Source organism: Henckelia pumila, chromosome 3 (genome assembly GCF_033568475.1).
Source record: "Henckelia pumila isolate YLH828 chromosome 3, ASM3356847v2, whole genome shotgun sequence".
In the NCBI taxonomy this organism is placed as follows: Eukaryota; Viridiplantae; Streptophyta; class Magnoliopsida; order Lamiales; family Gesneriaceae; genus Henckelia; species Henckelia pumila.
In genome coordinates, this window is record NC_133122.1 from 36,058,351 (window position 1) to 36,130,439 (window position 72,089).

The window sequence follows — 72,089 nt, forward strand, 5'->3', positions numbered from 1 at the left end:
AAGTTCTCGATTAACACACAAAAAAAAAAACCCAATAGGGGAAGAACAGTAAAAGTACCCGTTGAGCTCTGATACGACCTTGTCTTTCAGCAGAACACTTCTCCTCGGCAACCTTCAACGCGGCTTCAAGTTCTTGAATTTTATCCGCGTACCCATTTGAATTCGATCTTGAATTTCGGCTCCACCAATAAACTGAAACAAGACATGAAGCACGCACATATTTCTATGCATCAATGGAGAATAAATGAAACCATGGATTCAAATTTTTTTTTGCAGGGATTGGGAAACTTACAAGAAATGGCAGCAGAGCAAGAAGCCAATGCGAAGGTGATGAAGAGAGTCGGCCACGGTGTGTTTTGGTCGGCCCTCATTCGGCTGTTGTGTTCTACTGATTATGTTTTAATTCTCTTAATTTATTTTATAACCAAAATTATTAGCCAAATTATTATTTTATATGAATTTTTTTAATTATTAGATTTTTATTATTTATCAAAATTATAATAATTTTGTGTCATTTGATATTTTTATTTACGAAAATGTCAGTCTATTTGGAAAACTGATATATTTATTGGGTTTTTGTGGCCATTTATTTAATAAAAAACTATATTTTTTTGTATATTTTTTTTTAAGTTTTACAATTTATTTTTATTTTTTTACTTTTAAAAAAAGATTTTACGAGCACTAGTATATAATTAAATATCATATATTTTTCTGAAATTTTAATTTTTTTTATTTATAAAAAAGTTTAAATATATTCAGAACTAAGAAGGTGTGATATTGATTTGATGAAATAAATGTCTTCTTAGAAAATATAAAAATATTGAAGGTCCTTATTTATATAAGGATACTTTAGGAAATACCATATAAGAAAATATCAAGAGACCAAGCTGATTTTATGGTGGTCTTCCTATTCTTAATAATATTTTTAAATTTGTTTTCGCAATTTCATAGCTTTTTGGGCTTGTTTTGTAATAAATAGAAATATATGTGTCTGTATATATACATCCAATTATCCATATCAACAATCTTTTGGACAAATCTATACATCAGAAGTCAATCGAGTTTCATGATCGTAAAAATATATATATTTCCATCGCTACATGTAGTAATCAGGGATGGCAACGGGGCGGGTTTAGGCAAACCTGAGACCCGCCTCGCCTCTCCTTGGATCCGGCAGGTTCAATCCGGGTCTAACCCGTTGGACCCGTCAAATTAAATATAAATTAAATTTTATTAAATAAAAAAATTTAAATAAGTTAAAAAATTAGCAAACCAACATTTTTAATTTTTAAATTTATATTAATAATATTTATGACACAAAAATATTCCTACAAGTTGAAATATATAATTTTTTTATTTAATTAATAATTAATAACAAAAAAATCATAATAATATATTTTCATATTAAAAATATCATAATATATTAAAATTATTTACATTCAAAAATATTATAAACTCAAATTAAGAATAAAATATTGATTATGTGATATAAATAATATAATTATATATTATCAGTATATATACATGTATATTTTATATTTATATTTAATTATATTTAATATATATTTTTGACGGGGCGGGTTCGGCCAAACCCGAGACCCGCCCCGAACCCACATGTGGACCCGCTTAATCGGGTCTAAATCAGTCTCGCCGGACCAGGTTCAATGCGGGGTCGGGTTTAGGCCCGACCCATTAACATCCCTATAATTAATAATCCAAACACTTTCATACCTCAGGTTTTTACATCCCATAAATTTGATTCATATTCACTTTTTGACTAAATACAAATTTAAAATTATAGGCTCGTTCTCAAGAATCTTGCCCACAGATTATTTAAATTCAAACTATACTTAACTCTGGGATGAAATAACCGTGAGAAATAAAGTTTTCATTAGCACATGATATAAAGTACGACATTCAGATTATACGAAAGTCATGCATGATCGATTTTTATTGAGTAGAGATAAATCGAAGACAGATTCAAATATAATATATAGTTGTCATTAATTACATTCGATTTTATTTAGACATAAATAATTTTTTAAGATTGTTTCATAGTTAATTTTATAAAACTAAATCACTTATCAGACCAAAACTAAATTATTATTTTTTTTAATGCCAAACTAGGGAATAATCTAATCGAGCTTAAATATCCTTTTGAAATAAAATAGAAGCGAATAAATGAATTTTTCACTTTCAAAATTTATTGCCCACGATATCAATTCATTACTCCCCATTTCAAAATAAAAAAATAAAATCATGCCACAAAATTACATTAAACATAAGTTTATATTTACATTAGTAAAATAGTTTATGCATGCATCACATTCAAAACATAAATAAATAAAAAAACCTATAACTTAATTATACACTAAATAATAAATATAACATATCATATCTTATTAAAAAAAAATTTAATGTATAACCATAAATATAATCAATGAATCTCTTTATGTGATTCAAAACGTATTCGAGTTGGTAGAGTAAATGAACTTTTGATCAATGGTCATGAATTTGATTCGTCCAACCAAAACCTTTCCAAGTGAACACACATAGCTTACTAGTGCGTTTTAATTAGTTAGCATAGTTTTGTATGCTATTGTATCGGTCCAATAATTACCAATGTATTAGATTCCATGCTTGAGGGTTACATTCTATCTTCGTAGGAGATTTAGCTGCAGATGTTACTGATACTTTACTCCATGAAACTTTTGCTAGTAAATATGTTTTTAATATTAAAAATCACAATAATTAACCAATTTGACCAAATCTTGTGCTTTCTTTATGTCACCATTTCTCGATTTATGCGTGTCAACCTTGCGCAGGAATCATGCTAATCTTCTCTGTATCGTTCCAATTTTATAGGATGTCCCCGAAGGAACTCTTCTTTATGTCACCAAAAGATTAGTTCAATTGCCATCAATATGTATCAAAACAACCATTATTTGATTCCATTAATTGACCAACTAATAAGTTTGTTTGGTTTCCTAGATCCAACGAGTCATAATCCTAATGCATGCTAATATAGTAATATTATTGTCTTATTTTTCTGACATTAATAATTATTCTACACAATAAATATATAGTAAAATGTATTTCACTAATTAACTCGTCATAAAACCATATAAATTTATTTTCGAGCTAACATCTTCCTGAACATGTCATTGACAAGAAAATTAGGCATAGTTTGGTACACATGATAAGGGAGTAATTAATAAATTATTCTCCTCCATCCCATATTTGGTACATTTTTAAAAAACCCATGATAAGTCAATGGGCCCTTGATAAATGCTTTGACAAGGGGACTATGTATCCTTTTGATTTGGTGTGATAAATTTAATACAACTAAAAAAATACTACAAAAAGACATGATTACCCTCCACATATAAAAACATCTAAACTCTAATAACGCCTCATTCTTCTCCACATTACGGTAGGGTTAATTTTGTCATTAAAATCGAATATATAAATTTAATCACTCTTATTAAAATCATACCAAACATTCACTATAGTATCCTATTATTTTACTTATCCTTAATTTATCCTTATATTATATATCTTATACTTATCCTATCCTATGTACCAAACTATACCTAAGCATGAGCACATCTTCTAACCAAGAAGAAAGAAACTCAGCCTAATAATAAAAATAAAATAAATACTCAATATTTAATAATTATAGTATATAGTTGCATATTACTTATTTTGATTTTTTAATAATAATAATAACAATAACTCCGGCTACTTTTTCGGTAACTATTATTTTATTTCTTAAAATTAGCTATTAAACAAAAATTCTTTTCATTATACTAAATGTAACTTTAGAAAATATTAAGAATAGCTAATATTTAAACATAAAATAAATTATTTATTTTATACACAATTCTAATTTTTTTTTTTTTTTTGGATTCTAGATTGATGCAAAATGAGAGTACAAACACTCCTATTTATACAAGTTACACCTCCTTAACCAAAGGTTAAAATTACGTCAACACATTCAATCTAATGGCTATTAAAAGCTATATGGAATTCTCTAAACATTTCTATGGTATTTGTGTGAGATGATTCTAGAATGTGCATTGCTAACAACTCATGAATATTCTAGATCAGAGGATTTAATTTTTAATTCACTTCATTTCTTTGTTTGTCTATAATTTCCAACAGAAGAAAATCGTATATAGACAATATATCCACCAATGGTGGGATTCGTGGGTTTTGGGTTATCCAAGATTGCGGATTTGTAGTAAGAGAATGAGATATTTGCAATCCTCTTGATTAAACTTATTAAAAAGAGCTTGTAAGCTCCTAGAGCTTAAAAGCTGTTTTACAAGCTGATAGAACTTAATTTTAAAAATAAGCTGTTAAAGTGTTTAGATAAACTTATTTTAAATAACTTAAAGATGTTGATGTGTTTGGTATTATAAAATCTTTTTATCGTCGAAATGACCAAAAAAGTTATAATTATATGAAAATAATGTTTCGAGTTATACATATATGAAAATAGTTTTAGAATAAACATATATTAAAAATAAAATTTTTATAATATTTTATTTTAGAAAAAATTATGTGATTTGGAATTTTTTAAAAAATAATATTTAATATTTAATGGGTGGAGGATATGATGGAGATTTATTAAAATATTTAAGGATATTTTAGAAAGATAGAATGTTAAAATAAGATCGTTTTAAAAAAAGTACATTCCTCTTACTTTTTTAAAAACAACTTATAAGCTGTCAAACAGCTTCGTTTGACAGCTTATAAGCTTTTTCTAAAAAAAATTACCAAACAGATCCGGAGAGCTTAAAAGCTCTCCCAAACACCCTCTAAAGCTTAAATGGATTAATAAATGGTAATGTTGAAATTTGAACAAATTGAATTTATTCCCAAAAAATCGAATGTAATGAATTTATTACAAAGAGAGGTCCAAAATTATTTATTACAAAGAATGGAGAAAAATTCAAGTTTTTGACATCTGCTCAATAATGAATACAATTAAAAATAATTACCTAATCAAGTTAACCTATATATATATTTTAAAAATTAAATCCTAATTATTGAATCGTTTTGGTTCAATTTATTCTACTCAATGAAATGAAAGTTGACCTTAATTAATTAAAAAAAATGAAGGAAAGATAAAATTGCATATTATAAGAAGAGGAGACCATACAACATAAATAATATATCAACCAGGGCTTAGGAGACAATAGAAAACGATATTATAAAATGAGTGAATAATTTTTAAAAATTATATAAGATATTAATTAAAGCTTAATTATTTTACTTAAGTAAAAAGTACAATTTTGGTCTTATTAATTCGTACGTTATTTTGATCATTTATATTGATAATTAATTTCAATTTTAGTAATGTGTTGGTGATTAACTCAAAAGTTTTGATGATTAAATTAAGATCAAACAAAACCAACTCTACAAAAAAAAAAAACGGCGTTTGCCACGGTTATAGCGTGACAAAAACCGTGGCAAAATTTAATTTGCCACGGTTTTGCCACGGTTTACTGAAACCGTCCGAAAAAGTATCGTGGCAAACGTTTGCCATGGTTAAAAAAACCGTGGCAATCTATTGCTTACAAAAAGTGTGGCAATACATTTGTTCAACCGTGACAATAATTTTCCATGGTCAAAATAAACCGTGGCAACTTTTGCCACGGTTTTACTTAAATCGTGGCAAAATTTGTCACGGTTAGGATTAAACCGTGGCAAAAGTTGTCACGATTTAGCCTACCCGTGGAAATATTTTAATATTTTATATTAAAATTTTCCACGGTTTATCCTAACAGTAGAAAAATTTTAATGTTTTATATTAAAAATGTTTATTTATATATATTATTAATAAATAATAAATATTTAATATTGGTAATGGCAGCGGCGTCATGACGGCGGGCGGCGGCAAGGCGGCGGCGGCAGGGCTACAAAAACACCTTACAAACACAAAAAAAAAACCCATTTAATTGATAAATCACCAAACACAAATTAATACATAAACAAATTTAAAAAATAAACTGACTCACCCGAAGCAACGACAGTGGCGTCCTGACGGCAGGCGGCGGCGACGACGGCGGGTCGACGGAGTCCACGTGAAATTGGCAACGAAAAAATTAAAAAACTACAAGAAAATGAAGCCTACAACATGTAGATTTCAAATATCATATTATTTTGAAGGATAAATCGATGGAAAGAGGCGGGGAGTGACAGCGGCGTATAGGGTTTTGGCAGAAATGGAGGGAGGAAGAAGAAGAGGAAGAAGAAAATGAGGATCGGGGAAAGAGATTATAAAATTTTTTGCCACGGTTATTTCTACAGTTTCAAAAACCTTGAAAAAATATAATTTAATTTATTATATTAAATAATTTAACGAATTATTTAATTTTGACATGGTTAATACTAACCGTGGCAATATTGCCACGGTTGTTCTATAACCGTAGCAATATTGTCACGGTTTGAGTTAAACCGTGGCAAATTTAATTAATTAATTATTTTTATTATTAAATCTGATGTAATTTTACTTTTGTTTTTTTTGAAAGGAGATGTAATTTTATTACAGACACAAGATACGATATTTTACTGGACATATATCATAAACTAAATTTACATATAATTAATTTACAGTTAAAATTTAACGAATTATACCGTGGCAACATTTGCCACGGATTAAAACAAACCGTGGAAAATTGCCATTTTTTTGTAAGTACTAAATGGGTAATTATGGACAAGACAAAATTATGAGATCAAGTTTCCGAGAATAGTCCAGATCAACTTACCAAACCGTGGCAAATTGCCGTTTTTTTGTAAGTACTAAATGGGTAATTATGGACAAGACAAAATTATCAGATCAAGTTTCCGAGAATAGTCCAGATCAACTTACCATTGTCACTTATATCGATCAAAACTCCAAGAAAAATAGATCGGACCAGATTAAACTTGCTAGAAGAACTATCCAGATCGATCTTATCCATGTCGGGTTTTTTTATATTTAATTTTAAAAAAAAATTTAAATTGCAAAAATAATTTGAAATAGGACGTTTTGCAGAAGTACTGCAAAACAGCGGATCCTGCAATAATAAATGCAGGGTCCGCTATTGCAGCGTCCGCTCATGCTGCAGCGGACGCTGCCAGCATGTCACCATGTGACACCTTTGTTTTTTTTTTTAATTTGTTTTTTAATTAATTAATTATATAATTAATAATTTTTAATAAAATTATATTTAGTAGTATGATCATTTTTTTTTAAATTCTAAATTTTGAATTTAATAATCGGACTGAAAAATTATTAAAAAACAAAACATAAAATTTACGGTTAAAAAAATTATATTGATTAAATAAATTTACGATTTAACTTAAATTTTGGTCAGTGGAGTTATATATTTATTTTAATCGTTTGGATTTGTGGAGATCCCTCGGTTACGTGGATAAATCTAGAGCAGTTAATTCAAATCTATTTAAATCGAACTGATGCAAAAATGCTATTACAAAATTTCTCAATCCGAATTCAAGCCGAAACAAAATTATCTCGAAAATTGTGAACTCGAACCGACCGAAATATATCCGAATTAATTCTCTATGTCTATTCATAAGAACTTGCAGAGATCCAAACGAATTAAAATAAGTCAATAACTCCGCTAACCAATTTTTAATAAAAAAATAAATTTATATTAAAAAATATGAAATAAAATAAATTTATCAAAAAAAATAAAATTTATATTAAAATAAATTTATCAAAATATGTTGATAACTGATCACAAAAAAAATTTATTTAATCAATTGAATTTTTTAACCATAAATTTTAATTCTAATTTTCGAGATGATTTTGTTTCGGCTTGAATTCGGATTGAGAAATTTTGTAATATTTTTGCATCAATTTGGTTTAAATAGATTTGAATTAACTACTCTAGATTCATCCACGTAAACGAGAGATCTCCACAAATTCAAACGATTAAAATAAATATATAACTCAACTGACCAAAATTTAAGTTAAATCGTAAATTTATTTAATCAATATATTTTTTTAACTGTAAATTTTATATTTTTTCTTTTCATAATTTTTCAATCCGGTTATCAAATTCGAAATTTAGAATTTTGAAAAAAAAAATGATCATACTACTAAATATAATTTTATTAAATATTATTAATTATATAATTAATTAATTAAAAAACAAATAAAAAAAAAAACAAAGGTGTCACATGGGGACTTGCAAAGTCCCCATGTGCTGGCAGCGGATGAGCGGACGCTGCAAATTACAGCGTCCGCTTTACAAAATAGCGGACCCTGCATTTTTATTGCAGGGTCCGCTGTTAGCAAGGACGTTTTGCAGTACTTTTGCAAAATATCCTATTTTAAATTATTTTTATAATTTAAATTTTTTTAAAATTAAATATAAAAAAACCCTATCCATGTCATATATTTAACCAGAATACCAGATCAAGTTCAAATCATTCTTAGCTAAAGTATATTCGGCCAAGATCAAATATTTACTCTTCACCCAGATCAAGCTAGAATGTCTTCAGCCAGATCAAATCAAACAACTGGATGAAAGCTTCAGTTGCCGCTATTATTTCAAAAGGTTGTTTAGATAGAAGAAAAAGTCATTTATTGAAGATTTAAACATTGTCAAGTTTTTTTCTCAAAGTCATGATTTGCGAGCCAATTTATGAGATATGTTGGCGGCTCATTCTCAAAAAATATTGGTGGGTCACTGGCTAGTTTTGAAAGTTTTAAATATGCGATGATGATGAAGATTCAAAGGAGAGAATCAAGAGTGAACAACATACGAAACAATAAGATCACATCTCAATTCATCTGAAAAGTTAAAAAGTCTTCGCTCTATATTCTAACTTAGAAACTCAGATTACCAGATCAAAGTTTCGAAGCTCTGAGTTAGATAGCATACCAAGGATTGAGCTCAAAGAATTTTATATCTCGTCAAGAACGATCCAGATCAAAGCTATTTGTAGCTTCCCAGATCAAGTTTTCGAAGGGTTTTTTTTTATTTTTAATTTAAAAAAATAAAATATTTCAAAAATAAGGCTTGTAGAAAAATATTTCAAAAATACTTTAAAACGCTGTCGGTGACAGCCGACCCTACAAAATAATTTTGCAGCGTCCGTTGCCACTGAGAGCGGACACTGCCACATAGGCAGCGTCCGCTCCAACTAGCAGCGGACGCTGCTACTTTTTTCTTTTTTTTTTATTTTTTTTTAATTTTTTAATTTGTAAATATTTTTTAAAAAATAATTATGTATTTGATATTAAAAGGTAGTTTTTTTCTCAAAAAATCAAACTTTTAATTTTAATTTTTGATTTGATTACCAACTAAAAAAATTATTAAGATAAAAATTAAAAATTTAACAGGTAAAAAATTAAATAGATTAAATAAATTTGTTTGTAATCAGTTATACTTATAAAAAAAATTTAACTTAAATAAACATATTTTGATTTGTAAATATTTTTATAAAAAAAATTATGTATTTGTTATTAATACCATAATTTTTTTTTTCTCAAAAAATCAATCTTTTAATTTAATGTTGGACTTGATTACCAGCTAAAAAAATTATTAAGACAAAAATAAAAAATTAAACTGATTAAATAAAATTATTTATGATCAGTTATATTTATAAAAAATTGGTTAACTTAAATAAACATATTTTGATTAAAAATTTTGATTTAATATTAGCATTACATAGAAAATTTCTCGAGGCGAACCGGAATCATCTTGAAAATAAGAACTCGAACCCGACTAACTCGATCAATCTGAGTTGATTTTTTTTAAAAAATAATTAAATAACAATTTACAACTAACAATATTAATATTAATATTAAATCAAAAATTTTAATCAAAATATGTTTATTTAAGTTAACCAATTTTTTATAAATATAACTGTTCACAAATAAATTTATTTAATCAGTTTAATTTTTTACATGTTAAATTTTTTTTATTTTTGTCTTAACAATTGTTTTAGCTGGTAATCAAGTCCAAAATTAAAATTAAAAGTATGATTTTTTTAAAAAACAATTACGGTATTAATAACAAATACATAATTTTTTTATAAAAATATTTACAAATCAAAATATGTTTATTTAAGTTAATTTTTTTTATATGTATAACTGATTAAAAACAAATTTATTTAATCTATTTAATTTTTTACCTGTTAAATTTTTAATTTTTATCTTAATAATTTTTTAGCTCATAATCAAGTCGAAAATTAAAATTAAAAGTTTGATTTTTTTAGAAAAAAAATTACTTTTTAATATCAAATACATAATCATTTTTAATAAAAATATTTATAAATTATAAAAATTATAAAAACAAATTAAACAATTAAAAAAATTTAAAAAAAAAAAAGAAAAAAGGCATGGTGACTTGCCGGGTGCAAGTCCCCATACAACTAGCATGGTTCAAACCGAAAACCGAACCGAAAATTCGGTTCGGTTTTCGGTTTTTGCATTTTTGGATTTTCGGTTTTTCGGTTCGGTTTGGTTCGATTTTTTTTTCGCGGTTAACCGAACCGAACCGATTTTTTTTTTATTTTTTTATTTGTTTTTGAATTTAAATTTTTTTACCAAACAATTAATATGTACATCAATATTGTGTGCCCATAAAATTTTATTGAAAAACTGAAAGAACAAAAGTCATCATTTGTTCTTTTTAAAAAAAAAAACATAATTGGTTTAATTATTTATCTAATTATTCAAACATACTTGAATTATGGATTCAACTTGAAAAATGTATTGATTTAGTGATTTTAAAAAATATTGATTTTTGAAATAGAAATAATTAAAAAGTAATGAAGTTATTTTATTATATTATATATACACATATTTACATTATATATTACATTATTTTTATAAATTCATAAATTATTATTATTGAAATTAAAAACGTTAGCAATTTTTTTGTTCTAAGTGCAGTTATTTTCAAATATATTTTTCAAAGTATTAAATCACAAATATTTGATTTAACCATTAATTTTTTCCAAAATTTTTTTCGAATAACTAAAAATATTTAGTTTTTTTAAAAAAAAATTATTTTAATTTTTTTTCAAAAAAACCGATTTTTGGAGATTTTTTTTTTTAAAAAAACGAAAAATCAAAATAATTTCGGTTAAAAACCGAACCGAACCGCCTAATTCGGTTCGGTTTTCGGTTTGGATTTTCGGAGAACCGAAATTTTGGTTTAATCGAAATTTCGGTTCGGTTTGGTTCGGTCCAAACTGCCCGAATGAACACCCCTACTTAAGACGGTTTTGTTCAAACTACCTTAAGACGTGCAATTATTATTATTCTTTTTTCTTTGACATTAATAATTACTCTCTATATAATAAATACATGATTAATGAATTAATGTATTTTATTAATTAACTCATAATGAAGTTATATAAATTAATTTGGGAACAATAAATAAATAAATTTGGGAAAATATTTTATTAATCCATTAACTTGTCCATGTTTTGGTTTTGGTCCATTAATTTTTCAAAATTTTGTTTTGGTACACTAACTTTTAATTTTCAGTATTGAAATCTGTATCATATGATACATCGTTGGATTCGCATTTTTGAGACGATTCTACCCTGAAATTTCAAGGCAATCGAAGTTGTTTTTGGTTGGGGTGTGCATGGATCCCCCGCACCCTAAGGTGCGGGGATCAAGACTGTATAAAAGAAACTCGTATATATTTATATTGTGGGATTTTATGGAAAAGATAAAAATATTTATGAAAATTTATGAGAAAAAGAACATTTAGCTCATAGAAGATACTTTAATAATCTAATTTATTATTAAGATAATATATTTATTTATAAAATAAAAATATAGAGGATACTTTGGTAATTAATCACTCATGATATGCACGGAACATTATTTTATATAACTAATTATTAAAATTAGTAAGTATAAACATTTGAATAAATAATTAAAATATAAATAAAATAAAGGGAGACTTGGGAATAAATCCCTATTTACAAACCAAACTTGTGGATCAGTCCCTAAGTCAGAGATTTTTTATTTGAACTACCTGACACAAACAAAAAATTGTTTTGCACTCCCTAATCTAATATTATATTCATTTACCTGTCATTTTGATTCCAATATTTTATTTTATTTATTTATTTTATATGCTTCCTACCTCAACCCTACCGACAATTCTCTTCCTTCCTCTATCCTTGTGGATTTAATTGGATTCTCAGTGGGTAGGAGGATGCATTCCCAGTAAACACAAGACATCGTTTGTGGTTTCCGATTAGATTCAACCACTTCCCTTTCCTCTTCCCATTTCGTCCACCGATGGATCAATCCCCTTGGAGCTCCAAAACCTCAAGAAAATCGAACCCACTTTCCGTTTTCAAGATTCAACTTCCCGAAAATTAAGAATTTTCATCCTGTTCTATTGTACAGGCATGTAGAGTGCTTGGCCAGAATGCTCGAGAAAGGGGTGGATGCGGTGGAGGGTGTGGACTGTAGTCTGTACAGGGTTCCCGAGACCTTGGAGCCACAAGATTTGGATCAAATGAAAGTGCCACCAAAAAACGAAGAGATTCCGGTTATTTTTGTGGAGGATTTGGTGGAGGCAGATGGTTTTGTTCGGGTTCCCAAAGAGGTAGGGGCGTATGACAGGGCAGATGAAGCATTTTTAGACTCGACCGGGGTGTTGTGGAGGGAGCAGAAGCTTGTCGGAGTTCTCGGGTTCTTTGTGAGCACCGGGACACAAGGAAGCAAGCAAGAAACCACTGTGTAAGACAGTTGTTACATCTCGCATTTGACTCTGTTTTTATGGTTCAGCTTATTCTACAATCGATGTGATTTTATATCACAACCGTCAAATTCTGAATTCAAATAAGCATAAAAGTGATATAATATTGAATTTGTAAGATTATAGAGTGGTTTACATGCTTCATTTAGTCTAATGTTGATGTATTGGTAGCTAGAAATTGAGTAGAATGTGGTATTCTTTTCTTGACACTTGATTGATGTTGTATTCTTTTCTTGCCACTTGATTGCTATTGACTTATTTGACACTCTTATATGTACTCTTGCTTTGTTTTTCTAGAAAAACTTTGGGAGGATAATTAATTGTCCAATATTTGTAGTACAAAATCACCAAGTATGTAGGTTGCTTAAAAGTGAAACATCAAAGACCATGTAGTTGCCTAAACCGTGTACCAGAGCACGACCCAAGAAAGTGATGTAAATGAATCTAACGAGCCGATCATTAGTCAAATTCAATGCTCGAATATTAGTACGAGAGAGACCTTCTGATTGTCATTTATTTTATTCTTGAAAGTTTCTTCTTTATTTTCTTTAATTAATTTAACATGAATCCTTGTTTGGTATAGTTCATGTTCCCGATTTAATGACTCCTCTCTTTATAATCACAGTTAATATATATGTTGCAGATTGACTGCAGTTACACAATTAGCCTATCATGGAATGGTCTATGTTCCAATAGGATACACATTTGGAACCGACATATTTGAAATGGATGGTAATAAAAAAGACTAGAATCGACGAACTTGCAAAGAACCCATGAACTAACCTTTGGTTTCTCTTTTTCTAACATAAATTTTTTATTTGTTTGACTTATGTCTCCCTACAAGTAAAAATCTTACATTAATATATTTTTCAATTCACAGATAGTAGAACACATAATTTACGAGAATGCATCTACAAGAAAGTGTAGTTGATCCAGCGGAAGTATTAATGGCACATCGTTGCCTTTATGATCTTTTTGTGAGACTCAATTTTATTTCATGACATTTGTATCATTGTAATATGAACGGATTATTGTCACTTGTCAACTAATTTATGGAATTATACTTTTATCGGGAAATACCTTGAGTATCTCCTATTTATTGAGAGGTTTTGTCAAAATTTGTACAATCTAAACGCAAAATTTTTCAACTTTTTTTTGTTGATTAATAAATTATTTTCATGTTAATTAATCTTGGTTTCGAATTTTGATAACTAGCATCAATTATGATTATCACATGTTTATGCATTTTAATGTCTAATTTGATAGCATATATAATGATTAACAAATACGTGTATATGTATCCATTTTATATGTTTGTAACATATATGGTTAAAACAACATTATGTATGCATATAATGTCCTAATGTTTGTAACATATATGGTTAAAACAATATTATGTATGCATATAATGTTCTAATTTTGTAACATTAATGGTGATGTTGGTGCGTGGTCAGATGCAGCACCAGTTATATTGACCAGTAGTACAATATATGAAAAATAAAATATAATAGAGACTAATTGCGGTATGGTGTTATGTTAAATTTGGTACAGCTTCCATACATAATATTGACCAATAGTACAACAATTTTTTTTTCGATTGAATGATTAGATGCAGGAAACATGCATATAATCTTCGGATAACGTGTTCTTATTTTGAACTTTTTTTTATCTAATTAATGCATAATATTTGGAAAAAACAACTTTTTACCATCATTTTTATTTTTCAAGAGCAAAAAAACACTATCGACTTAATTATTGGCGCAAAATAGTTTATTTGAAATAAAAAAATAGTCTGAATTTGTTACAAAATATGTATGAAAGATGTACCAAATTTAACAAATTCTCATACCACAATTAGACGTTATTATACTTTATTTTCAAGCAAAAGTACTACGTATCGTTACAAATGGTACTGTGTACCAACACCACAATGTAAAACATGTATGAAAGATGTACCAAATTTAACAAATTCTCATACCACAATAAGACATTATTATACTTCATTTTTAAGCAAAAGTACTACGCACCGTTACAAATGGCAGTGCGTTTCTGATCACGCACCAACACCACAATGTAAAACATGTATGGAAGATGTACCAAATTTAACAAATTCTCATACCACAATTAGAGTTTCTTATACTTTATTTTCAAGCAAAGAAACTACGTATCAATACAAATGGTACTACTTTTCTGACCACACAACAACAACAAATGTAAAACATGTATGGAAGATGTACCAAATATAACAAAATCTCATACCACAATTTGACGTTATTATACTTTATTTGCTAGCTAAAGTACTATATATAGATATAAATGGTACTGCATTTATGACCTCGCACCAACATCACAATGTAAAACATGTATGAAAGATGTACCAAATATAACAAATTCTCATACCACAATTAGACGTTACTATACTTCATTTTTAAGCAAAATTACTACGCACCGTTACAAATGGTACTGCATTTCTGATCACGCACCAACACCACAATGTAAAACATGTATGAAAGATGTACCAAATTTAACAAATTCTCATACTACAATTAGACGTTATTATACTTTATTTGCTAGCTAAAGTACTACGTATTGATATAAATGGTACTGCATTGCTGACCACTTCATTTTCAAGCTAAAGTATTTTTATTTATACTACAAAATTAGACATTTGATATGTAAACATGTGCTAATCGCCATTGATGATACAAAATTAGGACATATGATTCATAAACATGTGCCAATCATATACATGTTTATGCATCAAGTGCATGATTCAATGATGATTGACACATGTTTATGAGTCCTAATGTCTAATTTTGGTAGCACATATGGTGATTAACAAAACACATGTTATGTATCCATTGTTTATGTTTGTAACATCTATGGTTAAAACAATTTTATCTATGCATCCAATGTCCTAATTCTGTAACATCAATGGTGATTAAAATATTTTCACTCATAAAATGTCTAAATTTTTAGTATCAATCATGATTATAACATGTTTATGCATTTTAATATCTAATTTAGTAGCATCTATGGTAATTAACAAACACAAGTATATGTATCCATTGTATATGTTTGTAACATATATGGTTAAAACAACTCTATCTATGAATCCAATGTCCTAATTTTGTATCATCAATTGTGATTAATACGTGTTTACATATCAAATGTCTAATTTTGTAGTATAAATAAAAATACTTTAGCTTGAAAATGAAGTGGTCAACAACGCAGTACCATTTATATCAATACGTAGTACTTTAGCTAGCAATAAAGTATAATAACGTCTAATTGTGGTATGAGAATGTGTTAAATTTGGTACATCTTCCATACATGTGTTTACATTATGGTGTTGGTGCATGGTCAGAAACACAGCACCATTTGTATTGATACTTAGTACCTTTGCTTAAAAATAAAGTATAATAACATCTAATTGTGGTATGAGAATTTGTTATATTTGGTACATCTTCCATACATGTTTTACATTGTGATGTTGGTACGTGGTCAGAAACGCGGTATCATTTATATCTATACATAATACTTTAGCTAGCAAATAAAGTATAATAACGTCAAATTGTGGTATGAGATTTTGTTATATTTGGTACATCTTCCATACATTTTTACATTTGGTGTTGTTGCGTGGTTAGAAAAGCAGTACCATTTGTATTGATACGTAGTATCTTTGCTTGAAAATAAAGTATAACAAACTCTAATTGTGGTATGAGAATTTGTTAAATTTGGTACATCTTCCATACATGTTTTACATTGTGGTGTTGGTGCGTGATCAGAAATGCAGTGCCATTTGTAACGGTGCGTAGTACTTTTGCTTAAAAATAAAGTATAATAACGTTTAATTGTGGTATGAGAATTTGTTAAATTTGGTACATCTTTCATACATGTTTGACATTGTGGTGTTAGTAAACAGTACCATTTGTAACGATACGTAGTACTTTTGCTTGAAAATAAAGTATAATAACGTCTAATTGTGGTATGAGAATTAGTTAAATTTGGTACATCTTCCATACATATTTTGTAACGAATTCAGACTATTTTTTTTATTTAAAATAAGCTATTTTGCGCCAATAATTAAGTCGATAATGTTTTTTTTCTCTTGAAAAATACAAATGATGGTAAAAAGTTGTTTTTTTTCCAAATATTATGCATTAATTAGATAAAAAAAAGTTCAAAGTAAATACACGGTATCCAAAGATTATATGCATGTTTCCTGCATCTAATCATTCAATCGAAAAAAAAAATTGATTAAACCTAAAAATGGTTTGCTCTCCAACGACAACATAAAATATAATGAAATCTTCATGACGTTTTTCTGAACACCCAATTATTGTCGCATGAAATGGTTGTGGTGATATATTCTCTAAATACTATTCATTGTGCAATAATTTTTCGTACGTCCATGCTTCATCGTCATCACGAGCACCGCCCACAAATGCGTGTAAATACCACAATCAAAATCTGCATCTTATTGTCAACACAAAACCCGGTTCACATTTTTCTATATTCTGTATACAAGTAAGAACAAGTGCCATTTTTTGTGAATTGGGAACACAAAAATCTACACTTCTTTATCAAATTTTTTATTTAGTGCTTCTAGTTTCTCCCTCGAATCATTTGCATCTTTTCTGCTCTGCATATGTGCCTCATTTTCATCAAATATTTTTAACCATTAGTGCATAAAAGAAAAAACAACAATATCATCATTACTAATTCTAATATATCATACGCTTCCTAAATTTCGTCCAAACAACACATACCATCAAACTTAGTAACTTAAAAAAAACGACAAAGAAACACGTACAATGCAAAACACACCAAAAAAATCAAACAAACTAAAAATTATCCATCAAAACAAACTAAACAAGACAGATAAATTAAATAAACTAACACAAATTGAAGGAAACATAATGCAAAATACACCATTGTAATTCATACTCTTCATTTGACATATTAAAGATCTATGATAGCTTGATATAAAAAAATATTAAACTTCAAGGGAGGTTCCATTATTTGAAATATAATATGTAGCAAACTGAAAAGTGCGGCAACAACGCGCCCTTAAAAAATCCACACTTCAAAAATCGAACAAATAATAATCTAATTAGAATTGTTGGTAAAAAAAGATAATTTAGGAACATCACATAATCAAAAAGCTAATTTAACAAATTCATTTAAATAAAGGTAAAAAATCACCATACTACTTTCCTATATGCTTTTTAAGAAAATCTCTCTAAATTAAACAAACTAGCACACATCGAATGCATAAGCTACAACAAAAACAAAATAAAAATAAGACTAAAATTACAACAACAATATGAAATAGTGCAAAAATTGATTGCGGTGATTATATGTAGATGTGAATAATAAAATTGACGCAATAGTGGTTGATCACTAAATTAGTGATCATTTTTTAAAGGGAAAAATCATTAGTGATCATTTCATATGAAAATAAATTGTTCATTCTACGGTTTAAATTAGAATTTTATTCTCAATCCCAAAAAATCGTGCCAATTAATTGCACAAGAATTTAAAAATAAAGTGTGACAAAGAGATATACAACAAAAAAACAGCTGCAAATGGACATACAAATCCAAAAAAATCGACAAAAAGACACAAAATAAATTACCATAAAAACAACAACAAAAAGACACAAAATAAAACTATCTAATAAACTACCGTAAATCAATAATAAAAAGACATAAAATAAAACAATATATTAAAGTGTGCGAAGAACAGAGAGCAAAGAACAAAGAAAACAAAAAAGAAATACTACCAAAATTCAATATACTACCTTGATATAGACCTTTTAAGAAAATTCCTCTAAATTCAAAAAAACAGCAGAGAGGTGACGAACAGAGACAAATACTTATGTTTTATTGATTCGAAAAAATGAATCAGAATATAAATGGAGAAGAATTACACGGCCTTATATACTTTGGTATCCTGATCATCTATATGTTTAAGCTTAAAAATAACAAAATTATATAATGCAAAATAAATCGACTTTTTGCTTCAAAAAATAAATAAATCGACTTCTATAAAATATATCCAGCACAATCAATCACAAAATCGCATAAACAATTGGAAAAACCGACCAAAATATCAAACTTGGAGAAAGAAACTCACAGCCTTTGTCTCCTGTGTTGCTTCGACTCGTCCCTTGTCATCGCCCTCTTCGAAACCTTCGCGGGTCGTGTTGTAGGTGAGTGGGTTTCTTAGGCCGTGGTTTTTCTCCCGTGAGTTCTCAAGTTGAGAGAAGAAGGAAGCATGGGTTGGAGAAGAAAGAGGCGAGAGTGGGTTGGAGAACAAAGGGAAGGAAATTAGGGCTAATAATTAGGGAAAATAAGAATTAAGGGTTAAAAAGATTAAATATGTGAAACAGGGAGTTAAAAATAAGTTTCTGGTGCATCAGGAAGTACAGAAAAAGAATGTATGACATGAGGACTGAACTTAAAGTGGAGTTTGTGATTAGGGATTTATGTCCAATTTTCCGTAAAATAAATGATTTATAGATCGTACAATTAAAAAACAAAAAAAAATATTCTGCAAATTTTGAAAAGCTTTCTTTTAGTACATTATTTGTTTGTTGAATTTTTTTTAGTTGCAATCATTATCATACGAAAATATTAGACCTCTCTCTAAATTTTTTTTAAAAAAAATCTTAGACATCTATGATCCGTAACTCTAGATATTTCATTTTTTACTACCAAATTAATTTTATTTCGGTTATTATGTGGTGCTCTTTTTTAATAAGATAGTAAGATAAGATATTTATTTATAAAATAAAAAGATCGTAGATGGAGATTATTTGGTAAATAAGTTGAAAGATGATATCTGAACCAATTTCACTTGTTCGTATTCTGACTTAATATAGAGAATATAATGTAATTATATAATACAATTAATTTTTATAATCATTAACATGATTACATGAAGGTGTCATATTTACAATATCTAACTAACGTCATTTCTGACGGACAAACAATTATTATTTTATAAAAAATGGAAAATTTATAACTAAATATCTTATGTTAAACTTCCGATAAAAAATATGTTCAACTATAGTCAACTCGCGATCGAAATTTGCACTATTGAAAATATCAACAAATAGACTTGATTCATTTACATTATTTTTCTAAAAAAAATTAAAAAAACAAATAGTCATATGTAATCATCTCACTCATCAATTTTATGAGACAGATTAAGGTTATAAATTCACGAGGTGTCATCCCAAAAGTATTGTCTAGCTATTGGGTGGTGTGACCTCATGATTTTATAAATCAAGGTCGCCCTTTCTGCTACATTTGGCTCTTAATCAACGAGAGCATCAATGTATAGGTTATAAACTCATGAGATGTCCATTTCAAAAGGTTTGACTATCGGATTGTGTGAGTCGTGTGACCTCATGAGTTTATAAGCCACTTTTTATTACTTTAATATTGCAATATAGGATATCATTTCACAGATCTACGATCAGATACGACTCATGAAAAATATTAATTTTTACGTGAAAATATATTAATTTCATAATATACCAGATAAAATCGATTTATCTCATGAATATAGATTTGTAACACAATCTTACTAGAGATCTGAAAAAAAAAAAAACAAAACAAAACAAAATGAATTGAAAGAGTTATAGACTTTTAAGTTCTAATACTATTCTCAAGAATCCTTCTATAATTTGGAACTTTGGTTTACTCAAATAAGGTATATTTTTCAAGTAAACACAAAATGAATTAATAAAAATAGTTTTATTTCATGTTAACCATCCCAAGTAAACTGTCAAATAAAAATAATCCTAAGTATGATCTTTATCGCGTGGCGAAAATCAAAGTCAACCCCCAAATTTTAAGCGGACGCAGATAGAAGGGGAATATTTATATAGTCAAAAACGTAAACTAATTAAAAGGGCATAACTCACACGTACAGTAAATAACAATATATCATTTTTTTTTTGAAAAATAAAAAAAATAATAATAATGAGACTCTAATCAATGAATCTCTTCTTATTTTGAGGGGTTACAAATTGAATAAAAATCACAATAATTAATCAATATGACCAATTTCATTTAGCTTTAAATACATAACTTAATAATGCATAAATACCAAGTAACAATTCCCAATTCTTGTGTTCTTCTTGTGAACAAAAAATGAGTCAAATTCTCATTAATCTCTATCAAAACAAGTAATTAATTGATTCCATTAAGTGACTAATTAAGTTTGTTTGGTTTCTTCCAATGAGTCATAACCCTAACGCATGCCATTATTATTGTCCTTTTTTCTTTGACATTAATAATTGCTCTATATAATAAATACATAATTAAAATGTATTTCACTAATTAATTATTAAAATCATAATTAATAAAGCCATATAAAATAATCTTAAGCTAACACCTTCCTGGTCTCTCATCTCATCGACAACAAAAGAGAAAAGAGACAAAGATCTCCATCCCCTAACAACCTTCTCTTTTTCATCCATGGATGATAAAGATGAAGCTTCCAACATCAAACTCGGGCTCGACTTGGGGTTAGGCTTAACCACGTATGAGCCAAGAAGGGATTATAACTCTAAGAAGAATAAGCCGGTGATTTTTCTTGATCTTTCGATCCCGCTTCACCAAAATGGCCACGATACCGAGTTTTCGAGCTCGGTCCCGAAACTCATTCAAGTGGATGAGAAACAAGGGAGCAAGGCGGAGGATTGTGAAAGAAATTATTCCAAGAATAATTGTAGCAGAAAGAAGCTGAGGCTCGAGAAAGATCAGATCATCTTGCTTGAAGAGAGTTTTGAACACCACTCTTCCCTTACAATGGTATATATTATAATACTTTTTTTTTATTATTATTTTTGAATAATTATTATATAAAATCACGGGATTTAATTAATCCTGTTTTCTGATATTAAAAAAAATCATATTAGATTAAAAAATAATTTAATTAATTTGGTGGGCATGCAGGCTCAGAAACAAATACTTGCAGAAAGATTGAATCTCAAACCTAGACAAGTTGAAGTTTGGTTTCAGAACCGAAGAGCAAGGTGCATGGTTAATTTTTTTTTTTTTTCTAATAATAATAAAAAAAATTATATTTCCTCCATTTTTGTGAATTGGATCCCAATTTAAAAAATAAAATTGTATATATGTTAATTATTTGTTTATGCAGGACAAAACTGAAGCAAACCGAGGTAGACTGCGAGTTCTTGAAGAAAAACTGCGAAACGCTCAGCGACGAGAATCGACGACTAAAGAGACAACTGTTGGAACTCCGATCAACGGTTAAAACAGAAAACCCACTGCCGCCACCTGCGGCTCCGACGCTGCGGCAGTTTTTCAACCCAATATTGCCAAAAGCTGCGGCGGCATCGCTTAAAATTACTTGCCCCTGGTGTGAAAAAACTTGGAACAATAGGGGCGGCGCGAAGCAGGAAATGGCGGCAGAAGCCGTTATGGAAGTGGGCCATGAAGATAAACGTAAGTAATCAGCACTGCCGGATCGGAAAAAGCTAGGGTTTATAGGTGGATACATATATAAAGAAGAATAAATTACATATTGATAAAGAAATGTGTATGTTAATGATTATTAATCAATCTTCATACCAAAAATATTGATCATTTTTTTATAATGATATACTTTCATATTCGGTGAGATTTCTTATTATACAAAAATAAATAAATGTGTGTGTGTGCAGGTATATAAGTAAATCTTTGTATAATTTATAAAATAAAGAGAAAATTGCAAATTTAGTCCTGTATGTTTGTCACTTTGCGATTTTGGTTCTCTATGTTTTCACATTTCAGTTTTAGTCCTACATGTTCTGATTTTTGGCAATTTCGGTCCTTTTTATTCGAAAAATGCTTACGGCACTGTACACGTCAGCTCCACATCAGCACTGAATTGGTGTCACGTCAGCGCCACATCGGAAAAAAGACTAAAATTGCCAAAAAAATAAAGATAGCGGACTAAAACTGAAATGTGAAAACATAAAGGACCAAAATCGCAAAGTGACAAATATATAGGACTAAATTTGTAATTTTTCCTAAAATAAAATTTCATATATTATATTGATTTTTTTAATATAAATATTCATGCCTTTTGAGATGTATAATCAAAACTCTTGTTTTAGTACTCTTCCATCATCTTTCTTCCTTTCTTTTATGTATTATTTCCGATCTAGTTGGAAGTTTTCCGAAGGAAAAAAAAACCATATATACTAGTTAGGTTTCGGAACATTGATTACTAGTATTTAAATTAATTAATTTACAGAATGTGCATGCCGAAGGCTAGCCTAGTATCTTCCATTACCGAAATTGTCATAGACTCGAAAAGATAACGTAGTATCTCATAGGGAAAATTGTATTTTAATTTTGGCATTGTTTATTTATTTTTTTGTCATTGGTAAATTTCAGCCTTAGTTCGTTATATATTATTTTTCTCTTCAAGTTTAGTCATTTTCCAACATTGTCTTGATGTGGCATTGATGTGCATTGATTTAATATCAACATGGTGCTGACATATGCAGTGTCACATTAATATTACCGGTGATGAATATCTAAAATTATCAAAAATTAAAAGATACATATATAATTAAGACTGAAAGTTTAACAACATAAAGTATCAAACTGCAAAGATATAAGGATAATGTTATGTGTACATAGATTGTTATTTGTTATATAGAGAGTTACACACTCTATTAAATTAGACAATTTTCCCAAAACTTTTAAAAAATTGTTTCTTTTCAAACTATAACTATTTGTCTTGTTAAAAAATACTCTAATGAAAAAATAATTTTTGTTTATCTTTTTATTATTTATTGTACATTTTTACAAGATTTATGTGGAGAGTCTTAATTATATGCTATAAACTTTCAGTTTTTCAATAATATTTATGATTTTAGTTTAATATTTTTCCATATTAAATATATAAGACAAACATTGTATATATTTTTCCTATTAAATAAAGTAGAAGAAAACCTCAAAAGGTGTCCGAGTTGGTAAAGTTTAAGTAGGTAATTAAACTCTTGACAATTGGTCAGAAATTTGATTCTCCTCCTACCAACGTTATCTTCTCGGGCGAGCTTGTTGCACGGAGTTTGCTCAATGCGATTTAGGCTAACTTAATTTGTAGGATACTGTGTTAGCTCGAGCCCAATACACACCAAAAAATAGCGACTATGAGTTCTCATAGAAAAAAATTAAGTAGAAGAACATATCCGTATCAATGGAGGGAAAACTGAAAAAGTAATTTGTAAGTTGTCTAGTTTTGACTTAGTATTCTATAATCAAAATTGAAAATTTTACAACTTACATATTATTCATTTTTCACACTGTAAGTTGATTTATAGTCTTAGTCGACTAATATGCATTTTTGAATTTCAGTTTTTTTCACTAAAGGGCTGACGTGATATAGATCACGACAGCAATCTTCATTGTCATGCCAGAATTTTATGATGACATGTCGTCATTTTTCGCCACATTAGCACTAAAATAAAACATCCCTAAAATGAAAAAAAAAATACAAATGAATAGACTAAAACTGCAAATTGATGGACTAAATCAATTTATTGGACTAACACCACTAAATTAATGCTTCACATAGTATGGGAATAAAATTTTACAATATATACCAAGCCGTCTTGAAAATTTTCTATCACGATGTCACATCGCGCGCGTACGTAAAATAGATTATTTATCTAGAAATTTTATGATAGTATGTATACGTATAATATAGTAGATAAAATTTTAATTTTAATTTTTGGTCATTTATATTTGTTTTTCCGTGATTTTGGTATTCTGTGATATTATATTTCAGTGTTAATCATGTATTTTTCAGTGTTTTTTAATTTAGTATTTTCTCTATGAAAGTACTGTTGTGGCACTGTGCAAGTTGACCTCACATGCGAAAAGATCTAAAATTGTTTTTTTAAAAAGACAGAGTTAGCAAAGTAAAATTAAAATTTAACCAAATAGATAACCAAAATGGCAGAAATTAAGACCGAATGTAGGGAAATTTTTTAATTTTCCGGTAATGTAATAATTTATCATTTTTTTTAAGAAAATGTCTAATATATATGTTGACGCATATCATGAAAATGCAAAGAGATATATATATATATATATATATATATATATATATATATTCAGAATACAAAATTGAAACCGAAACTATAAACGGGATCCGGAAGGAAAATGATTCATTTGCACGATCAATTCTATAAGTTAGGCACCACACCATTATTAATTACCAATAATTTGATTACATCAAATATATAATTTCAATAATGACGTTCGTGTTTACTTATGAAACTCAATTTTAAAATGCATTAGGTAAATATTTTATTGTTAAATTAATAAACAAACATTGTTTATACAATATTAGATTTATTTATGCATATATCTAGATATATATGTCAATAATGACGTTCGTGTTTAATTATGAAACTCAATTTTAAAATGCATTAGGTAAATATTTTATTGTTAAATTAATAAACAAACATTGTTTATACAATATTAGATTTATTTATGCATATATCTAGATATATAGTAGCATATGATATAGATATTAACTATTATCAACTTGAAAATAGAGGGAGGGAGGGGGTGTGAATTAAAGAATGGTTGTAAGTAGACGACTCTAACCATATTTATTGCTCTTATAGCCTTTAGACTCGAGATTATTCTCATTTATTTGCTAATGAGTGCATATTTCCCCTAGCCACATGACTAGCCATGCAACTAATTGAAAATTTAGATGAGAAGACTTTAATTTGATATTTATTTTAAAACTGTTTTAAAATTTTATGTCGTAAATATAACCTGTGCTTCGTAATTCCATTAAATTAGTACATTTTATTTTTATGGTTAAATTTTTATAAGTGATTTCTTTAATTATTTGGTACTATTATCTTCAATAGTCAATACCATTTAGTTTGCGATATTTATAGATGAGAGGAAAAATTACAAGTTTGAACATGCATATTTATTGTTTTGAGATTTTCATATTTTATAAATGCTGTTAAAATTTGATATATCTTAATTTCTTATATTATTACATTTTGGCAATTTTTGTCTTTTGTTTTTCAATTTTGATAATTCTTGAACGGGGGTGTTGATATAGTAGCACGCGTTAGTGGTTCCTATTTTTAGGTTCTCACGGGGTACGTACATGGTTTTTTTTAAAAAGAAGGAAAAATTATTTTTTTGGTCTTGTATGTTTGTTACTTTGCGATTTAAGTTCTTTATATTTTCAGATTTCAGTTTTAGTCCGCTATCTTTATTTTTTTTGCAATTTTAGTCATTTTTCCGACGTGGCGCTGACGTGACACCAATTCAGTGCTGATGTGGAGCTGACGTGTACAGTGTCACGTCAGCATTTTCGAATAAAAAGGACCGAAATTGCCAAAAATTGAAACATGCAGGACTAAAACAGAAATATAAAAACATAGAGGACCAAAATCGCAAAATGACAAACATACGGGACCAAATTTGCAGTTTTTCGTTAAAAAAATCCACCAAATTAATGCGAACTAAACTGACTTTGTTGCAATTCGTAAAACATAGATAAAAACAAATATACATTAACGAAAGAATGGGGGAGTAATCTTTTTGTTGCGATTTCTACTTTTCTTTTCTTCCCTTTTTTTGTTTTTTAGCTGGCCATATTGAGATGTTTGTTGAATTGTTGGAATAATTTGGTCTCAAACCGAACAACGCATATCATCCCAACCTTGAAACATTGCTACAAGATCAGTTATAAGTCAATATCAGCTTTCTATATATTTCTAACTACGATCGGATTATGGCCGGGGAAAAATATCGAAATGCTGTCATATCATCTATATCGTATCGAAATTTTTGGTATCGGTATCGGTATAGGATTTTCAAATTTTTGGTATTTCGGTATACCCAAAAAAAAGTCGGTATACACGGTATCGGTATGATACCGCGTATACCGACATTTTTTTAAAAAAAAAACAGTTTAAAAAAATCGATATACACGGTATCATACCGATACCGTACCGAATTTCAGTATTCGGTACGGTATCGATATGAATTTATGTCATATCAAAATTTTTGATACGGTATCGGTATCGAAATTTTGCGGTATTCGTTGAATATCGCGGTATACCGTATCGAACCACCCCTAGTCCGGATTGGCTCAATTAATGAAAAATTACATATTTTCGCCTCCAGTGAGATGTTCAAGTTGGTGGAGTGGATAAGAATTTGACCAGTACTCAGATGTTTGATTTTCCTACCAACACTTTTTTGGACTAGTCTGTCGCACATGACTTGCGTTTACAGTATGGTTTACCTGACTAACGTGGTTTGCATGTTATTGTATTAGTCTGAGAATTTACTCAACGCACACCGAAAGATAGTGGTTTCGAGTTCGCACGTCATTAAAAAAAATTACATATTTTGGTATTTCTGAAAAATTCAATTAATCAAACGTTCAAACTCAATAAACTAATCAAATTTCATGTAGGCCAACATCAGCCATTGCTACCATGATGTTAGGTAGCGTAAGGACAAGAATTGGAACTTTTACTTGCACAACATGTACATAATAAACCTAGGGCTGGGATACGGAACCAAAATACCTATTTTTTGGATATCGTACCGAACTTTTTTCGATATATAGACATTTTTTTGGTATATCGAATTTTTTTTCGATATCTATACAGTATGAGTATGAATTTTTTCTATACAAAAATTTCAGAATTTCGATATCGGTACCGGTATAAATTTTTTTCATATCAATATTTTTTATACGGTATACCGAAAACCCACCCCTTTATAAACCCACAATAAAAAAATGTTTTAAAAAAAGATAATGAATTCTTATTAAATGAGGTACGATATATCCTATGCCATATAATATTTTCTTATTCAACTTTATTTCCACCAAATTACAAAAATTGGAATATGAAGCAGCATTTCACTCTCCATATATAAATGCTCACAAATTCTTCACATGCAAATCAAAATCACACAAATTCCATCTCAATATCCTCACTTTTCCCCCCTTCCAGGTTTCCGAAATGGCGTTTAAGTCCCTCAAGTTGTCCTTATTCCTATTTCTAGCGCTCTTCTTTGCAAGTTCCTTGGCGGAACTCCCCCAGCATAAAGAGACAGGGATGACACTATACTTCCAAGACTATTCTGGTGGGCCCAATGCAACAGTGATCGAGATCACAGGCCCAGCAAATGATGGGCTTCTTGCGTTCACGAAGTTTGGTACCATTTTCTGCACTGACGATCCAATAACAGAAGGAATTGACAGAGGTTAGTTTCAACTTTCAAATATATAAACGCATAAAAATATACACGAGTTTATTGCTCAATTTTATGAGATATATTTTATTTATGTCAAAATTATTACTTTATATTATAAAAATATTATTTTTTATGTCAAAATTATTACATTTCATTATAAATATATCCGGTAGTACGTCTGACATATCTAGATTGTCTCACAAGATTTATGAGTCTATGCATTTCTTATAAAGTTAAAATTTAAATAATTACTAACTTACATAGAGTAGAACATATAAATGAGAGACTGTGAGATTTGTTATATAAATGGATACATTTTTTGATGGTAAAATCGCAACTTTATTAAGAATAATCGTTAATTACAAGTCTAACCAACCAATAAGAAAATTCACCATTCACATTGAATTTTATTGAACTTTTTTCTATTAAAGAGTTAATGGTACTTGTGTCCATATACATAAAAATATCGGGTATCTGAAATGATGATTGTAATCATATAGTTAGCCCGATAAAATATTTTTGTTAGGAACAATACTAAAAGTTCTAATATTTTCTTTATTTTACATTTTGAACTTCATATAATTTTCACTATTAATTTATAAATTATCTTTCAACAACAGAGTCAAGAGAAATTGCAAGGGCCCAAGGTTTGTATGTAACCTCTGCATTGGATGGGTCAAATACTCATGTGTTGATATCGGTTGTGTTCAACGACGAAGAGTTCAAAGGTAGTACCTTGGAGATACAAGGTACAAGTGCTCAGTTCGAAAGGGTGAGGGAGGTGGCGGTGGTCGGCGGCACGGGAATATTCCGTCTCGCGAGGGGATACGCCACCTTCGAGACCATTCATTATGATCCCTCGTTGCATCATGCTATCATTCAATGCAACATCACCGTACTGCATTATTGACTATGATTTAATTAGTCGTCTATGTTGCATCATGTAAAACACTCTCTTTTAAACATACGAGAGTTCGTTCATATATTTAGTGCTATCCGCAGAATGCCTTTGTCTGTTGTATCATGCAATAATCCACTGTTTGAGATAGGTTCTTTTCCCCACTTTAATTTCACATTTGGAGCCTAATAATAACAATAGTTAGAATAATAACGGAGATGGTAGCAATTTGTTTGTGTCCAAGTTCCAGTTTACTATTTATTTCTTAAATCAGCTATAATTATTACTGAGAAATAAAACTTTACTTGCTCAAATTGTAGGAAGCAACCATATGGGAACTGTATTTGTATTCCTCATGGTTCAAGACTTCAAGCTTGTTCATGCAGTCCATGGCTTCATGTAATATACAGTAGAAAGACGTTCCAGTCGACTCACAATAATACATAACTCGTTGAATGAAACGAAAATGAACATAACCTGGTATCTGTAGGCTTGATTGGACTACAGAAAATTCCATAAGCAACATATTAGATACAAGGTCAAATATGGGATATGTACAACATATTGATGCTTGAACATTGGCCTCACAAAGCTACTGCCACAAGCCTTCATGAGTGGGGAAAAACTTTACAGAGAAAGAATTGCAGTTCAATCACTCTCCTTTGACCATAACAGACTGATGTAGTACCCGTTTCATCTCCACGAAAGTCGAGTACTCCTTGTTCATGGGTTGTTTCCAGGGTTCACCATCTATCTGCATGTATGCCTCTGTCCATTCTCCTCCCCTGAGTTCAAACCGAATAGCTGAGGCCTGGTAATCACAGTGTATAACGCGTCAACAGTTTTTCAAAACCACAAGAGTGCTTATGATGAAATTATTTTAATGCACGAGAAATAATTTTATACCAAGAAAAAGTGGATATGAAAAAGGAATGGCTTCCCATGTGTACCAATTGTTTTACAAGAGCAAGAATTTTCCCACATGCTATGCCTTCTAACGAAACAGATTTGCATGACAATAAAGCATTTTTTGGCAAATTAATTGCTGACGTATTATTCAATGTACAAAAAAAAAAACGAGGGTTCCAAATTCACTTCTACGAATGAGGTGGATTAGTGCTTCATGCATTACTTGGAAGTACATAGCAAACTTTAAAAACTGAGCAATTCGAACTTCATGGACACCATTTTCAGATTCAACATCCTGTGAACCAGTGATGGAAAGCATGCAGCTTCTAAAATGCTAATTTTAGAACCAATACATAATGAATCATAAGAAGTGATACTCTCGTAGAGAAATTTTAGTTCCATACCTGGGCTATGTGTTTTGCCGAGATCAATTCAACCATAACCATTGAAGCATGCCAACCATGTTTCAAACCAAAAACTTCCAACAAACCATCGTCAGCATGAGCCTCGACAAACCCTCTCTGGAGGGAAGAAAACAAGGGAAGAGGGGAAAATTAAAGGAAAACTGTTGTCAATATGATCGATCATATTGTCCATGATTACCTACTGAACAATCAAGGTCGGAATACAACCTAAGTTAGACACAAAGTTGTTCAGTGTTAACAATATCCATACCTTTTCTAAATATTCTGGCTTCAAATTGCCCCAAGGATTTCTTCCACTTCCATAGCTAGGGAGATTGAGGACAACTACAGACCTCACACTGGAAGATCCATGTAAGTCAGACTCAGATAAGTTAATTCAAATCAAGAAAAGTCCAGAAAACAAATCAAGTGGGAATACGTTCACGATTGTTCGAATACAACTGTCAAGTCACTGTGAACTTAAGATCCATTAAACTCATCGAGAAAATGAATTTAACCTTGATGGGACAGAGATTTGCTCCCATTGTGAACAATTGACCTTCTTAACATATATCCTCAAGATGTTCTTCAAACCTCTGCAGAAACCAATATGAAAAGTATTGCCATTCAGTTTCAGCAGGTGCAAATGTCAATCCATGAGGAACAAGGAGTAATTCATGCTTTGCAGAACTGACTTGACGCTTGGTTTTTTTCAACACTTCGCAATTGAAATTATTTATCAACAAAAAAGAAACATGAGATGCCCAAATCAGCCTCTTCTGCTGTGCTAGATCATAGGCCAGGCTTGATCTTTGCCAAACTACTTGACACTTTTTGTTTAAAATAGAAATTCCATTTGAACTCCCATTTTATGAACATATTTGACAAAAATCTAACCTTAAACCTGGATCACTACTGCATGGCGTGAAAAACCACCCCTGCTTGCAACTGTATCCAGAATAAATTAACTGCAGTCAAAAGTTCAGCCACACTTTAATGCCAGATGAGAGTGGAAAATTTTACGTAGCCAACTTTACACATAATTAAGAAAAAAATTACATGTATATGATTGATGTGAAATATCATGGTGATAACCGAACTATGCAGCACCAAGATTAGATGCAAAACATATGGCAGCATAATTTTTTTTTTAAAAAAAGAAAGTTTACAGGGCACAAACGATAACATATCAAAAGTGTTGTACTTAAATTGTAGCTTGAGCTTCTAGATCAAAATATTCTTAAAATATTCAATTTTGCAAAGCAGGCTTTTCAATAACACAATACCGGGACATTATTTTACTGTCAATATGCCCATCTAAGTTACTAGTACACAGCTTAGTCCTGTCGTCACACAAAGTGACCCAACTCCCAAGCCTTGTGGAAACCTCTACAGAATTATAGACAGCATATCAGAATGGATGGAGGAAAAATTAAAATATGTGTGCTTTATGACGCTCAAAATCCCAGCAGTGCATTCCTCCAAATTTCAGTGATGTGTCCTTCTAAAGTTAATCTATAGTACAAAATAAAACCTGTATGCTAGGCCAGATTAAAGGTAACACTGTCATTCGATTCAAAGATTTATGAGATCACGGCTTTCATAATTCCAACACAATGACACACGGAGAGAAGTAAATGAATTCAACCTCCCTTCCTTCGCTTAATGCCAATGACAGGGAGGGAAATTATTAGTTAATATCTGACATTGGACGAGTAATTTGAACCTTGTTTGAAATAGGACCCTGAGCAAGGTAAGGCCTTTCGTTGCGTAAATGGTGGAAACCGTAAGCAACCTGGGCATCCATACCTGATGCCACAAAAACATAGTTATTCTCAGCAATCAGCATGGCACAGCCCAAGAGAGGACATTAAACAAAAACAAAATGCATACCTAAACTAAAATAATTATAAAAGACTCCCTGATAACAGGAAACCATTCCAGGTAACTCCTCTTCAACTTGCAATTCCTGCATAATCAACAACTTGAAATGGTAACGTGAATACATACAAAACAGGTAAGATTATAATATCCAGTCAGAGATGATGAAGAAAGTAAATTAGCTACATTCTTGCTGACTAAATAGTGCCCGGAAAAAACAAAGATAAATTTTACATGTAACCTGGAAAAATATGGATGTTAATTAAAGTGGTAATTATATTGGTCATGCATTACATCACAAAATAAATAAGTATGACCGAAGCACAGAATACCATAACCAATTACCATGATGTCGTCTTCATGCTATTATCAGATCAAATATTGGAGTAACACGCCAGAACATAGAGGTTGAGAGCAAATATCATATTTCGAATTCCAGAACTTTGTTTTTTTCTAAATATCATTTATTTTTATTTTGACAAGTGTCTAACCATAAAGTTGATTCTTTCCTCCTAGTACAAGATAATCCTCAGTCACACAACCAATAGAACTTCACAGATACACTTTTCTGTAACAAACTAACATTACATTCGACGTAAAACAGAATTTTGAACAAAGAGAACAAAAAGAAAGGTAGAGAAAAATGTTTGAGTGGAACTAAGATGTAAGTTCAGCGCTACAAAGGGCACAATGTACCGTACAGTGTCACAACTGATAATGATTTCAGTTCAAGAATACCAGCCTCCATTTTTTACAAAAAAAAAAAGGAGACACAAACTTCATGAAGAAAAATGGCTTTCAATGATTTTTTTTGAGAAGCTTCCATTTTTACAAAACAGGGAGACACAAACTTCATGCATAATAATGGCTCTCAATGAATAAAGATCTCACCAACTGTTCATCTTGATTGGGAATTGTATACGTCGGTAAAGAAATTAAGGTGGTCTTACAAATTCATCTAACCAAGAATATGAATATTTAGCATATTATGATATGATTCCAAATTCACTCTTTCCCATAAAGCATCATGTGAACCTGAAAGCTTATACATAAATACAAGTTGATATTTTCAATAAAATCATTACGTCCTGAGATTTCAAACAAAATATAGTGCTTACATGTTGAATTTCATAAGACTAGTGTAACTTGGCAATGAAAGTGATAGTTGCCTCATGTATAGAAACACTTGCAACATAATTAACTAGCATGTCAACATGACCTAATCCTTTTTTTAAATCAAAATAACTCCGTTAAATCAAAATAGAAACTCAATAAAAAAATAATTAAACTAACTTAACCCACAAACCTGATCAAGGGGTGTTTCTTTGGTGGGTTTTAGAGAATAAGGTATGTCCAAATCCTTCCCAGCTGGCATTGAAATTAAAACTTGCCAACTGCACATTAAAGCATTCATCACACTCCGATGGCAATGCAACTTAAAAAGAATAAAAATTAAGATAGAATCAAAATTATCGAGACAAGAAATTTCCAACGCAGATAAAAAAGGGTTCTTGAATAATTAACGATTTGAGGTGGCCATATAACTAAAGAAACTGAAAGGGACATAAATGACAATTATAAGCCATTTTCACTTCAAGATAGAACTAAAAAATAATAACTATAACAAGTAGGTAGGTGATAGGGTTACCAACTTTTTTCTTTTTTTTTTTTGGAAAAAAAGAAGCACCCGCTTATAAAGGATTCGTACCAAAAAAACCCACCTAGTTAACATCTGTACTTAACACTCGGTCCTGTGGACTGGGTTTCTTGGTTTTGGTTCTCAGCCCATCAAACATGCACTGTGATCCTTCAAATTATAAGCATGCCCTAAAAGAATCATGCCATCATATTAAGTGTGTTTAAGAACATAAAGGAGGGACCTTTAGTGATCATATAGCCACGTGGACCCATTTTCCCTCATTGACTGATCTTTACTAGCAAATTACAAAACAACTAGCAAGACACCTGATATATTGAGAAAAGAGACATATTATTTGCATAAACCCAATACACCTAAAAAGTATATGAAATAACCTTGCCAAAAATCTGAAAAGTTATAAATTTAACAAAATAAAATATTCACCTGTCCAAATGACCAATAGGACCATTAGCTATCTTGTCAAGAGTTCTTTTGATGGCTGATTTCCAATTAAAAGGGAATGATCCGCCCTTCAAAGTACACTCAAATAATTGCCCAAAGAGCACACAAAACAGAATTAGAAGGCAAAACTCGAAAAAGTAATCAGAAACTTACCCAGTTAAAACTCCTAGACAAATCATTTCCTGTCCCAAGTGGTATAATTCCGGTTGGAGGAACTGGCAGCCGGTCTTGTTTGTTAAGCTCTCCAAGACAGCCAAGGACCCAACCAACAGTACCATCACCTCCTGCCACCTTTCACGATCACAAAAATCACAAGCAATGTTTCAGAGGGAAGTAGCAAGCAGTATCTATTAATACATTAGAAAAGTCAGTAGAAGAACAAACCACAATCCTAAGTTTTTCACGAATTGTTGCGGCACTGTCATCTCCAAGACTAGCAAACTTCTCCAGGCAATGCAATCCATACTGAACAAATTCGTGAGGCTTCACAACTGAAAGATCAAAAATCTGGTAGCATAGAAAAGAGAAAATGAGGGACAAATTGCACAGCATATTTTTTATGTACAGCTCAAAAACACAATTTTACAATTTTTGGCATAGTATAAGCAATAAGCCATATGTCAAACAAAGTTTAGGCAACTTCCAATCTTGTGAGGATCTAGAGGATCAGGAACATAACACCAATGACTATCAAGTACCCAACATCCTGTCCCTTAAATATGATAAAGATATATAAACACCAATCAGATCTTGTCAAGGGAATTCATCTCTGTTCTATCAAATATCCGATTTGGAATTATTAGAAATTGATAACTTGAAAGCTGAGTTTGAGCATCCTATATCACACTTAACCAATTGGGATGCATGGTACATAGTGGCTTCGCATCATTATTTTTAAATACGGTGTATTTCCAAGAATCCTACAAAGAAAAAAGGAGTATAATTGGGATTTAAGCAGTAGCATTCTCTGTTAACGCCCATTTTCGTAGCATAATAGCAAATACTCTGTTTTTGAATTGGGAAATAGATTCAAAAAACATTGGTATAGAACAGACTAAATAGATTCAAACAACACTACTCCAAAAGAGAGAAACATATATTGCAATTATTAACCAAAGGAAACGGCTTGTACGCAGCAAGTTAATATTGGATGCATTCACCGGACAAAAAGGGATTTCTTTGACCCTAAACTCATAATGAGCCCAGTACAAAGTAAACAATGGTATCTGCTAATCTTTTCACTTCATTGATAAAATTAAGAGCTAATCGGTTGTTCTGAACTTCCAAAAAAGATTATTAGCGCACTTGCTATTCATCTTCTAATCCTAATTGGGAAATTATTGGGGGAAGGAAAAAAAACCAAAAAGAACATTCAGAAGTAAGATGGAAAAATTATACCCATTCCTGAAGATTACAAATTTCAGTCACAGAATTCGAATGTAACACGTACAAATGCGTGCTCACACACGTAGAGTACATGTACAGATTCGTACGTCCAAAGTTACGAACTCTACCCGTCCAGATTATTACCTGTTCGTCCGCCATGAGCTCCTTCAGTCGGGCCTTGAGTTCGGGCCCATGCCTCCCGCCGCTCTTTGAATTGATGAACACGACCAAGGGAAACTCCGGCGGCTCCGGCGGCTCAGCTCCTCCCGCGTGAGCCGCGTCGTAAAGCCCAGAAACGGCAGGCGATTCAACGTCCTTGGTCTGGATCGCCTCCCTGACGGCGAGCCGGATGTACTCAGGGAACGTGATCTTCTTCCTCAGCTCCTCCTTGGGGATACGCACGCCGGCCATCGTGCAGCCGCGTATGGAGTCAATGACGGATGACCGAGCGGAGGCCACCTGGGTCTGCGTGCCCGGTAAGTCCATTTCGCCGGCGGAAAAAGCCGATTCCGACGATGAGCTACGATCGAGCTTCTTCTTGGTCCAGGAAAATGGCAGAAAAGCATACGTGCTCAACGGTTTACCATGTCGTTGGATTTATCAAGAAGAAAATCACCATTATTTATTTATTTATTTTAGTACATTAAATGTCATTTTAATTCTACATATGTTTTTTTTCCTGTTGAATTAATATACTCATGTATCATGTGTTTCATGTTGTTGGTGATCAATTTTAGTAAAAAAAAATTAAATTGGTAATATTATTGATGAATTTTTGTTTAATAATTGTTGTGGGTCAAAAAATAGTTCAATTGTATTTTTGATATCGTATATTTCTTTTTCCTTTTTTTTTTAATCTCGTTTTTTATGTTATCAAATTTTAGTTACTTATATTATATTGATTTGTTTTTTTGTTTTTCTAACGTTACTATAAAAAATGATTAAAATTGTCAAAATTAAAAAATAGGTGATTAAAATTAATATATAGGACCAAAATCGTAAAAAAACGTCAACACGTTAATTTTAGTCATTTTTGGGAGTCATTGTTTTGATTCATTGATCCTCGATAATGAAAAATGTACCAAACTGAAGCTCAAGAACTAGCTGGCATTCATCTCGGCCAAGAAAATCATAGCATTCTCACAAACAAAAATCAAATTATTGTTCATAATATTTCAGGCCGGCCTCACTGAAAAATATGGTTGGTGAAAGAAACTTGATCATGGGTTTCTTCATCTTCATCATCCTCCTCTCGTCCAGCGTTACCGCGATTATACAGATGATGAATGCAGGGGTCGAAACAGGTGGAGGTGGCGGTGGCCTCGCCGAAGACGTTGGGGCCGACGAAAGTGTTTCCGAAGTTGAGCATGAGATTGTTTGAAGCTGAAGAGGTGTTGGAATAAGCTGGCTGCTGCAGCATCGCGACGGGGTGGTGCTGGTGGTGGTGTTGGTGTTGCGGTGCTGCGGAATTCTGGAATGCATTCGACGTCGCGAGCTTGCTGTTAATCAACTGAGTCTGCACCATTGATAGCTCTGCTTGAAGAGATGATACCTGCATGTGTATAGATACATTGTTACCGTGGCACAAAAAATATGGCATGCTAGGGGAATTCATTATATATATGTTACAGAAGATTTGGAATTCATTAGTATGTTACTTTAATAAGTAGTATATTCTTATATATTCTCTAGTTTTTGCTGATGTATTCATTTGTCTTTGGAGTAAGAAATTAGTACTAATTAGTAATTATTATAAGGTTCTACTTGCAGATTTTGAATCATTTGGAATTTTGGATCAATCACAATTAGCTGATCTTATATGAGTTCAAAAAGAGAATCAAATATTTGTTTAGACCTGTTGCTGCAGAGCAATAATAGTCGACACACAACCGTAAACGGGGTCCGAGAGCCTGGCTTGAGCCTCATAGGATATCGTAACCACCGCGTCCTGTCGCCGGTTAGCCGGAATATGCAACAAAAGCTTAGACACATTGCTAGCCCCAAACACCTTGTGCACGGCCGCGAACCGAGCCGCGCCCTGGTCGGACCCGAAATGAGGAGCGAAAACACAACCACCAACGCACTTCCTCCTCAAGAATTTGCAAGCGCCGCATGGCGCACCATGCTGCGCCGCCACTTCCGTGGCAGCTGTGTCCTCGACGACGACTTGGCTTGTGGTGCCACGCATCTTTCCGGAGCCTCTCCGACGCCTCTCCGACGCGCAGTCGCTCTGTGGTTCGTGATCCATGCAGGAAGGTATATAGTAGTTTGCAAAAGCTAGCTAAGGAAATTCGTTGGATTGTGTGGTTTTATATATAGGGTTTCAAAACATGAAGAAATGCACGTAACTCTCGTGAAAGGGGTGGCAAGATTAGTGAAGCTTTTAGAGATAGAAAGAGAGACGAAAAAGGTTACTTTGGTGTGTGAGTTCATGCATGCATGTGCAAAGAGAGTTTATAAAAATTTGTTGCTTATAATACACACACACACATACATAACATAATACTAAAGATCATATAAATTTTCCGTTTTTGTGTTGGATAGAAATTATAGAATAAGATCTTTTACAACAATTAACTGATGATGTCAAAATAATTAACAATACAAAATAGAATTAATGAATTTTAAAACATATGATTATTATATATAATTGAGTGATAATATATAAAAATATATATATAACTGAAATGTTGTTTGTTGGAGGTTTGGGGTGGAAGATGGCTGTCTCTTGGAAAGGCACAAGATTTGTGGTGGCGCCCGCAGCGTGTGCAATGGTGAGAATTAGAATACGTATTTATTTAGGTGTCAAATATCATGCGAGGAGAGCACACATTCCATTCATTGGATACTACATGCATATCAAATATTTTATTTTATGTTGAAGAAATATCACGATTTTAATTTTAAAATGAAATTTATCAATTTTTGAAATTGAAATCGCAGGAAAGAATGTACGAATAAAAAGATATATGTGGAATATGGAATTTGATAGTTAACCGATATTTTTGAAATTATACATAAATGTCATATCTTTTGAAGGTCAGTTTCCAAATAATATTAATAATAGATTAATATCAACTATTTAGGTTGTTATGGAGATGTGTGTTGGGAAAAGAATGAATCAAGTAAACTTGAATACAATTGATACATTAGTATCTAACAAAATTCAACTAATCAAACGAAGACGAGATACATGCACCCGACGCTAACTACCTGAGAACTAAAACATGTAACGACGGTGGTCACGTTTTTATACGCGCTGGTCTGCTGCTCGTGCATTAAATTCGCGGTGTAAAATGATGTGCTATAGCCCTGCTAACTCTCAACTGCTTTAATAGCAACCCACATGAAAATGTAGTGTGTCAGATGAGAAAAACAAACCTTGACACATCGAAAATGCAGATATTGTGAGCGAGCTGCAGCAAAGAACTGAAGCAGCATGCAGATCTTCATCATAGTAGTACCGCTAGTGGAATGAAAACGAGAAGCAAGTTTATCCAGCTTACAGGACACTTGGAACTCTTGCTTGTGATGCAAAAAAGACATGGCACCCTTAATGTGGTTTAAAAACGTGTTATCGCATATGAGAATAGGCAAGCTGGTCAACTTCATGGGAGTAAATTTCCTATCAGAAACAACAGCAAAAGTTTCAGACAACTCTTATATACAGCTGAAGCCTAAGAGATTGACAATCAATATATTAAGTTGTGTTTTCTAACATTGAGATGCTGTTTCACACCTTTGTCTCCATCAGAGGAAAATCCATCCATCAGTGTTGTATAACATAAATCCTTCTATCATCGTATTTATCCACTTTTGGCTTCTCCGTTTACTACAGCGGTTTCATTCTTGCTGGAAACACTGATGGCAGGTTTGTTACTGCTTTTCTTTGGCCTACTTCTTTCAGATTCAAGTGAATCTTTTGCCGAACTTACCAATTTCTTGACAAACTTATCCTCCATGATAGTATTGGCCTCTATAGGCTTACTTTTGGAGGACCTCGTGACTTTAATATCAACACTTACTTCATTTGATAGTTCAGCATTTTCAACTTCTACAGCCTTCGTGACTCTGTTTTCTTTAACCTTTTCAATGCTTTCTTCGCTGAGGTCAACAGTAAGTTGCTTTGTGCCCGAGTTCTCGGTGTTGGAATCCGGAAGTAATGCACGCCGGCTCAACCGAAGTTGTCCTTTTCCATTGACCTGTAAGACATAACCATCGTAATTGGGGGCAGTACTGTACTAACAAAGATGTTTTGGTTACTTCAGTAGAGTTAATAGCAACATAAAGACTGGCAGAAAAATCAACCTCAATGAGCTTTACATCAATAGTATCTCCAACTTTGACAGCCTGAGATTCGTACTTAAATACGTTAGCATCACAATCCTTAAGAATCCATTGAAGTACTTCGGTGCAGAAAACTTACATCTTCTGCCTTCGCTAACCAACTTGTGCTCAATTCACTAATATGGCATAGTCCCTGAAGCATAAACATAAATGAAAATGATAACTACACTAGGTAGGCCAGAGGTACGACAAGATTAGAATCCACTGCTCTTTCAAAATTTGGACTACCTCTCGGCCAGGTGAAATCTCCACAAAAACTCCATATGGAGCAATAGATTTGATCTCGCAGTTCCTAAATACAAAATCATAATCAGATACTCAGGTAACAATGTGGAGACTGAGGTATAGATCATTTCTACTATGCTTTTCAACAAAGAACATTTTCACAGACAAATTCAGTTTCTACAGTGATAGGAAACTCTTAATATAGACTCAGCAGCCTGCCTCCAACATCAACGCAGCAGATAAATTATAATGCTCAATAACTGAAATCTTTTACAAAATGAATATTAAAATTCAGTTTACGTAACACTATTCAGAAACTATGAGCACCCTCAAAATCCATAGCCTCAGTTTATGGCCAACAATTTCTCACGAAATTAACAATGTGAAAGGCAGAATAAAAACAGATAAAATAGAATGGAGACCTGTAAATGTCACCAACACTTGGAACCATAGTGAGGTTGTTAATAATGGCTTTAGACTTCTCTAAACTTGACAAATCTTTAGATGTTATTTTAACCTGTCAGTGTGACATCCAAATGTTACACTTCATTCTTGAAAAGAAACTAGATTAGCAATCGACAACAAGAGGATAAGTTATCTTCTGACTAACAATTCCGTTATCTTGAGTTTCTATAGACTCGACTCCTGTCTCCTCAATTATGCTTTTCACTTTTTTCCCGCCTGAACCAATGATAAGGTTAACCCTCTCTGGTTTCACCTGCTTGAGCAGAAAAGTTATGGTAAATCACTAAATCCTCATCTCAGTCCTAATAAAAGCAAACAAGATGGGCATCCAGATGTACAAACCTTCATAACATGAATTATGGGAGCATATTTGGAGAGTTGCTTCGAAGGAGGAGGAAAGCATTTTGACATCTCGGCTAAAGAAGAAACAGAATGGAACATGAGCATCAGAGATTGAAGGTAAAAGGTACCACATATAACAGTAGGTTTCTTTCTTGGTGTATCTATTGGTTCCTGAAAAGATATGCAAAAATCAGACTTTATTATATTAGTTCTGTTCACCCAATTGCTTTTCTAAAGTGCTAGTGAGTAGTGGCCACTATTAACCAATTTGGTTATCCAAGATTTTAAGGCACATACAGGTCAAACCTTACTTCATGGCGGTTAGGGATGACAATTTCACCGGTTGGTTTGGAGCCCATGGGTGACGCCCTGATAGAGCTGTCACATCGGGTTGGGCCCGTCGGGCCTACCCACCCTGCCATTAAAAAATGGTGGGTTAGGTTGGTTAGTGGCGGGCTGTTTAGAGATGGGCCTAAACGGGCTGACTCGTTTGGGCCGTGGGCCAAGGCAGGCTGGGCCAAAAAATTGTTAAAAGAATTTTAAAATTATATTATAATTGGTATTTTTAATATTTTATGTATGGTTAATAAGTTTTGAATGATTTATATATGTTTATTAAATTATAAAAAATTTATATGATTTATAATATTTTATGTATAATTGATTAATTTTGAAAGTTTATATTATTTATAATGATTTATGTATGGTTAATGAAAATTTAAATATGTTTATATATGAATTTTTTAATCATTTTATTTTTTGCGGGCCACGCAACCCATGGCGGGTTGGATTGGGATTTTCCCAACCCGCAAGGGTGGCGGGTGACGCAGGTCGGCCCCAATTAACAGGTATATGCCCTAGACGGGGCAGGTTCGGAGACATTTATCGGATACGGGTTCAAGATAACTCAAATTCCCCGAAGTAGGTATTGGACGGGATTGGGATTCTTATCCTCGCACACGAACCTGCCTCGAAACCCTCGAATTCTATGCATACATATATATAAATATACATATACATATATATTATATAGTTCGAAGTGGGGAGGAGTATATATCCCACAGGAATGGGGGTTTTCTCCAAGTAGGGGGCGGGGGTGGGGAATGCCCGCCCCATTGCCATCTCTCATGGCAGTTGATAGCATGATTCAATAATATACCAAGAATTTGCTTTCGACCCTCTCTTGCTTGCAGTAGAGCTTCTTTCATGACTGGTATAGTAATTCCTCCCACCTGCCATTACACATTTATCAATGAACAAACAGATACAGTATCAATAGTAGTACAAGATAGATCCAGAGTACATGATTAGCTAACTCAAATATATTAATGGATAATAGTCAACTTAAATCAGAGAAATAAGTTTCACAGGGAAAAACTTATTTGACCTTTATGTCCATCTGGAATGCAGTTACCCCATCTTCATTTCCAGCAACCTGAGTCGCTAAATTAAAATTTACTCAACAGCAGTCTAGCAACTTCAATCAATGCATGAGTGACAACACAGCATGGAATTCCTCTAGACCAACGAAACAAAGGAAAACAGAACATATTTTTCTGGACAAACAACTGTTGAAGTTGAGAAAAGAAATTAATATAGGAAATTAAAGTAGCCACGACCTTGAAATCCATATCTCCTGAAGCATCTTCACCCCCTGTTATGTCAGATAGGATAAGTGGAGTGCCATCTCCTCCAAATTCCTCAGTGTTCAATACCATACCCATTGCTATTCCAGAAATTGAACTCTTCACTGGAACGCCAGCATCTTGCAAAGCTAAGCATCCCCCACACACAGAGGCCATACTGCCACAAGAAAATACTAGATATAAATAAAAATCAATAACTACAGCATAACCTAATAACTTTATATTAAGAATAGCGGTGGCATTGAAACTTGGTGTTACTTGGTTCAAGGAATGGGTGGTAGGTGGTGGATGATTCTAGGTTTGCAGAGCGCACAGACTGAGGCAGGGTTAATGGTATAGATTGGCAGTGATGAACAGGGATGGGGTTAGACTTTTTGTGGTAGTGTTGGGTGGTGGGTGGTTGTCGCATCCAGGGACAAGTCATGAAAAGAGGTGGTGGCTGAGCAAAAGTGTACCAATCCAAATGGTTAGTATGGTTTCAAATTGCTGTATCACAGGAGAATTAGTGGGGCTACCACATGATTTGACAAGTAAAGGTGGACAGAGGGTGTTACAGATAGGTGCAGGGATAGCAGAGTGTGGTGGTAAAGGAGGTGTTTAGGAGATGAGATAGACGGCATTAAAAAAAGGATAAGCCGCATCCTATTCTTAATTTATATGACGAATTCATTCCCAAAATCATTAGGAAAGGCCAAAACCTTGGGAACGAGGTAAACAATAGGAAATTCCACATTTTTTTTGGAACTGGTATTGCCTCGGAAGTAGCTTTTATAGAATCTATATACTATCAATAAATCATGGAATGACTTGAGAACATTAAGTCTTCCAACCTCATTTCTAAATAGCAAGCACCATCTGGGTTTATGAGGAAAAATTTGAGGCATAAAGAAGATAAAGAGAAAATACTTGGTCACCGAACCAACCAATGCTACGCACTACCTTGAAGAGCCATTGCTTTCCGTTATGGTACTCTCAACACGAATAGTGTAAGGGAAGTGATCTTCTGAAGGCAATATAGGCCCCAGAGCTCTCTCAGCAAGTATGCCATGCCCAATCTCTCTTCTAGATGGTGCTCCTTGACGGCCAACTTCTCCAACACACGAGGGAGGAAAAGAGTACTACATGCGAAACCAACACAGATACATAATTTTTCTAGATTTTATTTACTAAAGCCTTGAATTTTCAATTCAGAATGGCATACAAACAGCGTACAGCACAGCGGGCCAAATAGATAAGTCAACGCCAGTGAATCTAGAAAGAAGTGCTTGTGATTAAATATTCATTTAGGAGAGGAAGAAAATTGGAACGTCTTCTTACGTAACATTGCTTTGAATCACAAGCATTGAGAAAATTTGAAAAAAAAAGTACGTGGAGATTCTAGGTTATTGTCACACTTGCCTGTTATAAAATGTAATATGCTTTGATAATTAGATTACTTTTGTTTAATTGATGTGTGATTGAAATAAATGAATTAAAGGTCAAAGTAAGAAAACCCCATGTTAAAACGGTTTGTGCTGCAGTTGTTTAGTGCACAATGATAAAGGAGTTGCTTAGACACTTAACAGAGGTTTGCATCATCAGTAAATTCATCTTCTTCTACTAAATTTCATGTGATCTTCAGATATGCAAATTAGAGTGGTATGCTCAGGAATTTGAAAATTAACAACCATAATCAGGAAACAGCTAACCTTTAGAATTGAGAAAATACATATGGTTAGTGAATTGGAAAAGTCCCAGCAAAATGATTAGCTTCAGTGGAAGCGGTACTCAAAGAGGAAAGAGCAACATCACCAGAAATAAGTTCAGGTTGTTAACTTGTTGAAATCAAGGTCAAGTCTGCAACGAAAATTGATTTCTACCAGCAGCTAATGTTAACTGCTTCAACTAGAGATACACTTTTTTACCAAGTTTTACCTGAAGATAGAATCTCTTGAACTCATCTTCATCCACAAGGTTGTCTAGTCTCTGTGCCATTTGTTTATCACCAAGTGTAACCACAGCTAATGACTACAAACAAGAATGAAAACACATTCTAAGTTTTCAAAATGGAAGGATTTACAATTTATCGATAGGCTGAAACACTAGATCGATATTTCATACAACTATATTAGTTATATACAAGAACTAAGAGGAATCCCATATGACTCGATTAAGTTTAACATTTCCCGCTGTTAATAAAAACACGTCATAATTTCTTTTGTTAATTATAATTTTATGTGAAATAAATAAAATTGCACGTAGAGCACTTTGAACTCCGTGATTAAAATGTCCTGTGATTTATAATGTTTTTACTCAACATAATCATTTTATTGGTTTTAAAATTATGCAGCAAATTAACTATTTTTAAAAGAATTTGAAAAAAAAAAAAAATTCTTTTCAACGATCAAAATTGTTTAATCTCCAAAAACTAATATATCCTACAGTCCAATATGCAATAAAAGGTTGATGGAAAAGAAAATGTGAAGAATGTAAAAGAGCCATGCAAATGTCAGATGCAGGTTTCTGCAACAGACTAATATCACCAAACCTGTGTTTCACCACGAGTGAAAAGAGCACTTCCATGAGCTCTAGGGAGCAATCCACAACGTGAATTAATCAGCCGTAATTCCTCCGGTTTTCTGCCATCACTTCTTTTTCCTCCCTACATAAATGAGAGATAAAAGATACCAGAGTAAAAATCATGGAACAAAAAAAACAATTCACTCATCGGCCAAAAGGCTGCTATACTAACTTGCAGGCATCATTCATATTATGGTAAAGCAAAAAATAAAAAAAAAAGTATACAAGAATTCGAAAACTAAGAGGGTGTTTGGCTAAGCTTATTAAAAACAACTTATAAGCTCTAAACTGCTCTAGGAGCTTATAAGTTGTTTTAGGAGCATATAAGTTGTTTTAGAAGCTTATAAGCTGTCAGATCTTATTTTAAAAATAAGCTGTTAAGTGTTTGTATGAACTTATTTTAAAATTTTAAATTTTAAACAACTTAAAGATGTTGATGTGTTTGATATTATAAGATCTTTTTATTATCAAAATTATCAAAAAGGGTATAATACTATGAAAGTAATGTAAGTAGCAATATATATACAAAATAGTTTTAAATTTATCATAAATGTTAAGTATATATTAAAACAATAAAACTATTTTTTATTGTAATTTAGAAAAAAATTTGATAAATTATGTATAAACATTGGCAGAGGGAATGGTGCGAATTTAATAAAATATATAAGGATAATATGAAAAAGTAAATATCAAAATAAGATATTTTCTAAAAACGTATGGGTGACCCTACTTTTTAAAAAACAGATTATAAGGTTTCAAACAGCTTATTTTAACAGTTTATAAGTTGTTTGACAAAAAAATTTCCAAACAAATTTAAAGAGCTCATAAGCTCTGTCAAACACCTTCTAAGTCAACATCTTCGCTTTTCCGGGCAAAATCAGATCCATTATTTGTCCGTTACCATACAACACTGAATGCTAATAAATAACAATGTCACAATATGACGATAACAACAATGTGAAATATAAATAAAACTGCAAGACTAAGGCAGTGGACAACAATTAAAAACACGATATATATCCGGATAAGAGTGAGGATCCACTGAAGTAAACTGCAAGTTACAACTGAAATATTGAATTTTGTAGAGTTGTCATTTATCTGAGAGGAAACAGGCACAAGATCTACATAATTCAAACATAAAGGCCACATCCCACAAGAGTGTCTAGGGGGCTAAAACTCTATAAATTGTTAATTTCTATTATTTTAGATACACCTGTTATTTTTAGTTATTTTTAAAAAAATTAAATTGGGTTGGTTTGGGTATCGGGTTCGGATTGAGAAATTTTTAAATAATATTTTAGCCAACCCAACCCGAACCCACCCGAATTGACACCCAACTGTCACATCCTTATGCAAAAGAAAATATATTGAGATAGTTATGGGCCTTATGGCTTTAAATGTTTCGCATTAATTAAATTACTAATAAATCGTTCGAAGATATATCAAAACTTAATGTGTTAGATCTTATAGATATAATTTATTTTTAACTTTCCCAAAGAAGCCAAATATGGATATCATAATTCAAACATTGAAATTTAGTTGCAATAATGTCTTGAAAAAAATCTTGCATGAAACCTCTTTTAATTGTGACACAACTTATATCTCTCTGCACAAGTAAAAATAAATTGAGATGGATATGATAGGAATTTTCCCTTAGATAAATCACAATCAAATCATATGATAGAATATAGATACATCGTGATGCAATAATATTAAATCTGGTTTTAAAATATGTTCAATTTCAAACATAAAAACCATACAGATTAAGATAATGTATGCTTACTAGGAAATCTTACCTCCACGATACGCCTCCTCAAAAACTTGGACGAAACTTCTTTGAAAACAAGCTTCACGTCTACCTCAGAGTAAAGCTAGAAGAAAATGAATTGACGTAAACTATGTTAATAGTATAACACTAAAATTTTCAGGAACAAATTTTGAATTTAGACAATTTTTTTGTGTTATCATCCATAGATGTAATGAGCAATCATCCATACAAAGACTAGTATAAAGGTTGCCTCCAAGGCCAACAATTACCAAGGGGGTGGTTTTTTTGAGGCTGGCTTGATATGAACATCACCTTCATCAACTTCACCATCCACTACAAACTCCTCATCCTCTTCTTCATCATCAAGCAAGTCCTGGACCACTTCACTAGTAACAACAGCTTCTGTTTTACTAACAAATCCTTTTTCTGTAAATATGCTCAACACCTTTGCTTCCAAAGATGACAACGCCTTCTTTCTTGGGATTTTGTTCTTAATTTGAAGAGCTTGAACTAATTCATCACCTGCAATTTCCTGAATATTATCAAAAATCACTGTCATGACTTAAGAGAGAAATAACTTAAGAGAGTAATGATACTACACTTACAATCATAACTAGATTTAATGTCCAGAGGTCCAAAATAGTTTTATATGATGTTTCACAAATTGGCATACGAAGGAAACAGCATTTTTAGAAGCCAATATTATTCAACTCTGCACACTGTTTATCTATCAAACAAACATCCAAGAGACATGAATTCATCAAAAAATGAATCCATAGTTTGAAACATGCTTACTCACCTGAGACGTATCAAACAAGTAACGCCTCACTCACTCAAAAAATAAGCTCTGCTCTTGCACTCACAAATACTGGATTTCCTCAGTCTCAAACAAAGAAACCAAAATGTGTTGCAATTATCAATGTCTTAGTTGCTCTGCACTCTATCTTGAGTGTTCTCGCAACTCACTGGTGCTTTTATGACGGCATAAATACTACTTGCATTTAGATAAATGGAGGAAAGTCTCACCATCATTTATACCAGAAAGATGAGAAAATGCTTCATAGGAAAGATTAAAAAAAATTTAATGCAATAGAATTTAAGATCATCAGTATCTCTGTACCTATATGTCCCAGTTTTGGATATGCACAGACATCCCAAACCAAAAGGAATAGAAAAAATAAAAAAAAAATACCGATATTAATAAATTATAAGGTGAAGTAATAGGTTACAACTGTTATGGATTATGCCGGAGCGAACATGACGATAATAATAATTGCGGAATAAAACAATCAACAAGAACACCAAGATTTACGTGGTTCACCCAATATAGGCTACGTCCACGGAGCTGCTGCAATATTTATAACCGGAGAAATATTACAAGTGTATACAAAACACTATATCTCTCACCAACTCAAACCCCGAGTATTTACCGAGAAATAATTCTCTAACTCACAAGAGATCTCCCAAAAAAAACACTCCTTTTTTTTTTCTCTTTATTTTCTTCTCTCTTTGTTAATACAAAGAAGAGAAGAATGGGATGAAGAAAAGAAGAGGGGAGGCTGCGGGGAAAAGAAACGCGTGAAATTGAATGCGAGGCATTCAATTCATTTTCCCAGCCACCAACTGCCACCTACCATCCACCTAACAAATCTCCCACTTGAAGACTTGATTTCAATCATGGCTTCACACAGTCAATGTAGCAGCTCAGACTCCCTCTCTTAAACTTGCAGTCCAGCTGAAGTTGAACATAACTTCAGTTTGTCAGTGCTCACTGCCTTCGTGAACATATCAGCTGGATTTCTGCTTCCAGAAATCTTCTCAAACATCAAAATTTCATCCTCCAAAACTGATCTGATGAAATGGTACCGAACCTGTATATGCTTCGTCCTAGCATGATAAACAGTATTCTTTGCCAAATGAATAGCACTCTGACTGTCACAGTGTAATATGCTATCCTCAAGCTTCTGACCCAACTTCTCAAGGAATGATCTCAACCATATCATCTCCTTGCTAGCTTCTGTCACTGCAACATATTTAGCTTCAGTAGTCGAAAGTGCAACAATCTTTTGCAACTTGGATACCCAACTTACAGCCGTACCACCCAATGTGAACACATATCCAGTAGTACTTTTCCTGCCGTCTAGGTCACCACCCATGTCGGCATCTACAAAACCTTGTAAGCCTGAATTTGACTTTTTGAAGCATAGAGATAAGCTGATAGTACCTTTCAAATATATGAGAATCCACTTCACTGCTTCTCAGTGTTGTTTTCCCGGATTGCTCATAAACCTGCTCACAACTCCCACTGCATGTGCTATGTCTGGTCTGGTGCACACCATTGCATACATGAGGCTTCCGACAGCAGATGCATAAGGAACCTTATTCATATAAGCATGCTCCTGCTCCGTCGATGGTGATTGGGATTTGGTTAGTTTGAAATGACTAGCCAAAGGAGTACTAACCGGTTTAGCTTCATCCATGTTGAATCTGTTAAGAACTTTTTTCACGTACTCTGCCTGAGATAACTTCAAGACTCCGTTCACCCTATCTCTCAAGATCCTCATACCAAGAATTTGTTTTGCAGCTCCCAAATCCTTCATTGCAAATTCTTTTGATAACTCTCTCTTGAGTTTATCAATCTCCTCCAAACAAGATCCTGCTATCAACATGTCATCCACATACAGTAGTAGAATGACATAAGAACCATCAATCTTCTTCACATAACAACAGTGATCCGCCTGACACCTTAGGAAACCGTTGTTATTCATGAATCCATCAAACTTCTTGTACCACTGTCTTGGAGCTAGTTTGAGACCGTACAAGCTCTTTTGAAGTTTGCATACCATTGTCTCCTTCCCTCGTACTTCAAATCCTTGTGGCTGCTTCATATAAATTTCTTCATCCAAGTCACTATGAAGAAATGTCGTCTTTACATCCAACTGCTCCAGATGTAAATCTTCTATAGCCACTAGTCCAAGTACTGTTCTGATAGTGGTTAACTTAACCACTGGAGAAAAAATCTCGGTATAATCAACGCCTTCTCTTTGTTGAAATTCTTTTACAACAAGTCTTGCCTTGTATCGTTTGCGGCCATCAACTTCTTATTTGATCCGGTACACCCACTTGTTGTGTAATGTCTTCTTGCCTTCCGAAAGTACCGTCAATTTCCATGTATGATTGGATGACAGTGAATCCATCTCATATTCCATGGCTAAATCTCACTTGGTTGAATCATCATTTTGCATCGCTTCTTCAAAGGTCTCCGGTTCATCTTTATCAGTCAGCGAGTATTTCTGAGGTGGTCTGATTGTTCTAGAAGATCTCCTGAGTTCAATTTCCAAAGTTTTCGGTTCATCATATTGTGCAACAATTTCTTTATCTTTCAGGTTACTGGTTTCCGACTCAGTCACAGGAATATCCATCAATGGTATTTCATCCGTCTTCTTGACTTCAGGACATTCATCACCAGCTCCAACGCTTGACCTGTCCTTATACATCACATACTCATTGAAGATTACATATCTGCTCCGAATGATCTTTCGATTTTGGTCATCCCAGAACCGATAACCAAACTCATTATCTCCATAACCAATAAAGAAACACTTCTTGGATTTCGGATCAAGTTTCGTTCTGCTGGCTGAATCGATGTAAACATATAAGAGACAACCAAACACTTTCAAAAACGAAAGGTTTCTCCTTTGCCGCTCCAGACCTCCTCTGGTATTCTGCAATCTAGTGGTACCGAAGGTCCTCTGTTGATCAGATACGCTGCAGTGTTAACTGCATCAGCCCAGAATGATTTCGGCAGTCCAGCGTGCAATCTCATGCTCCTGGCACGTTCATTCAGGGTCCTGTTCATTCTTTCAGCTACACCATTCTGTTGACGTGTACCAGGAATGGTTTTCTCCATCTTGATCCCGTTCTTTGTACAATACTTCTTGAACTCAATATCTTCATATTCTCCACCATTATCAGACCGTAAACACTTCACCTTCAAGTTGGTCTCATTTTCCACCATGGATTTCCACCTTTTAAATGTCTCGTAAACATCAGATTTATTTTTCAGAAAATAAACCCAAACTTTCCTGCTCGAATCATCGATAAATTTGACATAATATCGTGAGCCGCCAAGGGATGTCACAGGAGATGGCCCCCACACGTCAGTATGAACCAGCTCCAACTTTGCTGCTTTTGGTTCTCTACCGCCTTTCGAAAAGCTCACCCTTTTCTGCTTTCTAAGAACACAACTTTCACACAGTTTGTGTTCGACAGTTTTTAACTCCGGTAGTTTCCCTTTTGACATCAGCATCTTCATTTTTTTCTCACTCATATGTCCAAGTCTACAGTGCCATAGACTTGAGTTAGCTCCAGCATCCACAGCTGCTAACATGTCTCTGCAACTGGAAGTCATGTAGAGGGTTCCAGTTTTCGTTCCTCGAGCAACAATCATGGCTCCTTTGCTCACTTTCCAAAAGCCATCACCAAAGGTCACTTTATGGCCTTCGTCATCGAGCTGTCCCACTGAGATCAGATTCCGCGTCAGTCTTGGTACATGTCAGACTTTATTGATTTTCCAGACAGATCCATTTGACATTTTCAAACGGACATCTCCCATACCAACAATCTCCAAAGGTTTTCCATCTGCCAAGAAAACTTTTTCATAATCGTCAGCAATGTAATAATCGAATACATCGCGATTACCCGTGGTATGAAACGAGGCTCCAGAATCCATAACCCAAGAGTCAACAGGGCTTTCATCGTGTACTTCCTCAGTCACAACATTTGCATTATTTGTTGATTTGCAGTTTCTTTTCAGGTGGCCAATCTCAACGCAGTTCCAGCACTTCAACTTCTTTTCAAATGTAATTTTATCTTTACCATTCCCTGACTTGGACCTGCTCCGCCATCGGTTAGAACCTTTTTTGCTACTCCTGCCCCTACTTCTGTTTTCGAGATTTAGGGCAGATCTCGATGATATTCCTTCACCAAAATCCCTCCTTCGAACTTCTTTGCCAAGAATTCGATCTCGAACATCATTGAATTGTAACTTTTCTTTTCCAGCAGAATTGCTAACCGCTGCCCGCATCGGCTCCCAAGCATTTGGTAAAGACGCCAAAAGAATAAGTGCTCGAATTTCATCATCAAATTTAATTTCAACCGATGTTAGCTGGGAAACAATCGTGTTGAATTCATTGATGTGTGCCGCCACCAAAGCACCTTCCTCCATCTTCAAGTTGAATAACTTTTTCATGAAGAACACTTTATTATTTGCTGATGGCTTCTCGTACATGTCCGACAAAATGGACATCATCTCCTCCGTGGTATTTGCCTCCGCCACGTTGTGTGCCACGTTCTTTTAGGGTCAATCGTATTACCCCTAACACTTGTCGGTCAAGAAGCTCCCACTCATCATCCTCCATCTTTTCTGGCTTCACCACGGATAGAGGTTAATGTAGCTTCTTGCTATACAGATAATCTTTAATCTGTAAGCGCCAGAACGTGAAATCTGTACCGTCGAACTTTTTGATTTCAGGTCCCGATCCGTCATTTCCGGCCATCGCTTTTACTGCCTTAATAAAATTTCAAAAGATCTTTTCTGATGAGACAAAGCTGCAATCACAGAGCATACTCAGACTTTTAAGAAATTTTTCACCAAGACTCCCGGACACCGTAACAGCTTTGATACCAGTTGTTGTGGATTATGCCAGAGCGAACATGACGATAATAATAATTGCGAAATAAAACAATCAACAAGAACACCAAGATTTACGTGGTTCACCCAATATAGGCTACGTCCACGGAGCTGCTGCAATATTTATAACCGGAGAAATATTACAAGTGTATACAAAACAATATATCTCTCACCAACCCAAACCCCGAGTATTACCGAGAAATAATTTTCTAACTCACAAGAGATCTCCCAAAAAAGAACACTCATTTTTTTTTCCTCTCTTTATTTTCTTCTCTCTTTGTTAATACAAAAGAAGAGAATAATGGGATGAAGAAAAGAAGAGGGGAGGCTGCCTGTTTATAGGGGAAAAAAAACGCGTGGAATTGAATGCGAGCCCAGCCACCAACTGCCACCTACCATCCACCTAACAACAACCACACAAAAGACAAAATGACTTGATAGTTTCCATGTCATGAGTTATGAGTATATCACAATTCCCACAAACTGCAGTTAAAAGGACACTAAGAATACAAGATAAAAAACAATACGGTAGGGCAAATAAGTAAGTGATAATAACAAGATTTGGCTAAGATTTTTTCTTAAGATAATGAAGTTAGAATTTATAACATGAAAATATATCATGAGAAACAATGTCATGAGAAAAGACTAAAAGCATACTTCGACATGCTGCTCAGAAGGAATAACATTTGGCCAAGATTTATTTTTAAGATAATGAAGTTAGAATTTATAACATGAAAAAATATCATGAGAAACAATGTCATAAGAGAAGATTAAGCATACTTCAACATGATTATACAGCTCAGGAGGAGGTAGTTTGATCGCGTCGAGCATTTTTGGTTTTCCGCACATCTTCACCAAGGTTTCCACCTCTTTGCAAATAGTCCGAACTGCATTCTGACATTGCAGGCAGTAAAAACTTCAGTCACTCGCGTAAAGCTTAACGACATTTAAAATTATTATAAAAAATTTGAAGTGGATTAAATAACACCAAACGTAGCTAGGTGTGGTTGAAAAAACTTTTTTGACCTGCGGTGGGCCAGAAATTGCAAATGTATTTCAAGAAATGCAAAAATATTCCTTCATGCAGACATACTCAAAATTTACTTCATGATCTATACTCTATAGTGCTATTCCACAATTGAAGCACAACAAATCAACACATGGCATAACAAGATAAGAAGCACAGAAGCAAGGGACCTGTCCAACTTCTACAGCTTGCAATAACTTCTCTTCAGGAAGGAAGTCGCAATAACCCTATGATAATCCATTAATTAAACACAAAAGAGGTTAGAATATAAAATCTCGAAAATGAAGTACTTGAAAATGATCTTTATTATACCAAATATATGCGAATCATTTATGCATTGAGAAACATCTTTAATCAACCCATGGAAATGGACATACGCTTTCAGCTTAATTTAATGTCAGTATGCCACAGTTTGATAACAGGAAGCAGTGAACATGTACCAACTACCAAACTTTGATGCTGGTAATTTTTTAATAAATAACCAAAATCTATGCGAAAAAAACATCTATAAATGATGACGATATGATTTATGATTTTTTTTAATCGGATTTATGACAAAATTTCTACTAAATAGAGAGTATTGTTGGATCATTATTTTGTAAATCGACCTTTTAATGCTATTGCTATATTTAAGACATGACCTTGCGCAACCCAATTTATGAAGTTCAATTGCATCAGTAACTGTTCCAAAGGGAACACAGTATTGACAGCATCACATGATTTCAAACTCCGACATATATATTCCAACCACCCAAAAGTCGAACAAAATTTTACAAGCAAGCACCAGATTAATTAGAGTTATTTGCATCAAACCCCCCTGTAAAATATTGAATATGCACACTTCTCCCCTGTGAAATTTTAATAGGCATCTTCAACCCTAACCTTTTAAAAAATTAGCGCACTGGCCCCTTCAGATGACTGATTATTATGCACGCGCTCCTCATGCGACTGGGCAAAGATTTTGATATTTTTTTTTGCATCAAATACCCCTGTGAAATATTAAAAATGCATATTTAACCCCAATGAAAATAATTTTTAAGTCTATTCAACCCATAATACACAATTTTTATTAAAATCTAATTATAAAATATTTAGCAAACACTTTTCGTTTTATTAAAATATTATTATTTTATCTTGTTATCATTATTTTATTAAACTTTCTTCTTGTTTCCAACTTTTCCATTAAACATGCATTCATAAACAATTATTTAAATAATTTCAAGTTACAAAATATTGAACTAAACCGATAAGTTCAAACATATTGCTTTTTCGATTTAGGACTGTATATTATTGAACCAAAATTTAGATTTTTTGATAATATGCATTTCAAATTTTTTAATAAATTGATAAAATAATGATAACGAGATAAAATAATAATTTTTTTAGAAATAAATAAATTTAAAATTATAAATTTAAAATAAAAAATAAAATTAAATTAAATTAAAAATGTTTGAAAAATATTTATAATTAGATCTTAATAAATATTGTGTATTACTCCCTCCGTCCCAATTATATTGTCCACGTTTTTTTGTTTGTCCCAAATATATAGTCATATACCATATTTAGTAATATTTTTTTACACTTATTTACTAATATACCCCTATTAACTACACCTTGAAAATTGTGTAATCATTTTTTAAAACATTGAATAGGGATAAAATAGGAAGTTTATATAAAATTTGCTTTCACAATACATTTTTTTTAAACTTTGTGAAAATCCAAAGAAGACAATATATATGGGACGGAGGGAGTATTATTTAATGCAAATTCTGCAATGCATTTTAAAAAATTTAGATTTTGGTTCAAAAATCTATAATCATAAATTGAAAATTAATATGCATTTAATTGTCATTTTGATTTAATATTTTGGTACTTTTAGGTATTTATCTCGTTTATGAATGCATTTTTAATTGAGAAATTGGAAACAAGAAGAAATTTTAATAAAATAATGATAACAAAATAAAATAATAATATTTTTTAGAAAATAATTATATAATCATAATAAATTAAAAATTAAAATAATTTTAATAAAACGAAAAGTGTTTGCTAAATATTTTATAATTAGATTTTAATAAAAATTGTGTATTATGGGTTGAATAGATTTAAAAGTTATTTTCACAGAGGTCAAATATGCATTTTTAATATTTCACAGGGGTATTTGGTGCAAAAAAAATATCAAAATCTTTGCCCAGTCGCATGAGGAGCGCGTGCACAACAATCACTCATCTGAAGGAGCGAGTGTGCTAATTTTTTAAAAGGTCAGGGTTGAAGATGACTATTAAAATTTCACAGGGGAAACGTGTGCATTTTCAATATTTCACAGGGGTGTTTGGTGCAATTAACTCAATTAATTATTAATCAAACTCTAATTAACAGTCAATTCCTGGATTTCTAAATATATTTATAAGCACAGATGTCAAGATTTAAAAAATAACCTCTATCATCAATATTGCACTATCTGTCCCTGCTAGCAACAAGTCCAGCTTAGAGTTTTCTAGCTCCTTGGTAGTTGGATTCACAACAAACTTATCTCCAATAAGACCGATTCGTACCCCAGCAATAGCTTTAGAAGTTGGCACTTCTGAAAGAGCTCTGGCGTATTGCATTTTTTCACATAAATTTTTTTTTCATAAATTAGATCAAATTGATTAACCTGAGATAGTCACCAGTAAAAGAAAGAAAAAGAAATGGGCTTACACGGCAATTCCAGCTGCTGTTACTGCCAAAGAATCTGGGGGATGTAAACCATCATAACTTAGTACCTGTCCCAGGGGATGATGAAATTCAAAAGGCATGAAACAATACTGTCGGTGTTGCACAAAATCCAACTAAAACTGAGAAAAGAACTTCACTTCAAAATCATGTGACGTTGCTGACTGATGTCACTCATATTTAAGCTGCAAATTCATTTAGTTTCAGTTGGCTCAAACTGGTTGAGCGTACATTTTCTAATTATTATCTGAAGATACCTATAGCTGACATCTGCAACTCAGTCTAAACAAAAATCAATTTTCAAGATGTGCTAGCCATCTCATCATGTTTCAGATATTTGCTAATACACATCAAGGTCACAGCAATTTATCAATCCTTTCACGTCCTCGTATCTCATCCTTGAGTTTCATCTTTAAAAGTCTTTAAATGACAACAGAATTTAGGATGTCCACGATCTTTATTCTATGAGAACAAGTAATTGAGAGAATGGTGCTATAAATGGCTATTTCCACTGATTCACTCATTGAGCACAGAAAAAATAAGTACCCAAGATAATATCTGTGTTTCATGATAAAATCCCTTGAGCATCGTTGGGCGAAGAGGTCTATCTATGAGTCGGCAAATGAGAACCTGCAAGAAGAAACTACTTAATTCAAATGTCAGATCCGTATAAACAATTTGGTGAGGGGGGAGCGGCATCCCTGCAAATGTCATTAAATACAGGAACATATTTACAGGTACTACTCACAACTGTAAAAGTATCACATAACCAATCTCAAGCCCATTTAAAAAAAATTAAAAGAGTGATGCTGATTATATATCAACTTTTTTGGCATTTGTTTATTGCAGTGGTATCAAAAGTTCAGCAACTTTCTCCCAATACATTTTACTTTATTATAGACAAAGCAAGCAGTTACACAATCACTTCCCATTATTTTGCAAAGTTATTATGCAAAGAGAGTGCTTTTTTGATGCAAGAAACACAATCAGAAGTAGAAGAAAGTCGATGGACAACAGCAAGTCAATTGGAAGACAATGGTCAACCAAAAGAAATTAAGATGAGAGAAGTCCAAAAAAGCAAGTGTTCAGAAGTCGGGAAGTTGGATGCTCCACAATTTCATTGTGGGAGTTTGATTGAGCAAATCAGGAAGAGCATTCTGAAGCCCAATTTGACAATCTAGGACCAATCAGGAGCTCAACTAATGGTGTAGCAGTGGTAAATAACCAATAGGAATCTCAAACTAACTCAATGACCAACTTAACGAATGGCAGACAAAAGTTGGCAATCAGAAAATGAACTGCTTCACAACGTGTAGTCTAAGACAGCCTCAACTCGGAAAGCTGTCTGAGAGGGACAGGCAATCAAAACCGTGAAGCTGAAAAGATCTTCCTGATTAAGAAGGCAAACCAAGATGCAAAGTCATAAGTAGCCTAAAATCTAAATACAGATGACTAACGAGGACCAAAATGATGATGGATCCCGTCTCTTTCTCGAATTGGATTTACTTATTTTTATCAAAAACAAAAAGTCCAGCTTTTAGTTTTATGTTTTTTCCCTAACATTTGAGATCCTATGCATAGTTTTAAGTCCTCGAGAGTCATCATAATAGGTTTCAAATAGAAAGACAACCAGAAAGAAGCAAAAACTAAAGCATGTAAAGTCATGGAACATCACTCAAACCTAATGTAATAATACAAAAAGGCCCATGTTACTTTAGTTCCTCTGTTTTCTGGGTTTTTCACATTTTTTGTATTTTCTTGAATTTTTACCCGCTTATGTTCGGTTCTATGTTCTCATTCTTCTTGAACTGGGCTATCATATTTCGTGACAACGTTGATTTGACTGAGCCGAAAATTCTGTACAATCATATGAGTTTCTACTGATAGCTCTAAACTCCTGTCTATTTGTCAGTCACTCGTAACAAATATGTTTCCCAATTTCAAGTTTTGTATTTTTGTATAAGCTTTCTACAAAAGAATGATCTCTTGCTTTACTCACAGACATTTGTATGTTGAACTGTTAGATCATTTTTCTTCACCATTGTTTTTCGAAATATTTCATGAAATGAATCCAAAGTCTAGACATTTGTATGTCGAATTGTTTTCTTCTCATTTAGTATTTTTATTGCTCACTACCATCAATCTCTTATTTATTCATCTGTGTGCCCTAAATTTTAGCTTCATAATTGCGCAGTCCTTGCAAAACATCTGAATACTTGAATTTAACTGTATTTGTGATGAGTGATTTGATAGAAAGGTTCTTCCACAGAATATTACTATTTACCATAAATGTAAATTAATTAATTGTGATAAGTGGAAAACTGGAAATATAGAGTACCATTTTATAATTCAAAAATATATGTTATCGGACAGAGCATAAGACAGTCACTGGTACCGGAAAAAAAATCTGTGTTTCTGGATACTGAGATCATCAGCATTAAGTGCATTAGTTTTACCCAGACAACTGAAATTAGAATCTCATGCAAAGCAGGCACGCAAAAATTAAATGCCTCTCATTTAACCATGAAATAGCCCATGGTATCACAACAGTAAAATTCCTTAGCAGGTTACAAAATTACCTCATGATCCTTGGTTTTTCCCTCTCGTTTGAAAAATCCTCCACTGCACAAAGGCAGGTTAACAAAAACTTAATCCTCCATCACAGGCTATCCAAGAATTTCAAAGATTACAAGGAACAAAACGCGTGCATATTTACCTGGTTCGACCAGCAGCCGAAAATTTTTCTTGATAATTTACCGAAAGAGGAAAAAAATCAGAAGGCTCGCTAGGATCCTCAGCCATACAAATGGTTGTGTAGATGATCTACAAAAAGCATTAAGAAAAAGTGTTTCAAACAACATGCAGCTAACACAATAATACATATATCAACCATAGGTTCAGTTCCAACTTCACACTAACGAAGTTCTTTCACTCAGATTAAATCTATCAAACTGAGAGGCACGCATCTGCATTTGAATGGATGTCCTTTAAGATTAATCAACAACATATATCACTTTTCTGGTCCAGAGGAGTTCCAAGAAATAATTCAGTAAAGCTTAATTGGAATACACACATATTAAGTTCAAAACATACGGTTTCTCCATCTGTAACAGTAACAGCACCACTAGCTTGTCTCCCTATGTGACCCGTCTCAACAAATATCTGCAGAAAATGCGGAACAGCTTGAGGTAAAAATTCAACAAAAAAATATGTTAAACATCCTAATAACACAGCTAAAAGAATATGCTCGAGGAATAATAATTAAGCAAAACAAAATAGACCACCAATTATATGTGATCCATTTTAAACGTCATAGCTATCATGTTTCATAAACAACCAAATTTATTCTGCCTGAAATCATAATAAGAAAATATTTGAAGCAAAGCATATCAGTAAACATATTCAAGAATCGAAATTTAAAATTGTTAACTATTATTGTTCTTTACGATAGTTGGCCCCAACCCTATTAGCATCCAACTTCCAATGTGAAACTAAGACATAAAAATACCCGGAAAAAAACAGAAATTTCAAAAGCCTAACATGACGATCTCCGACTGGGATTTTAATGGAATAAGGAGCGGAGGGTTGTAGCGGTAACGGAGCCTCCTCAATGCGAGCATTATCTTCTGCGGTTAAAGAAGCTTCAATCCTAAATCGATTAAACGATGTACCCCTCCACCTCCTGCCTCCATTTCTTAATTTTCTCGCTCTGGAACTTCGAGATACGTAATCCGGCAGTATAATTGAAGCAAAATGACGATTAACCGAGGAATTAAAGCAATTCAGAGTAGAAAATTGAGAAAATATTTCTGATTTCTTGGAAGTTGACACTTTGGACTGAAATGGTGGGGTGTGGAAGGTCGAAGTGGGGCGTGCTGCCAGCATTTCTTCGTCTTCCCCGCAGTTCCACCGTCACTGTGTGTGAAGTGTGCGTAGCATTTGCAGGCTTATCCACTGAGAAAAAATGGAAGGTGGCGGCGTGGAATCGAATCGTTTGATGGCGGGCTCTTAATGGGCTTTGTTTCCGTAATGGGCTGGCCTTGATCGATTAACCTTTTTGGGCTTGACAGCCCATATCTTACTACTTGAAGAAAGAGGAGATGAATCAGATGATTTTGCATTCAATTTTCTTGCATTTGCTGCTTATTCAATTCATTATAGTTGCTTTTGGATCGAAGAATTTGTTTAGGTTTATTGTATTGATTTGGTTCAAAATTTGAATGAAAGATTTGAGATCACCTGTGTTAACAAGTATATTTTTATATTTCAATTTCAAATGCACTCTTCAACATTGTCATTTCAAATTTATAGATTGAAACTTTTGAAATTCATCCACAAATCCAAATGCGTCAATCAAACCGCAATGTTAATGTTAATGTTATGCATGAGTTGATGTTGTATTATTAATAGAAATCATATATCTAGAGTTGATGTTGTATTATTAATAGAAATCATATATAACATTTTGTAGATATAAATTAGCTTTTTTAAAAAAATATATTTTATGTCAAATTTCCGTGTAAAAACTTACTTGATTGACATTTTTTTATGAAATGAAATAATGTAACAATTAAATCGACTTTGGAATGAAATAAAAAGAGGAATGTGGTGGTAGTTTTATTATTTTCCAATTATTGATACCAGAAGAAATGAGAATGAATGGAATAAAATTATTTTCAATAATAAAATCATTTTTTATTTAAAATATAGCCACTCGACAATTGTTTATTATTGTTATTATTTCCGCTCTATTAATTATTATAAAATCAGTGTTATTTAGTTTAGGTTTTTAACTAATCTAAATCTAAATGATAATAATATTTTAACATATTATTATTGTGATTTGTGAAATATAGGTTTAGATTAGTTAAACTAAACTAACGATAGAAATTTTTAAAAAAAATGTATACTGATGGGGTCATTCTCATTTGAAATGAATGGGATCGATTATTTCCATGAATAGGATAATACTCATTATATTGAACATTTTTATTTTATTATAATACCAACACATGAGTAAATATATAGAATAAGATGATAATTGTTGTGAAAAAGTAAAAATTTATGGTAAAAAGTAAAAACTCCAAAACTCAAAATATATCAAACTCTACACTTCACACATATTTTTTCTCTCAATTCAATTGTATTTTTCATCACAAATGAAGACCTATTTATAGATACACATTTGAGATTAGTCCAAAAATAAATACATCATCATCTACATCATCACACACTAATTTTCCACATTTTACAACTCAATATTCAACATTCAATATTCAACATAATATTAATAATAATAATATTTTTCAACACTCCCCCTTGTGATGATGATCGTGATATGATGACTGTTTTCATTACGTGTTTTATACTGCCTCGTTAAAAACCTTACTAGGAAAAACCCAGTGGGATAAAAACCATAGTAAGGGAAAAAGAGTGCAGCCACGTAAACTCCCCCTCATGTTAACATGAGTGATTCTTCACATATTTCGCAGATTGCGCATCCAATGTTGTATATATGTTTTCTGAATATCGTCGTAGGAAGTGCCTTTGTGAAGAGATCTGATGAGTTCTCACTTGATTGAATATAACAGATATCAATATCTTTATTCTTCTCAAGCTCTTGAGTGTAGGCAAAGAACTTTGGGGGTATATGTTTTGTTCTGTCACTTTTGATGTATCCTTATTTCATTTGAGCAATACATGCAGCATTGTCTTCATACAACGTCACAGGCTTCTTGTCTACTGATAATCCACAAGAAGTTTGGATATGTTGTGTCATTGATTTTATCCAAACACATTCACGGCTTGCTTCATGTAGTGCAATAATCTCAGCGTGATTTGATGAAGTTGTTACGAGTGTTTGTTTCTGTGAACGCCAAGAAATTGCGGTGCCTCCACGAGTAAATACATATCCGGTTTGAGAACGTGCCTTATGTGGATCAGATAAATATCCAGCATCAGCATAACCAATGATACTTTGATTGGTGTCTTTTGAGTACAAAAGTCCCAAATCTGTTGTTCCTCGTAGATAACGAAATATATGTTTAATTCCGTTCCAGTGCCTCTTTGTTGGATATGAACTGAATCTTTCCAATAAATTTACAGCAAAAAATATATCAGGTCTAGTGCAATTTGCAAGATACATAAGGGCACCAATGACACTTAGATATGGTACTTCTGGACCAAGAATAACTTCATCATCTCCACATGGACGGAATGGATCCTTTTCTATGTTTAATGATCTTACAACCATTGGAGTACTTAATGGATTTGATTTATCCATATTAAAATGTTTAAGGATCTTTTTTGTGTAATTTGCCTGGTGAACAAAAATTCCACATTCTTTTTGTTCGATTTGCAAACCCAGACAATACTTGGTTTTTCCAAGATCCTTCATTTCGAATTCTTCCTTCAAGTACATCATAACTTCTTGAATTTCTTTATTCGTTCCAATGATGTTTAAATCATCAACATATACAGCAATAATTACACATCCGGATGTTGTTTTCTTGATGAAAACACAAGGGCATATTGGATCATTTACATATCCCTTTTTCATCAAGTGCTCACTTAGCCGATTATACCACATTCGGCCAGATTGCTTTTAACCCATATAATGATCTTTGCAATTTTACAGAATAAAATTCTCTGGATTTTGAACTTTGTGCTTCAGGCATCTTAAATCCTTCAGGGATTTTCATGTATATATCACTATCAAGTGATCCGTATAAGTAAGCTGTAACAACATCCATAAGACACATTTTCAAATTTTTAGACACTGCCAAACTAATCAAATATCGAAACGTAATTGCATCCATAACAGGAGAATACGTTTCTTCATAATCAATTCCAGGCCTTTGAGAAAAACCTTGTGCAACAAGTCTAGCTTTATATCTGACTATTTCATTTTTCTCATTTCGCTTTCAAATAAAAACCCATTTGTATCCAACAGGTTTTACACCTTCAGGTGTGAGGACTATAGGTCCAAAAACATTACGTTTATTCAGCGAATCCAATTCAACTTGGATGGCATCTTTCCATTTGGCCCAATCATGACGAGTTTTACATTCACCAAAAAATTTTGGATCATGATCCTCATTTTCATTTACGATGTCACAAGCCACATTATAAGAAAATATCTCATCAATATCTTCTATGTCTTTTCGGTTCCATATTTTTCCAGTATTAATATAATTGATAGAGATTTCACGATTCTCGTCAGTTTGTGGTTCTGACAGAATATTTTCATCATTAGGTGATTCTTCTGGAACACCATTTTCTATTTTATGATCGTCGTGTTTCTCTATGCCTTTTCTTTTCCGATGATTTTTATCCTTGGAACCGATTGGTCTTCCACGCTTCAAGCATTTTATGACATCATGAGTGTCTTCAATTTGTTTCTTTGGAATTTCAATTCGAGCAGGGGCATTTACAACATGTATATATGATTTTGTTACCCCTTTTGTGTCTGCAAATGCATCTGGCATTTGATTTGCAATTCTTTGCATGTGCACAATTTGCTGTACATCTTTCTCACATTGTTTGGTCCTTGGATCCAAATGTAACAATGATGGTACATACCATGTGATTTATTTTTCGATGTGTTTCTTTTCTCCCCCTAACACTGGGAAGATTTCTTCATTAAAATGACAATCAGCAAAACGTGCTGTAAACACATCGCCTATCTGAGGCTCAAGATATCGAATGATTGATGGACTATCATAACCGATATAAATACCGATTTTTCTTTGTGGACCCATTTTTGATCGTTGAGGTGGTGCAATAGGCACATACACCATACATCCAAAAATTCTCAGATGAGAGATATTTGGTTCTTTACCAAATGCAAGTTGCAATGGGGAGAATTTATGATATGCACTTGGTCTGATGCGAATTAATGCCGCAGCATGTAAAATTGCATGTCCCCATATAGAAATAGGGAGTTTTGTTTTCATAATCATTGGTCTAGCAATCAGTTGTAGACGTTTAATCAATGATTCAGCTAATCCATTTTGCGTATGAACATGAGCTACAGGATGTTCAACAGTGATTCCCATTGACATACAATAATCATTAAAAGTCTGGGATGTAAATTCTCCAGCATTATCAAGTCTTATTTTCTTGATTGTATAATCGAGAAATTGATTTCGCAATTTTATTATTTGAGCCATCAATCTTGCAAAAGCCACATTCCGAGTTGACAATAAGCATACATGTGACCATCTGCTATAGGCATCGATCAATACCATAAAGTATCGAAATGGTCCACATGGTGGATGAATTGGCCCACAAATATCACCCTGAATACGTTCAAGAAATATGGGTGATTCAGTTTGGATTTTAGCTGGCGATGGTCTTATAATAAGTTTTCCAAGAGAACATGCTTTACATTGAAACTTATTGTTCTGAAAGATCTTCTGGTCTTTCAATGGATGACTATGCGTTTTTTCAATAATTCTTCGCATCATTATTGAACCAGGATGTCCCAATCGATCATGCCAATTTGTTAATATTGAAGAACTATTAACCACCATATTTGATTCGATTGGCCTTATATGTGTATAATGCAATCCAGTAGGGAGCATTGATAATTTTTCAACCACATATTTCTTTCCTGATTTATATGTGGTAAGACACATATATTTCTGATTTCCATCAGTTATCGTCTCAGTATCATACCCATGAGAGTATATGTCATTAAAACTCAACAAATTTCTTTTCGATTATGGTGAATATAAAGCATCATTTATCAAAAATTTTGTACCATTAGGTAACAAAAAATGTGCTTTTCCACAACCTTCAATCAAGTCTACAGGACCTGATATGGTATTCACCATTGTTTTTGTTGGTTTTATTTCCAAGAAATATCTTTCATCTCGCAGAATAGTGTGTGTTGTACCACTATCTGGTATGCAAATTTCCATGATATTATTTCCATATTTGCTCATAGCATTTTCCATACTTCAAAAAAATGCAATAAAGAAAATCAAGGATAATATATATATGCAAAATATAGCATGTTTCATAAGAATGCATGAAAAATATAGCATGTTACATTTCAGTCCCATCAATATATTAATCAATGTTTTCGAAATCATTTGAAAAAATCGGCAGCATTGAAATAAGTTGAACCACTTAAATGGTTACTGTTTTCAACAAAATTGGTCTCTTTTTCTTTCCCCTTTATCGATACTTTAAAGAGCTTACATAAGTGCTCAGAGGTACATGACCAATGTCTTGGAGTGCCACATTTATAACAAACACTCTCATATCTTTTTGAGTGATTTTTATTTTCACTCATATTTTCATGCTGCCTTTTTTTGGGTGGTTCGTGACGTTCTTTTGAGATTAGTTATTGAAGTAACTATCTCGATTATTTTCATATTCACGGTCATAACCACGACCACGATCATTTTTACGTCCACGTTCATGACCACATCCTCGACCTCAACCAAAATCTAGTTTATGCCTTTGATTTTGGTTTTTATTTTTTACTTACGACATTTGCTTCTGGAAATGCCGTAGATACATTGAGTCGGGATTGATGATTTTTCATTAACATTTTTTTGCTCTTTTCTAGTGATATCGAGAGCAACGAATTTAAACTTTGCCAAATTTGACATGGTGGTACTAGAAAAATAACAATGCATTTTATAAGTTAACTTCCATTAATATGACAATACAAAATAATGGATAAACGATGAGTAAAAGTACGTGTACAAATAGAGAAAAAGTATGTGGTGGAAAATCGCTGGTGAGTACAAGACTCGTGAGCATGATGATCATAATCGTTATGAAAAATAGTCTTAGAAATGTCATCATCTTCATCTTCGAAAAAACCGAGGAGAAAATATTTTGAGAGAAAGAGTGAATTTTGGTGTGATTGAAAATGAGTTTGAGTGAACATATTTATAGGCCAAAAACTAGCCGTTTGTGACCGTTTGTGACCGTTGGGGATAAGAAAAAAATCGAGTATGTGTTGAATAAAAATTCGTGATAATGATGCAATGCATATAATGATAATCATAATTAAATAATTATGTATATCATATCACATTATTATAAGGTCGGTGTCGTAGACAACTTTTTATATAATATTGTGAAATTATACTAATATAGTTAGTATAAAGTCAGGTATAGTATATCATATCACATTATTATAAGATCGGTGTCGTAGACAACCTTTTATATAATAACATGAGATTATACAAATATGGTTAGTATATAAATACACAATAATATATATCATATCACGTTATTATAAGGTCAGTGTCATAGACAACCTTTTATATAATAACATGAAATTATATATTAATATAGTTAATATATATACATAATAAATATATATCACGTTATTGTTTAAAAACCTTAGAGGCTTTTATACTTGTCGTATCCCTTACCGGGAGTGTGGGATGTCGTTGTAACATCCTCCCAGGATTTATAACAAGTTTTGAAAAAAACTTATTTTTTCATAACATGATATTATATATTAATATATACACAATAAAAATATATAAACAGTAAAATAAAAATTCTTACTTGTTGAATATTTTTGACTTCTTCTTGTATTTTGGAGCGTCGGAAAATATAGAGAACCTTCGAGCGATCGTGCTGATAACGTGTTGTGAAAAAGTAAAAATTTATGGTAAAAAGTAAAAACTCCAAAACTCAAAATATATCAAACTCTACACTTCACAAATATTTTTTCTCTCAATTCAATTGTATTTTTCATCACAAATGAAGACCTATTTATAGATCCACATTTGAGATTAGTCCAAAAATAAATACATCATCATCTACATCATCACACACTAATTTTCCACATTTTACAACTCAATATTCAACATTCAACATTCAATATTCAACATAATATTAATAATAATAATATTTTTCAACAATAATGTCTATTTCAGTTATACCACATTTCTTCCTACCAAACATATTAAAAAAACCTTGTGATTTGCCGATGAAGCCTTGACTAATGGCTGAGGCCCCAACTGGTCTTAGGTTGATTTTCGTTGGTTGCGAGTAGTTTTTTTAATTTATTTAGGTAGATTTAAAAGTTTTTTTGTAATTTCTCTAATCGAGATACGCACTTTTTGAGCCCACGCTCAAGTATCATCTGTTGTGCGTGCAGTTACTTTATATCTTTGTAATCTGAATCAATATTGTATTTGTACTCTTTTTTAAATTAAAAAAAAAACCTTGCAATTTTGTATAAGATTTTTTTTCATTTACTTAAACAAATTATTTGAGTAGAGTACTTTTTTTTGTGTTTCAAAATTTATAATGGTTTTCCTTCACAAAAAAAAATTATAATGATTTATAAAAATATATATATATATATATTATATTGTCAGTGATACGACCATTTTCTTGAATGGGTAATGTACTTCTATCATTAATTATATAAATTTAGGCAATGTTTGCAATCACTAAAAAAATTGATTTTAGATTTTGGCTTAAAAAAATTACTCTTGTGTGTTCTTTAAATTCAGATTATGTGTTAGCTTATTCTTAACTTAATTAAAATCTAAAAGATAGTCATATGTGATTATGATTCTCCAAAAGTTGGTAGTGTTTGGAAACAAATGTGAAAATCTAAAAATCAAAGTTGGGTAGTGTTTGATAAATAAGTTATTAGAGTGATTTTAACTATGACCTTCTTATTAGAATCACTTTTGGAAAATCATAATCACCACATGACTAGCTTTTGGATTTTAATTAAGTTAAGCATAAGCTAACACATAATCTAGGTTTAATAAACACAACAAAATGATTTTTTTTAGCCAAAAGCTAACAATCACTTTTTTTTTATTGATTGCAAACACTTTCTTAGTATAGATGTTATATATTATTTTCCTAATCTTAATAATTATCTTCCAGTCGAAGTACACTGATCACTAAGGGAGTATTTGCAACAGATTGTGATTTTGTAGAATTGATTAATTTATAGATTATAAAAAAAGTTAAGAAAAATCAAAAGTTGGTAGTGTTTGAAAACAAATTTGAAAATCTAAAAATCAAAGTTTGGTAGTGTTTGATAAATAAGTGATTAGAATGATTTTAACAATGACCTTCTTATTAGAATCACTTTTGTAGAATCATAATCACCACATGACTAGCTTTTGGATTTCAATTAAGTTAAGCATAAGCTAACACATAATTTAGGTTTAAGAAACACACAAAAATGGTTTTTTAAGCCAAAAGCTAACAATCACTTTTTTAGTGATTGCAAACACTCTCTAAATCAATGAAGATGGTCATCTTAATTTTTTTGCTAAAGTCGTCGTCTGACATGTCGTTAATTTCCCATCCAACCTTGCATAATCGATTGTTGTTAACAAAGTGTTTTGAAGAATGGAGACTGTATATTTGGATGTGAACAACACATTCTGTTAAATTTATTCAAATTATACTGTTGTGATTCACAGCACACAATCACCTCTTTGTTGACAAGAATCACACTCGATATTCGATCACACATGCAAGAATAATAAACACCATGAGAAGAACACAATCAACACCAAGAGTTTATAGTGGTTCGGATAAATCCTACATCCACTTCTTGACCTTCATAGAGATCTATCACTATATCCAAGAACACGGTTTCAGAGTTACAGAGAATTCAAGATACAACACCAATCCCGAAAGCAGAAAGAATACAACATGAACCAATTGATACACCACCCCACTAAGTATGCTGCAATCCTCTTATATATATAAAGTAAATTAGAGCTGCTTCTTTTATCCAGCTGGATCACACCTTATCCATCGGTTATTAGCAGTTACCAGCTAACCGAAGAGTCTTGATCACCTGCAGCAAATCCCTGGACATTCTTGTGCATCCTTGGTAAATGTATATCCGAGCATTGGTGAGCCAATACCTACAAATCTCCACCTTGGTTCACCGATGATCTCTCAGGTCCATCATAGCCTTTTACTTTGTGAAAGCATCCAAATTCCCAATGTTAACCAAGTCTAAATACTTAACTTGACACCAGGAAGTGTTTTTGTCAGCATGTCTGTGGGGTTGTCTAAAGTTGAGATCTTTTCCATCCTCACTTTCCCCTGCTCCACCACATTTCTAATAAAATTTATCCTTATATCAATGTGTTTAGTCCTCTCGTGGTGCATCGGGTTTTTGGTTAGATGCAAAGCACTTTGGCTGTCGCTAAATATAGTAGCTTCCAAACTTTTATTTAGCAGTTCACTTAGGATCCCTTGCAGCCAAATGACTTCTTTTACTGCCTCAGTTGCAGCAACATACTCCGATTCTGTGGTTGATAGAGCAACAATAGGTTGTAGTGTTGCTTTCCAACTGATTGTATTTCCACCATAAGTGAAGATGTATCCAGTGGCTGATCTCCTTTTATCAAGATCACCAGCAAAGTCTGCATCCACGTACCTGTGAGACCTCGTTCTAAACAACTAATGACATAAATTATTATTATTATTAATTTTTTTTTGTAAAAGGACGTTCGCGCACCCGCGCCGGCACCTCGCCAAAACCAGCGCGCCCGCGCCAACATCCGCGCGCCCGCGCCTTCCTCTCGCCCAGAAATCCAAGGCACCGAAAATAAATCCAACCAAACCTAAACACTTGCATTTAAAGTATCTGACAAGCCAATAACAATACAAGAAAAGTTTAGGGAAGAAAAACATCCGATTCGGTAGTACCTACATTGATTCTTGCTTACAATACAAAACGAGAAGTTCGAATGACAAAACATGTTTGCAAAACATAAACTAGATTGACATGCTGATTCGACTTCTAAACGAGTCTCACTTCTATCTCTTGCTCTTGATGTTAACCAGGTATACTCTGACTCGGTCCTGCCCCACCTGTTGCCAAGTACACATACAAACAAAGACAACAGCCGGATAATCCGGTGAGAATACAATCCCCAGTAAAAGAGACAAACATGCATATCAAATAATATATCAAAACATGATACATATATACAAGACAAGCAATTCCAAAAATCATCTCAAAACGTAATTCAAATGCATAATGCAATGCATGTCTTTAAATGTGGGATTATCAAGTCCGGACAATCAAGAAATTGCTGCTTTTGCTTTTGGGGATCCCGAGGATGAGATCACGTAAACAACTCACCGACTCTCCTGATCAAGGTGGTGCTACGTATCTCCATCCTCTAGACTTTTGTGCGACTATAAGGAATATGCTGACACTAGGCGAACCTCTACGCCTAGGCCACTCGCTTAAAGCCCCCAAAACGTCTAACATAAAAGGGCCGTCATGCCCGATAAAATCAAGGATTCTTAGCTCAAGATGAATGCAATGCAAACATAACTCAATCAACTAAATTCCATTAAAATCAAATAACATGCAAGTATGTGATTCTTCGAAACACTCGAATCAAGTCGGATTCGAGTCACTCGTTCCATTCCAGTCCAAGTAATCTTATACCTATTTCAAACGTCGATGCTCCAACCTGGAAACAACAACAATTCCTCAATCAAGATTCAATCAAACTTCCTTAATTGATAATAAGAAATCGATACTATACCGGCTACAATCTTCAAAGCGATACAACTCTTGAAATCTCGCAACTCAACGGCCTTCAAACGAATCTGTCAAAAGAAGTAATAAAGGCTCGAGATCAAAATACAACTAAATCGAAGACTTGGCTCAAACACTACAAACCAATTGATAATCCAAAACTCAAACCGGCGGCATAACGGCTGTATTCTGATCAAACCGGAAACGCAGACAACAAAATATCAATCCAAACAACTCTTATCAATCAACATTCAACCATAACAATCCAATTCCAACAAATCATAAAAACTTAACTTTCGAAAATCCATTCAAAAATCATAACAAATCCGAACGACGCTCTATTTCGAAACCGACAGATAATAAACGATCAGAACTCTGCCAAGAACAACATACTAGCAACTCAATCGATTCTAACGACATCCCATAAATGAAACGTATCTGATCGGAGAAATACTTATGGTAGAACGAAGCTCTCGTAGCCGTGATCGCTAATCTGCCTTCAAAAATAAATTCCAACGGACGGATCGAGCTTGGGGAGAAATCTGGAAGCTTGAACTCACGTTGGGGAGTCTTCAATGGGGGAGGAGGCGTGTAGGGAAGAAGGTGAAGTGAAGAGGAAGGCCAACACTTGCTTAAATATCTATTTAAGTCCAAAATTACATTTTAGTCCCTGAAAAATTTGAAATTTGCAAAAAGGACCCTGATCAAAATCAAGTCGGCTCTTGAACTCTGGAATCTCCGATTATCTCAAATAAAATCAATTAAGATAAAATCGGGGCGTTACAATACCCCACCAGTGTATCACCCATTTCTCTATCAGTTCCAAACACCAATCCTAATGATGTTGCTCCTTTCATATACCTTAGAATCCACTTCACAACATTCCAATGTTCAGCTCCTGGTTTTGCCATAAATCTACTAACCAAGCTGGTAGCATGAGCTAAATCAGGACGTGTACACACCATAGCATACATAAGGCTGCCAGTTGCACTAGAGTATGGGACCTTGTTCATGTATCCCTGCTCTTCATCATTCTTTGGGCATTGTTCAGTAGACAATCTTAAATGAGGAGCCAGTGGAGTTCTTACTGGTTTGGAATCCTCCATTCTAAACTTCTTAATAACTTTTCTAATGTAATCTTGCTGTGAG

The 72,089-nt window shown here is 32.7% G+C and overlaps 5 protein-coding genes, 1 non-coding gene and 2 pseudogenes across 7 annotated transcripts in view; 3 read left to right on the forward strand and 5 right to left on the reverse strand.

The window, feature by feature from the left end:
- LOC140890808 (uncharacterized) overlaps positions 1-371 on the reverse strand; it is a 4,199-nt gene extending 3,828 nt beyond the window's left edge. For both annotated transcript variants that reach the window (XM_073298892.1, XM_073298891.1), the window contains exons 1-2: positions 293-371; positions 59-192 (exon numbers count right to left, since the gene is read on the reverse strand). In XM_073298892.1, the coding sequence (XP_073154993.1) occupies positions 59-192; positions 293-371 (213 nt within the window). The remainder of the gene's footprint in view (positions 1-58; positions 193-292) is intronic.
- Positions 372-2,779: 2,408 nt separating this feature from the next.
- Positions 2,780-2,882, reverse strand: LOC140893925 (U6 spliceosomal RNA). The gene has a single exon (XR_012153483.1). It is a non-coding gene; the product is annotated as a U6 spliceosomal RNA (small nuclear RNA).
- Positions 2,883-11,624: 8,742 nt separating this feature from the next.
- LOC140888463 (probable NAD(P)H dehydrogenase (quinone) FQR1-like 2) lies at positions 11,625-13,507 on the forward strand (annotated as a pseudogene).
- Positions 13,508-21,216: 7,709 nt separating this feature from the next.
- LOC140893611 (homeobox-leucine zipper protein HOX18-like) lies at positions 21,217-22,254 on the forward strand. Its single transcript, XM_073302696.1, has 3 exons — positions 21,217-21,589; positions 21,734-21,813; positions 21,939-22,254. Exons 1-3 carry the CDS (start codon positions 21,254-21,256, stop codon positions 22,252-22,254), a joined length of 732 nt encoding a protein of 243 aa, XP_073158797.1. The 5' UTR covers positions 21,217-21,253.
- A 5,562-nt stretch (positions 22,255-27,816) lies between these two features.
- LOC140886638 (dirigent protein 22-like) lies at positions 27,817-28,961 on the forward strand. The gene is made up of 2 exons (XM_073293328.1): positions 27,817-28,060; positions 28,672-28,961. Exons 1-2 carry the CDS (start codon positions 27,817-27,819, stop codon positions 28,959-28,961), a joined length of 534 nt encoding a protein of 177 aa, XP_073149429.1.
- A 318-nt stretch (positions 28,962-29,279) lies between these two features.
- LOC140886316 (diacylglycerol kinase 3) lies at positions 29,280-36,202 on the reverse strand. The gene is made up of 12 exons (XM_073292861.1): positions 35,775-36,202; positions 34,629-34,751; positions 34,398-34,535; positions 34,227-34,312; positions 33,450-33,537; positions 32,156-32,231; positions 31,989-32,071; positions 31,160-31,230; positions 30,781-30,858; positions 30,534-30,621; positions 30,263-30,379; positions 29,280-29,760 (listed from the first exon to the last, which is right to left on the reverse strand). The coding sequence occupies exons 1-12, from the start codon at positions 36,114-36,116 to the stop codon at positions 29,602-29,604; spliced, it is 1,449 nt and encodes a 482-aa protein (XP_073148962.1). The 5' UTR covers positions 36,117-36,202; the 3' UTR covers positions 29,280-29,601.
- A 479-nt stretch (positions 36,203-36,681) lies between these two features.
- LOC140892787 (uncharacterized) lies at positions 36,682-37,894 on the reverse strand. The gene is made up of 2 exons (XM_073301782.1): positions 37,486-37,894; positions 36,682-37,182 (listed from the first exon to the last, which is right to left on the reverse strand). The coding sequence occupies exons 1-2, from the start codon at positions 37,876-37,878 to the stop codon at positions 36,817-36,819; spliced, it is 759 nt and encodes a 252-aa protein (XP_073157883.1). The 5' UTR covers positions 37,879-37,894; the 3' UTR covers positions 36,682-36,816.
- An 841-nt stretch (positions 37,895-38,735) lies between these two features.
- On the reverse strand, positions 38,736-60,351 carry LOC140886510 (probable polyribonucleotide nucleotidyltransferase 1, chloroplastic; annotated as a pseudogene).
- Positions 60,352-72,089: the final 11,738 nt, after the last annotated feature.

What these genes read in the sequence shown, in the direction of transcription:
- LOC140886638 (XM_073293328.1), top strand. Translation starts at nt 27,817, where the DNA reads ATGGCGTTTAAGTCCCTCAAGTTGTCCTTATTCCTATTTCTAGCGCTC. An exon ending in AACAGAAGGAATTGACAGAG is followed by an intron (nt 28,061 to 28,671) that starts GTTAGTTTCAAC and finishes TTTCAACAACAG; the next exon opens with AGTCAAGAGAAATTGCAAGG.
- LOC140892787 (XM_073301782.1), bottom strand. Translation starts at nt 37,878, where the DNA reads ATGGATCACGAACCACAGAGCGACTGCGCGTCGGAGAGGCGTCGGAGA. An exon ending in TTATTGCTCTGCAGCAACAG is followed by an intron (nt 37,183 to 37,485) that starts GTCTAAACAAAT and finishes ATACACATGCAG; the next exon opens with GTATCATCTCTTCAAGCAGA.
- LOC140893611 (XM_073302696.1), top strand. Translation starts at nt 21,254, where the DNA reads ATGGATGATAAAGATGAAGCTTCCAACATCAAACTCGGGCTCGACTTG. An exon ending in ACCACTCTTCCCTTACAATG is followed by an intron (nt 21,590 to 21,733) that starts GTATATATTATA and finishes GTGGGCATGCAG; the next exon opens with GCTCAGAAACAAATACTTGC. An exon ending in TTTCAGAACCGAAGAGCAAG is followed by an intron (nt 21,814 to 21,938) that starts GTGCATGGTTAA and finishes TTGTTTATGCAG; the next exon opens with GACAAAACTGAAGCAAACCG.
- LOC140886316 (XM_073292861.1), bottom strand. Translation starts at nt 36,116, where the DNA reads ATGGACTTACCGGGCACGCAGACCCAGGTGGCCTCCGCTCGGTCATCC. An exon ending in TTATAATTATTTTAGTTTAG is followed by an intron (nt 32,072 to 32,155) that starts GTATGCATTTTG and finishes TTGTGGCATCAG; the next exon opens with GTATGGATGCCCAGGTTGCT. An exon ending in AGTAGTGATCCAGGTTTAAG is followed by an intron (nt 30,859 to 31,159) that starts GTTAGATTTTTG and finishes TGGTTTCTGCAG; the next exon opens with AGGTTTGAAGAACATCTTGA.